The sequence below is a fragment of the Elgaria multicarinata genome, chromosome 3 (genome assembly GCF_023053635.1).
Source record: "Elgaria multicarinata webbii isolate HBS135686 ecotype San Diego chromosome 3, rElgMul1.1.pri, whole genome shotgun sequence".
In the NCBI taxonomy this organism is placed as follows: domain Eukaryota; kingdom Metazoa; phylum Chordata; class Lepidosauria; order Squamata; family Anguidae; genus Elgaria; species Elgaria multicarinata.
Window position 1 is genome coordinate 120,179,671 of NC_086173.1, and position 72,089 is coordinate 120,251,759.

A 72,089-nucleotide genomic window follows, 5' to 3' on the forward strand; every position below is an offset into this window, starting at 1 on the left:
GCCAATGGAAAAGCAGCTTGGAGCAGAGCGTTCCGCAGCCTTCCTTGCGGGCACTTCAAAAGCTGCTGTCCATGTTGATGCTCCTTCATTGGCAGGTGTCTTTCAAACATCACAGCGATGCAGTGTTGAGATCAAAGGGGAGGGCTATCCAATCCATTCCAGGATTAAGGACCTGGATGTCCTCTGTTCAGTACCCTGTTGGACCGTGTCAAAAGCACCATCGTGAGAGTTTTGTTTTCTCAGAGCAGCAGGTAGGCCAGCACTGTAGCAGAAGCCTCCGTTAGTTTCCCAGTTTCAATTCCAACCCATTAAGCAGCCAAACCAAGTAGAAGCAAAGGGCCAGGAACCCAGTGCCCAGGAGGTCTCCCAGAGCAGTGAGGTAGGGGATGGAGTAATTGTCAGGATCCAGGCCCTTTCTCCACGTCAGCCGTACGACAAGGTCAGCTACGTAGAGCAGAATTCCCACCTGTGGGCGGAAAAAGACACGAGGTCACCAGCATGAAAAGCAGCCGTGGCGTGGGCACGCGGAGGGGGTTCGTTTTGACAATTCGGGGACGTGAGTGAAACAAGGCAAAAGGGAAGTAAAATTTCTACCTGCGATTATGAGGCTCCCCAGCATTTTGGCAGCTGGCAGCCACTGTAGCCCTTCCCCCGCCCATTCAGCAGGCCGACTGAGGACAAGGAAAAAGCCTCATTCGCTGTGGTTAAAGCCATGGTTTAAGGGTGTCTTCTGAACGGGCCCATTGTGGTTGCTAGTGGAGGCAGGAGGAGGGAAAACAGCTACCAACCGCCATGGCATTGAGAACCAGCACAGCCACCACTAGGACTGCAAAACAGTGAGCTGGAGGGAGATTCAGGACACATTTCACTCCCTGTCTTCCTCTCATTTCGAGCCAAATATTCTGTTAAAAACCCCATTTGCCTCAGCCCTAGAAATATCGTGGGCAAGGTAAGGTGATAGACTGTCTTCTTTAGGACATGGGAGAAAGGTCTGGCAGGTGGGTGTGGTCCAGATGGAAAAGTGGGGCTCTGAGGGAACGTTCTGCAGTGTTCTACGATGGCATCTCTAGATCCGTTTTCACTAGAAATATGTACAAAAGGCACTAGGCCTTCAAGTGAGTGCTCTCAGTTCAGAAATCTAAAAGGGACTGGCATCAGAATGGTGGCCCTATGTTTAATGAAATAAGGGTGTGACATTGGCACTCCACAGCTACAGTGGCTGATCTACTTTGGAATACAGAGCCTAGTCCGTTTCTGATTACCTGCAGGAGAGCAGCCATCAGGTAAAATGCCACAAACATGAAGGTGAGCGCCGTGTGGCCTGCCTGGAGGAGATGAATGCTGTAAAGGAACAATAGGTGCCCTGGGATCACTAGCAGCATCAGGACCCGAGCGGACTTTGAATTCACCCCTGCAGAGGATGAAAAACAAGTATTATAGCATAACTATGGTTTATACTGAGTGGACCGAGACTCAAGTTTTCTTGAAACAGCATGGCATCAACTGGTAGCGATTGTGTGTTGAGTGACTCAAGTGGCCCAGGTAGCTGGCCACTATCTTCTAAACCAGTGGTTCCCAAAGTGGGCGGTACTGCCCCCTTGGGGGCGGTGGGATTGCCTAGGGGGGCGTTAAGGAGCAAGGGGGCGTCAGGGGGGCGCTCAAGGTGGTGGCAGGGGGGGGCGCTCAAGGTGGTCTTTTCTGAGAAGCGCCTCTCCAGAAGGTCTTAAAACCCAGGGACATTTTTATGGGAGAAGGTAGTTTGGTCCCAAGCCATATAGGGGAAGAACCCACACATGTATTAAAACTGTTTAAGAAGAGTCCTTTTAACGGTGAATTGAAATGTTTCAAAAGCACCAAAACGCTAATGGAGAGACATACCCATGCTCCACCACGCCAGCTGCAAAACAGAGGCGTTCACTCTCTTTTCCCTCCCTTCCTTGGCAAGCCTGCAGCAGGTGCTTCCCGTTTAAAGGGGCCAACTGAGCTACAAAATGACATTGAGCTGAATGTCCAGGAGTTTTGGTTACAGAAGGAAATTTCTGATCACTATCCTGCACTATGGAGAGTCGTTCAGCAGCTCCTGGTTGCATTTCCAACATCATATTTGGTGGAATGTGGTTTTAGTGTGGTCTGCCTACTTCTCTCCAAGCAAAGAAATCTATTCCAGATTACTAAATGTGGTGATTTAAGACTCATGTAAAGTGACTTTAAACCAGACATTGGGAAACTGGTATCACTTCATCAAGCCCCATCCATCACATTAAGAATTTACAGAATAGTGAGGTACTCTACCCTAGTTACTAAATTTGATATCTAATATACTTACTATATGACTATCAGACTTTCAAAAGATGATATCACTGGAACAAGTTCATCAATTATGTTTAATTGAATAAACTAAAAAAAGTAATTAGATTTTGAATAAATATTAAATTAATTGTTACTGTTTTGAATTTTATTGTTATCTTCCTGAGTGGGTCGTTGAAAACCGCTATTCTGAATAATGATTTTTATAATGTAGGGTAGGGGGCACTTGGCATGAGTTTGTGGAACCAAGGGGGCGGTGACCTGAAAAAGTTTGGGAACCACTGTTCTAAACAGTTCTAAGGTTTCAAAAGGATCCATCGCTGCATAAAAAATGACCTCGATAAGAGGGCTGTGGTAACAGAAGAATGAGTGGAAAGGTGATTGACAGCAGGAATGTGGGATGGGATGGTGGGTGGGGTTAGACTGTGTGACAGGCAGGTCAGCGAGCAAAAAAAAGGAGATGGAGAGATACAGCTAGAGGAATGGGGAGAGTAAGGAGAGAGATGAGTTGGGAGAGTGAGAAAAGATGAGATAAAAGGCAGGACAACTGTTAAACTGGGGTGGTGGTGAATTGGGATATTAGAACAATTATTTGTTATTCTATATCAAATGACTATTTCTTCTGGTTGTCCATCAGTAACTATATTTAGGCATTTTAATTCCTGAATGTGTTCTGGTCTGGTGGATTCTAGGATAACTTATCTCACCTCACACGCTACCTTTGAAAGTTGGACTGCAACTCCCAACAGAGTTGAGAGTTTAGGCCCAACACCTTTGGAGGACACCAGGTTGGGGAAGTCTGATAAAGCGTCTTACTGCTCTCCATAACTCAGCAGATGTGGTGGGCGAAGTTTATTTTGGTTAACGTTAAGAGCCTGGAACATAAGAAGAGCCCTGCTGGATCAGACCAAGGGTCCATCTAGTCCAGCACTCTGTTCGCAGTGGCCAACCAGCTGTCGACCAGGGACCAACAAGGCAGGACATGGTGCAACAGCACCCTCCCACCCATGTTCCCCAGCAACTGGTGCATGTCATCTTGAGCCCTTGAGTAGGAACATGGGGGAAAGCTGTACATGTTGGACTAAGTGGGTCAGCCATGTGGCTGACACAGTGACCTCTAGGGCCCAGGGCCTTGTAGGGGACCCCCAGGAATGTCTTAGTCACTTGAAGTGATTTCCTATGATGGCTTTCTTCAAGTGGCGAGCCATCCTGTACAGGCGAGCACCACCTGGATTAGGAGATTTTCTCCATGCTGCATCAAAACGAGACTCAACATGGAGGCTGAAGGGATTGTTTCACTGGACATGAGAAAAATCAACATTGTGTCTAAATCAAGAGGCAACTGCAGTTCAGAAAATGTTATTTCTATCTCCTACACTTTTCCACATTCACAGACACATAATGTCCTTCTATTTACTGAGGACAAATGAAGCTTCATAACAAAATCCAGGCCAGAGTGATGGTTACCCATGCGAACCAATTATGGGTAAGCCTGGTAAGTCTATCAGAGTGATTGGATAACCAATCATGGTTATCAATGGAAAATATTTTATGTGTGAGAGACGCTTAACAACTGGTTCCTGCCTTGGTTCCAGCAGCATTTTTCAATAAAGCAGCCGTCCACGTGAGCTGGAACAGGCCTTGGTGGCTAGATTTTGGATTCATTTCTTTAATTTATCACAATGACTCCAAGGCATTGTGAGAAATTAAAATGGCGACTCCAACGTCAAGTAAGTCTGCCTGGGCACATCAAAGGATGAGGGGGCACCCCAGAAGGAACTTTACCAAGAACTCCCACAAATCCAGAGCCAGTCCTGAGCTGGGAGATTGTGGATTTTGATCATAGGAATGTTGAGATTGTGGAAGCTGCTGTGGCTAAGATCTGCGGGCTTTCAGCTCAGGCATTACATGCCTCATAAAAGGAAATAAAAGCAGCTGAAAGTAGCACATGAATCAGGGCATTCTGGAGTTCTCGGCCCAAGGAAAGCTGCATTTCCACCTTTTCTACGAAGCGCTGTCCATGGGCCTTGCTAGACCTACCGGGTGTTCCGTGGTTGAGGAGGGGTGAATCCGGATTTTCCTGTTTAGGTGTGACGCCTCATGGTCCACACCTTGTGTGGATTATCCCGGTGATGGAGGGGGGTGGTTGCGGAAGTTTGCTCCGGTTGTGGTGCTGTTGGGTCGAGCACGGGTTGCGCAGCCACACCGGCCTGATTTCCGGGGGTGGGTGGGTTCCGCCCACCGCACGATTTGCGCAAGTGCGAGAGAGCGCAATCCACATAGATGGGCGGCGGTGGCTGAAGTGGCGCTGCTGCTATTGTTCCATGCCGCCCCCTCCCTCAGGCTGGGCACAGGGGAGCCAGTTGGGATTGGGTGATGACCCACAGGGGGCGTGGCCAGCGGTGGCAGGAGAATGGGAACGAGTGGCATTGTTGAGCGGAAAACATTGACAAGGCAGGGATGCTGCCATTTCCTTTCGGGGGTGATGACAGGCGTACTGTGATCCGAGGACAGCTGTCTGCATGGGCTCTCTGCACCTACACATCCCATCACGCCTCTGAGTTTTGCCGGCGACGACCGGCCCTGTGCCCTTCCCCTGCCCATCCCAACGTCCTTCGCACCACATGTATTCAATAAAATACATTCAAACTGCACGACGTCTAGTCTTCCTGAGTCTACCGATTTGAGTCTACCTGAGTCAAAACTACGATTTGAGTCTTCCTGAGTCTACCGACTCTTCCTGAGTCTGCTCATTGGCATCGTTAGCAGAAAGAAGCGGGGGCTCGTCAGTTTCCGCACCAGCGGAGGTCCAAAACCGGCGTCAGCAGCCTGCCGCCGTCACTCCCCCCCCCAGCAAACGCAGTCGGACGGATAGGGGAGTGTATTGACACAGTGCAAAGGGGCCCCAGGGCACGTGCCCACCCCCTGGGCTGATGCTTCCCTGACCTACCGCCTGCTGCTGCGTGGCTGCTGGAAGATGGCCACCCACCCTCGCTTGTTGCCCCCTTACAGCCAGCTGCCGCGTACCCACACCAATAGGCACACAGCCCTGCGTGCCTCTACCGTGCCCATCATTCCCCGCTCGCCTTTACATCTTCTGCACAGCGTAAACCACTGGCATTAGGACGGTACCTGTGGCTGCCCACCAACTTCCCATTACAGTTGGATGCCCGCCTTCCCGAAAAGTGACCCACGCAGAGGTACCGAGCTGCACATAACCCACACATCCACAACACCCCCCCCCCCAACCACTCACCAGACACTTTTTCGGTCCTCCATTCGTGCACAAAGCGGACCTGTTTGGTGTTTTTTAAAAAAGCCGCCGTGCCGCTGCCACAGCTGCGCACGAGGCGCAAACAGCGGAGGAGGTTTGGCCGAAACCGCTGGCCACTCCCCTTAGCACGCCTTTTCCTGACCAGTGCTGACCTCGCCGGAAACTGCGCTGACCTCATCTCGTCCCACACCTCCGCCACCCGTATCCAAATTAGCGCGCGCCGACAGACAAAGCCGCGCTTAAAGCCGTTTCATAAAACACGGGAAAACAGAGGTTTCACCACAGGATGAACATGGATCCCGGTGAACGTCGTGTGGATCTGTAAAGACGACGACGGTACGTAACGCGTGCTACGGCCCCGTCTAGCAATGGCCCATGTTTCACCTCCATGCTCCTGCTCAGGGGCCCAGGACGACACCGTCGGGTTCTGAAGCCCTGATGTTTTCTTTGTTCTTGAAGGACCAAGAGCACTTGGAAGCATTCTCGCTTGCCAATGTCCCTTAAACTTCCGCTGCATAAATATTCCTCCAATGGCCCATCTCCACTAAAATTTGGAAAGGCTCTGAGAAGGAAGTGCTTGGAAAGGAGCACAAGTCTAGATGTGGTGCTATGAAGTTATACTTTGAGGGAGCTGCCCCTGTGCCCCAGCAGCAGGTAACGAAACAACACGTTGAAACCTGCTTTTATAGCTCATTCCTCATCATGTTCACTTGGAAGAAAGTTCTCCCAAAGGGACTCCTTAGGGGTGGGGGAATGGGCGCGACCAGTCCTCATTTGGCTTTGGGAGAGATTCCCTCCTCCTTTAGTCTTTTTTTTTCTTAAAGGGGGGGGGGGTTCCTCATCATTTTTTGTACTTCTAGAAATGTTGGGGTTCCCCAAGCCTACTGACTCTTCCCTCTTGTGTGTCATGGATGGGGCCATTTTGGCTACATCAGAACTGATACTGATGTAGTATATAGGGTTTTATTTTACAGATGTATCTCCCTACAACTACAAGGATTTCCCTGACAGTTAGCGGGGCAAAACCAAAAGGTTCCATACAGATTTTTCACTGTCACTTCTTGATTCATTTATTCATTTCATTTATTCTATTTCTACCCCATCCCATAGTCGGAAATTTCTAGGCAGTTCACAAAGATTAACAACATTAAAATACATTATACAAAGCGTAAAACCATTTACATAAAAACATATAAATCGACAACATTTTTTAAAAAATGTGCCTAAGGACCGTGGCCTACCTGAAGAGAAGAAGGTGGTGCATGGATTAGGCCAGTGCTGCCTCAGCTTGTGTGGCAGGACTCCAGGCATGCTCCAGAAGTGCAGAAATGTAGAGATGCGGCTGGCCTGGATGGCCACCAAATTGCCGCCGACACCTGTGAAGCCAAAGTGCAGAACATGCAGCTGTTAGCCTTTGGTGACAAGAATGCCTCAGTCCAGGGCTCCCTGGGAAGGAGGGGGCCAGTCAGTGTCCACTGAGATGATCCAGGAAAGGGGGCACATGAGCCCAACCCTCAGCAACAGTCACGATCTGGGCCGCAGCCTTCTGAGGGGTCTTCTAGGACAACATAGGCAGCTGCCTTATACTGAGTCAGACCATTGGTCCATCTAGCCCAGTACTGTCGACCTTGATTGGCAGTGGCTTTTCAGAGTTACAGGCAGGATTCTTTCCTTGCCCTACCTGGAGAAGCCGGGGATTGAACCGGGGACCTTCTGAATGCAAACCAGGTGCTCTCCCACTGAGGCTACAGCCCCTCTTCTCTTCAAAGAAGCGGTAGTTCTTAGGACCAGCCCCTTTTATGTAATCAGGGGAGAAGCCAGGGATTGAACCGGGGACCTTCTGCATGGAAAGCAATGCAGTGTGGAGCTCTACCACACTGAGCCACAACCTCTCCTGATCTCTACCACTGTTCTACCATTGAGTCAGGCAGCCACCCACAGCTCCCACCCTCCTGTGAAAACTAATCCTAAGGCCATATCCTGACTTATATCTGTGTGCTGAACACATATCAAAGATCTCTCCCTCCCACTTGTAGCAACATCAAGAATTCTTATTTAGCCTTGGGCCTGCCTCAATTTCCCTTCCCATAACTCTTGCAGCACACTGTACCATGGTCCTCAATTCTGAACATCCCTCAAGAGCATGGGAAAAGCATGGTGAAGGCTCCCAGTGAACGTCTCCCTTTTGATGTTTTTTTTTACAGCTGCATTACGTCTTCTTCTGCCTCTGACATGAAGGAGCTGCCATATGGTCTTTGGCAATAATGGACCACTTCCTCAGGAAGAATCTGGCTCAGGCCCTTTACTACAGAGCCAACAGCTGCTTTTAGTTCTGCTTCTCAGCAGTGGACAGAGCCACAACACTCTTTCATTATTACCAAATCTAAAAGATGGAAAGACCGACACAGATTCGGCACAGACTGAATCAGCTTTGTACACTTTGGAAAATTTATAAGACAGATGTATTCTTTCTAAAGCGATCTATTTTGGCCATGCAGGGAAACCACCTTTCTCATTCAGCAGGTTGATTAGTTCTATGGAAACCTCACATTATTGCTTTACATGTTTGTGGGATCTCTCCTTCCTTGCAGTGGCCTCTTCTGCTGATCATGTGCACACATGTGAACATGAATAGGGGAGGAGCTTCTATTAAGCATCTTAGTGGAATCCTCTTCACGTGGGAGCTGCCCCTGAGGTCACACTGGATACATTTTAAGCCTCTCATTTATTCTTTTATTTATTTATTTTAAAAAAAACATTTTATGCTGCCTTATAGCAAGAGAATTCAAGGTTTAAAGTTATGTTTGTGCCAAACCACTTTGATCTCCAAGTCTTGTGTTTCTGACCCGGTTCACACATGACGCTAACCCATGATTTAACCCATGGGTTGTTAAATTCTGGGTTGTGATGTCTGACCCCATCTGCGCTAACAAACAATGATTTGTTAACCATGAACAGCCCAGAAAAATAATCCATAGTTTGTTGTTTGGGCGTGAATTGTGGGTTGTTTAAACCATTAGTTGCCATTACGTGTGAAACAAAAACAGAGGGTTGTTCATGGGTTGTATTTCGACAGGCCAGAGGAAGCAGGCAAGAGTGGTAAAAAAATCCCAGTCCCTCTACATGCCAGTACTACAGTGCCACAAAGGCATTTGGGGTACAAGGAAGGAGCAGCAGGCGAAGGAGGAGGGAACAAACATCCAGTGATTCAGAAAACAACCCATGGCTTGTTTGATCATCTGCCAGACAAACTCTTTGTAGGGTAACAAATGATGGGCTAAATAAGCAATGAGTTAGTGTTATGTGCAAACCAGGCCACAGTGTGGCACAGCTTAAACACTACGAGTCCCATTCTGCAGTGACACCCTGAGTCATTTGTCCAAGATCCAGGGCCCACATACAAGTGTTATGTAATGTACACAGCTTTTGAACTGGTTAATCTTCCATTGTAAACCAATGTTTTAGGACATAGATAGCTGCCTTATACCAAGTCAGACCAATGGTCCATTTAGCTTAATATTGTCCTCACTGTCTGGCAGCAGCACTCCAGGATTTTAGCCCTTCCTAGAGATGCCGGGAAATGAGCCTGGGACCTTTTGCGTACAAAGCAGATGCTCCATCACTGAGTTACAGCCCCCTCCACTATGCAGATGAATAGAATTATCAATTTGGGGAAGATCCTCGTGATTAAATCCTTCCAATTTCCTGAGATGCCAAGCTGCTAAATTATGTGCTGCAGCTTTGTAAGAGAATCAAGGCTGATTTTACTTATGGATCTAAAAACTAGGAACCTCGAGAGAGAGAAAATAGATTTGCAACCTCCAAACCCCTCTATTAATATGGAAATCAAAAGAAAGTAATAATGTTCAGCCTACCATTGATCACAGGGGTGAAAACAGCCATGCCTTCAAAGTTTGGGTTTGTTATGGTCTTGTCCAAGATTAGTCCCCCAAGGCTGTTTAAAAAAAACAAAGCAAATATGCACAAATAGGTTAATCCCCCATCCATTAGTGCCCACTGCCCAGGGACTGTATAATTAATAACTATCAGCATCTTCCACTCATAAGACTATATGCAGCCACACGTGCTTCTCATTCTGACCTGTTCAGCAAAATTTTAAGCAGGCAATTTTGACGTCACTGATGTCTCTGAGGCAGGCAGTTTACCAAGACAGATCTCAACCCTCTTCCCAGAGAAGGAAGAGCTGAAGGGAAATGAAGAGTGAAACCCCACATTAGGAGAGATTTAATATTAAGAACGAAAGAAGAGAAGAGGAGCCCTGCTAGAGCAGCCCAAAGGCCTATCTAGTCCAGCATTCTGTTCCCATAATGGACAACAGATGCCCATAGGAAGCCCACAAGCAGGACCTGCTGATGTTCCCCATCAACTGGGGTACAGAGGCAGACCGCCTCTGATCTTGGAGGTAGCATAGAGCCATCAGGACTAGCAGTCATTGATAGCCTTCTCCTCCATGAAAGCGTCTAATCCCCTTTTAAAGCCACCCACCTCGGTGGCCATCACTACATCATGTAACAAAACAAGATGTGGCATATGTGGTAACGTGGGTAAAGCCTTGAGCACTGAAGCAACACTGGGAATATCTCACGTGGATTACAGACCGACAGACATATTTTTGTTTTACAAAGTCTCATTTTGCGGCATATCATCTTCAATCACGTGGCATGTACAAAGTCGTAAGTTACATTTATTCTAGAGGCCGTGATCATTCAGCGCTTCAGAATATTTTGGAGGGACTGTAGCCATGGCATACTTTCATAAAGAAAGTGCCTGGGTCCAGCTCCAGCTGAGAGCACCCCTCCCTCCTGCTGTCACCTGTAACTGCTGAACTTTCCAACTAAGATTGTAGTGCCTGAATTTGCTTTCCTTTTCCCCCTCCTCCTCCTCCCTCCCAATCCCCTTTCCTTTTGTGTCATGTCTTTTAGATTGTAAGCCTGTGGGCAGGGACTGTCAAGAAATACTTTTGTAAGCCGCCGTGAGAGCCTTTTTTGGCTGAATGGCGGCATAAAAATCCTTAAATAAATAAATAAATAAAGAAAGAAAGGTGATCTTTTAAAAATAAGAATGCAGTTTAAAAAGCTGATAGATCTTTAAAAACCTGAATATATTCAGTTGGATATATTTAGTTTCAACATAGTAAGAACTATAACCTTGTAAGGTGTTCTCCTTTATTTCTTTCAAAGAACAAGTAAAACCATCGCTATCAATATGCACATACACATTCTCAAGAGGGAATGGAATCATGTGCATGTGAGATATATTTCACAAACATTTTGTGCACACACATGGGGTTGGACCCAGATTTGTCGTTTCACCTCTGTCTTGTCTTCTCCCCCTTGCATCCATCCGAATCTCCTCCAGAGGGTTCCCCATTCCCTACCTAATGGTGATTACCTGCTAATGGACATGGCCACAATGACTGGCTGCCATCCAGACTTCAAGACTTCTGCAATGGGAGGACTCTGCCTGGCAATAGCTATCCACAGAGGAAGCATCACAACGAAGACAGCACAGATCAAGGGCGAAAGGTATCTAATCTCTGCCAAGAAAAAAGAGATCTCAGGTTAACAACAAAGGCCGTTTCTACACCTGCCTTTTTTCCAGGGATCGTCCCGGGATCATCCCTGTGCATGCAAATGACACACAGGGGATCCCGGGAGCAGGCAGGGACGATCCCTCTATTTTCCTGGGATAATCCCTAGGTGTAGAAAGGGCCAAAGAAATCATCAGCTCTGAGAAGACTACATAATTCTCATGTCATGAGCAAAGCCATTTTATCTTCTCAAGTGAACGAATTTATTTATTTATTACATTTTTATACCACCCAATAGCCAAAGTTCCCTTGCAGATACAAGCAAGATGCAAGCAAGTTTCCTTGACTAGCATTACTATCATCTATCATCAACCAGCAGACCTGGCTGAAATGGAAAACTTATTGGATACTAGAATTAGTATTGTGCTGAATCCAGACCCTATTTTGGGGAAACTTTTTCTCTCCCTGCAAAAGAGACACTATTTTTTCTGACTCTTTCTCTGGGAGGGGGAGAATTTTGGGGAATTTTCTTCTGTGGGGATGACGAAAGCATTTCCACATATCTCTTTAAAGTGTAGCCAATTGCTGAGGGGGGCCTTCTTTCTATTTTCTTTAAACACACCCCTGGCACTTGGAGGAACCTGGCAGTTCTTAGTGAGTGCTGATTGGAGACCATGTGACCTCACCCTCTCCAATAGGCATTCAGGAAGAAGTGCTGGGCCTGCAAGCATCGAGGGTTGTTGTTTTTTGGGGAGGGGGTGTTAAATACACCTCTCACTTTAAAAAAGTATATGGAAACTCTCTCCACAAGGAGAAAATTCTCCAAAATTCTCACCTCTTCCAGCCTCTTTTGCCAGCATTTTCATACCCCACCCTCACGAAATGCCGAAAATGGAACAACTAAATTTTTTGGCACAGCACTAACTAGAATGGAAAACATTAAACATCAATAATAAGATTTCCCATTTTGTATGAGCCAGGAGAGAAGTGCCTGAGGCAGGGCTGTCAAACCTCTTTCAGCTTGAAGCCTGAATTCAGTTTCAGGGGAGCTCACAGGGACCACATTCTGGCGCTGGACGAAGCAGGACCACAATATCAGCATATTTTAGCTTTAAGCTCTTAGTTCTGGTAATTAAGGCATGTCAAACTTTTTAAATGGGGGGAAATGGACAAAAGCTGAGAAACCACCAAACGATTGCGGGGTTTGGGAAAAGGGGGCACTGGCCGTCTGGCGGAACCCTAGAGGGCCAAATCCCAGGTGGGCCAGATTTAGCCCAGATGTTCAACACCCCTGGCCTAAAGAATGAATTAGTTAAAATATTTATATCCCTAGCAGCGACAAAGCCACAGAGCTGGAAAAGGACATAAAGGCCACAACTAGCAGTATCTGTTGTCCCAAATGCCTATAGGTTCGTCAGGGAAAAGGTGGTCCTTCCGGCCTAATGCTTTCAATGGTACTTAAGCACGACTAACTTCAGTTGGATTAGGGGTCAAGTATGTTTTCTTGTTCCCTTTTTATACAAACATCACCCCAGAGTATACTAATCGGATTTGCCGCTAATCTTTAAATAGGAGCCCTTCTATCGTGCTGGCAAGATAGAGCTGGCTAAAGTAGAATTACCTGGAGGTGGAAAATTAAGAAACCCTAACTGAAGGCACTATGTTCTCGCGGGATAATGGAACAAGCTCATTACTCCCATCTAAGCAGTCATTTTGTCACCGAAGGGCCCAGCATATGAAAGCAGCTTGTTAATTTGTAGACAGGAAACTTGATACATCCTAATGGAAGCCAAGGGGCTTGCGTAAGGGGGGGGGGGAGAAAACACGGCCGCCTGTTTTAAAAGCAGGGTGGCAGGAGAGCAGTGAACTACTAAAGCACCTGTGGCATCTGTGGTGCTGGAGAACAGTAAATAAGCTGGCCATAACTGAATTACAGCCCCTTTCACTAACGTGATTCTCACAAATAACTCCTGACTAAGCAGCATTGTTGGAAAGAAAGGAAGAAAGACCCTGGAGTTCATGTCTGAACACATTTAGAAAATCTTCAGAGTTCAGCCAAGGAAAGGATGGAAGCCTCCTGCCCCTCTGGCACAGCAATTACGCAGGGCAGAAGGCCAAGTCTCATGCACCTCCTATAAAATTAGGTTCAATCCAGGCAGAAGGCCCTGATAACCAAGCATTTCTGACACAACTAGGATGTTTCAACATGTACATTTTGTTACCAAACTCAGCCTGTGGTGAGAGGAACTGAAGAGTTTTGAGAAAAATAGGATGGTTGTTGTCAGGGCTTCTTGAGATTCCTCTCGGCAGGATTCTCAACTTGAGTGATAAGTCAAGCAGTGGAGACAGACTTCCACCCCCTTTTTAAAAGTACGGAATCTTCGCAACAGATTTTTATGTCTGCTCATAGTTCACATGTTATGTCTGGAATAGTTCATTTGTTGAAAGCCTTGAAGTCCCCAGCAGTGGGCATCCAGCACGAAACACCGGTAGGCGCTTCTTCAACCATTGTTTTGGCCAGGGACCAGCTTTGTCTGCCCCCGTGTCTTCCCCCATTGGGGATGATGTGGCACAGGCAAAGCCCTTAGCAGAGTAAGGGGGGGTCCCCTTGTTATCGCCAACCTGTGATTCCTCCCCAAGCCCCAGGTAGCCTCTGGGCCGAGGGCGGGGAGTGGGTGGGGCGCACAGTGGGGAACCTCCATGGGCCAGGTTATGCCCATGAGCTGAAGGTTCCCCACTGCTGGTCTAGACCGAGCCTGAAGAAATCTAGAACGTATATTGGCTGCAGAATAGATTCTGCAAGTGATCACGGTGTTATTGTTACCGTTCTTTGACAGTCATTCTCTTTCTGTATTTTGATTGTGGCACTGATAGTTAATCTCACTTTTTGCTTTGGGGAGGGGGCTTTTTAGTCCCAGGTAATGTGGATCCAGCCTTCATATATGAAGGATCCTGGACTGTAATTGAGGCTGTCAGACTGCCATGTGAAGAGGGGGGAAAAACGGGAGGAGGTAATGGAGTTAATCTTAGCTTACCCCTCTCCCCCAACCCCGGGCTGCAGGAACTTGGTTTATCAGCTCCCTTGAGTCTGAATCAACTCCTTCTGCCCTTTCCTTCCTTTCTGAAGAAGTATAACCTTGGAATGACCCTTAGAAGTACACAGAACTTTACCAAAGAGGAAGGGAGAATGCTGAGCTATGCAAAAACCAGCATGACTCAGAAGCAGAAGGCAGCAAGCTTAAGAAACACCTTCCAGCAGTGGGGCGTGTGCCAGGCCTTTTGATATGCTGAACGATCTTTCTTAAAGGGCTCTCCATCTGCTCTTTGTAACGGGTCCAAAGCTGGCCGGTCACAACACATTTTGCAGGTAATGTGGCAGATGAAGCATTCTTGAAATGTTCCATTTTGCTTTTGTTCCCCCCCCCATCACCCCCCGAGAAGACGCTGATGAAGCCTGAGGCTAGAAATACGAAGTTATCAAAGCCTTGGATCACAGAAGTTGCATTAATCATAGAGGTTGTCACCCAGAAAGAAGAGCCTCCTCTGGGGAAGGCAGGAGAGGATTCAAACAGCACGTAACAACACCACCACAGGTGATCCAGGGCAAAGAGCGTGCTGTGGGGTGCAGGGGCAGCAAAAGGAGGGGTGGAATGTCTCTTTGCTCTCTGCTTGGTTTAATGGCTGGAGGGAGGGAAAACATCAGCAGTTTCTCTGCTTTCAGACGGGCAGGACCATTTAGGATCAAAGGCCAGACACTTAACAGGGAAGGGGGTGGTCGCCTGGAATTTCACCAGACGCTGCTTTGTATGAGTAAGAGGAGTTACACCTGTTGAAATTCCATCTTCTACGTAATGATTAGAGACCCCTTAACTCTCTGTATCTGTTCACCCTCAAAACGTTTCGATATTACATTTTCACGTACTACATAAAATTGTATTGCACAAGGAGCTTGGGATGGTGTGCACGGTCCCCCTCCCTATTGTTTCGCTCACAACAGCCCTGTGAGGTAGGCAAGGTTGGAAAGAAGTGATTGGCCCAAGGTTGCCCAATCAGCTTCAAGGGCCCTATTCCAGCAGGCTGTCCACTACACCATACTGATTCTCTGATGTCAGAAAGAGGGAATGAACCAGGAAGGTAGAATTACGTCACTCTACTGGGATGTGACAACTTTACTGCCTTGTGATGTAAGCAACAGGATACAGAAAACCATTAAGTAGCCCACGCAATTGCAAACGAGAGCAGAAGCACATTTGTTCCCGAGAAACGCAAATTCATGAACGCAAATTCATGATTGTGCTTGAAAAATGTGTATTTTTTTGTGCATGTTGAAATGAGCACTTTTTAAAATGCACTGCCACCTTTCGCAATGAGGAAGAACGCTTTTGAAAAATACGTACAGCATCGTGAACATTTCCTGTTCGAATGAGCAAAAAACAGGCTGAAAATGAAAATGAGAGCAAGCCAAAACAAGCTTCAAAATGATTTTTGGAGAATTTAGGGAAGTTCGGAAGTGGCTTCCCTCCCTACAGCAATGCGTATCCCTACCAGCGTAGTTGGCTGCCCTGGGAAATACCCCCCTTTTTTAGGAAGCTTTACGTATCTCCCATCTGAGCTGCCAGCCTTCTCCCATCAACATACCCATGTATTTGAAGAGGGTGCTGCTGATACCAGCCAGCAGGGAAAGGGTTATCAGGTCTCCAAGGCTTGCAGCTATAGGGGTGGCAATGTTATCGGGGTTAATCCCCACCCTTCTTGCACCCAGGATGACGCCAATCATCACCAGACCTAGGAAAGACACAGAACAGAGGATCAGACAAAGCGGGTGTGGCAAAATCACAATGCTTGCCATGTTGAGTTTGCGGGAATGTGTATATGGGTTGACGAAGGCTTGTCAGTGGAGGGGCCCAGCAAGGGGCCTGGTTGACAGCGCAGTGTAGAAGTGTTAGAGGTTCTGACAATAAGATTGTTTTGTTTCCAACAGAATCTGACCAGAAAGTAAGATATGAAGGTAAGGGCCGTACTCTGCTGCTTGTCCCCAGCTCCTGGTATTCAGAGGCACACAACTCCTGAACATGGCGTTAAAACTTAGCTGTCGGAGCTGACAGATGTTTCTCCAAGAAGTGGGTCAATAATCTCTTTCCCTTTCACATCAACTCATGGAACTCCAGAGGGCTGGATTTGGGCCCCAGGCCTGAGTTTCTGCAACCATCAGCTAATGGACCAATGGTCTAACCCAGTATAAATCAGATTCAGTGCTTCTCTTTCTTTCTAATTGGGAGTGTTGAGGTGTGTATGTGTGTGTGTATGTTGCAGTGTCTTCTGGCTCCTATTATTATTATTATTATTATTATTATTATTATTATTATTTATATAGCACCTACAATGCACCAAAATTATTTATTTATTTAAACATTTCCATCCTGCCCTATATCGCTGGGATCTCAGGGCAGCATGCAGGTAAAATCAAACAGTATAAAACAATAAATAATGCACATACCTAAAACACATTAAACTATTAACCAGTTAAAACCAGTAAAGAATATAAAATTAATAAAAAAAATTAAAACTGTGCGCAGCTTTTAGACAAATTTAGCCCTCAAAGGCTTTTATAAAAAGCCACATTTTAACTTGGTGCTGAAACAAGGCCAACGTTGGCATCAGCCAGGCGTCCACAGCCGCAGTGCCACCACAGAGAAGCCCTCTCCCATGTCCCACCATAATGCATGTCTCACATTGTTAGGATGCAGAGGAGGGCTCCTTCAACACATCTCAAATCTCGGGCAGGCATATATAGGGACAGGCACTCCCTCAAGTATCGAGGTCGCCAAACCATTTAGGGCTTTAAATGTCATTGCCAACACATTGAATTCTGTCCAGAAACATATAGGGCAGCCAGCGCAATTCCTTTAAGACCACTGGTCTTTATGTGATGTTCCGGCCAGCAGTCTAGCTGCTGCATTTTGCACTAGCTGCAACCACTGAGTCTTCTTCAAGGGCAGCCCTACGTAGCGTGCATTGCAGTAGTCTAATCGGGAAGTTACCAGCGCATGTGCTACTGTGGCTAGGTTGGTGGTAGTTGGTGATGCAACCCAAGTCCCAGGATGTTTTGTACAGCGAGAGGGGGCAAAAAGAACTGTAGATGGATTCTGGCTTTAGCGACGGCATAACTGCTGGAGGGAAGGAGTGACGTGTTTGGGTAAAGGAACAGAAACACACTTTTGGAAACACTGACAATTTGAGCCCAAAAGGGTCCATGGAGTGTGGGGAGTTTAGAAAGACTCACCGAGCAACAGGGCAGCTATGAATGCTGTCGTCAAACTGCTGGCGCACAGCACGGCTGCTTCGTTCAGCTCTATGTGCCCCTTGGACAAAGCGCCTAGAAAGACTGCTGCGAGAGCTGCCAGCAGCCCCACCACCGTGGCCTGCACCTGTGGAACAAAAACAGTGGAGGAAGACCGAAAGCTGCAGGAAATCGTAGCCTGCAAGCATTCCTGGGCTAGGTAGGCAGTACAGAGATGAACAGCATGTTACATGCAGACATGTCAGGAAGCCCCCGTAGTTTTGAGGGTTTTTAGAATGAAAAAGTAGCTTCAACGGGGTGGAGACTTTTGAGCAGAGAAGCACCTGTGTGTGTGTGTGTGGCCATAGCTAGACCTAAGGTTTATCCCTGGATCGTCCAGGGGTCAAACCTGTTCATCTAGGTGACACACAGGGGATCCAGTGCTCAGGCAGGGGCGAACCCTGGATGATCCCAGGATAAACCTTAGGTCTAGCTGTGGCCTGTGTGTGCGCATATGTATGTGTGTGCGCGCGCTTAACCCAATCCTTGCCAACCAATTCAATTCAATTCAAATCTCTCTCTCTCTCTCACACACACACACACAAATGCACAGAGCTACTTTTCTCCTGGCAGGTTTTTAAAATGTTTGTGAGAGTAAATACATCTCTGAAACTGCCAAAATTACAAGCTTTTGGTATGCCGTTAAAATTCAGGTATCTTTAGGTTGTCTACAAAGGCATACTGCTGCCCTCTAGTGGATGAAAACAGACATTCTACATTATTATGCTAAATATACTGCACTAGGCAGCTTATCTAAACTACAAACATATCAATTTTATACCGCTTTAAGTGTTATCAACCCCACCCCAAAAGAATCTTGGGAATTGTAGTTGGGCTATGTGCTTTCTCTGTTAGAGATTCCTATCCCCCTTCACAGAACTACAATTCTTATGATTTCCTGAGAAGAGAAAATGATTGCTGAACCAACTTAAATTTGCAACTCAATTTATTAGGGCTATTAGCTGTTTAACGGGCTGTTGTTAAAGAAGCACCCAAGCTTGTGGGTTACATGGTTAGCATTCAATTCTGTCTAATGAACAGTTTTTTGTAACGTGTCCAATAAAATGCAATACATTATCCTGTATCTTTAATGGTATTTGAGAGAATTAACAGCCTTCTTTAAACTATCATTCAATTTACCGACTAAACAATAGCTCTGTTCACTTGATATTAAAAGGATTAAGTACAGATGACAGCTTCTCTTGAGGAAAAAACTCCATTGATTTGTCCTTTAAACAATCACCATAGTCACGTTTCTGAAGCAACAGAAATACCGGGGATTCAGTACTGAGCACGTTGTGTAGAAGTAAGTTTCCAGAATTCAACAGGACTTATTTTCATACAATATGTTCATAACTAGAAACGTAAAACTGTTTACAACCATGCATATGAAAATAGGCAGAGATAATGAATTAAGGACAATTAACAATGTAATCAATCAAATCGGGCAGTCACCAAACTAATCAATTAGACGGGCATTTGCTTTTGGAGAAGGGAAATCTAAGGTTCTGGCTCTATTTGCAGATACATGGTGATTGACCACAGCATACAGAATAGGAATGCCAATGGATTCCTACAGAATATCAAAGAGTACAGGATTCCATACCTATAAAGCCTGCGACCTTTCAAAAAATCCCAGACTATACACAAAACATCTAACAAATCTGAAAGTTCTAAACTATGCAAAAAAAATGTTTACATATGGGCTATTCAATGCATTAACTTTGGGGGTAAGACCCGTTAAATTTGGTGGGACTTACCTCTGAGTAAATGTATTTAGGATCATACTGTGAGTTGCATAAATGAAGTGAAGCCATAACACAAGCCTGGCTGTACAGACTTCAGTCTAAAGTTGTTGTATTTGTACAAAAATAATGGGGCTTCCACCAATGAATGTAAAGGAAAATTCTAAACTGACACAATTAGTAGGTACTCTTAGCCTTGAGTTTTAAACTGGCTGAACCACTTATGGGATTTAGCTTGTGGGGTATAGTTTCACTAACACTACCAAGATGCCTCAAGTAAAAGTTTAGACCTGCTCACCTGAATCAAGGCCAAATTACAGGTAACCATTTTCCACTGTTCCTGAGAATCATCCATCCGCCCAGTATTAGCCTGCAAGGCAGAAGAGGAAACATTTAAATCTTACACATCGACAGGTATGGTAGGAGAGAGCACCTGCCACAGCAAGGATACAGCTGCACTTTACCAGCAACGTGGCAGGTGCTGCCCACTGTTCCCAACCTTTCTCATTTTCAACCTCCTTGCATTAATGAGAGTTTCCCCTATCTATCCCTGCAGGACAGAGATCTTCTTTCCCTTCTGTCAGCGTCACGAACAGGGCATAAACAGACATGTGGAGCCAGCTTGGCAAGGGCTGCGGCCCAGACTGTGTGCATCCAGGTGTATTCCAAATTGCAGCTACAACTGCTGTGCAAATTCTACACTTGTGCCCCAGGCAGGTGCCCTCGAAACATTAATCTATTCACTGTCAGGACATCAGAGCTGCTCATGGAAGGAAACAATCTTTTTTTTTAAAAAAAAAAATCAACTAATCTGCTCTACCGAGAGATATAAACATCTGGGTGTTTTTGAATGTTTGAAAAAAGGTGTAAGAGCCAGGGGGGTGTAGTGGCTAGAGTGTCCAACTGAGAGTTGGAAGATCCGGGTTCTAGTCCCCACTCAGCCATGGAAACTCGCTGGGTGACTTTGGGCCAGTGGCAGACACTCAGTCCAGCCTATCTCACAGGGTTGTTGTTGTGAGGATAAAATGGAGAGGAGGAAGAGGATTATGTATGTTGCCTTGGGTTCCTTGGAGAAAAAAAGGCGGGATATAAATTAATATAATGATGATGATGATGATGATGATAATAATAATAATAGCATTTGAGTATTTCAGAAAGATGAGTGTAAGAGTACAGAAACGTAAGAGCAGCCCTGCTGGACTAGATGAAAGCCCTATCTAGTCCAATATCCTGTTTCCTAAACTGGCCAACCAGATGCCTATTGGAAGCCCACAAGAAGGGCACAATGTCAATGTTGAATATGGGCACATATGGATGTTGACATTTTCCCTGCACCTCAAAATACTGTTGGTTTGTAAAGGTTTGGGTTTTTTTCAAACAAACATATACAATAAGCAGCTGGCTAGAGTAACAGAGAGGTAAATCATAAGAGAAATACTGTTTATGCTCAGCAGAGTAGGGAAAAGGGGCTCATATATACCCTACATAAGCATGGTAATAACCACCAATTGCGTTATTACTAGAGCTGTGTGCAAGGTGCCTCTCAAAATTGTCCACCCTATTTGTGGGTAGATAAATTGAGGGGGGAGGGATGACACAATTTCACCAAATTTCTCCAGGGGGAGGAGAATTTCTCCAACCATTTCTCACTGGCAGGCATCGCCATTGGCACCGGTTGTAGGACAGCTTTTCTTTCTTTCTTTTTGGAATGCCACTGTAAGCAGCAATAGCAGCGACTGTGCTGGCAGCCTGGCCCCCATTTTGCATCCTCCACAATGCCCCATATACCTAGCATCACTCAGGGCACTGAGGGGAGGGAATGCAGCCACCACAAAAAATAATGGTGAAGAAAGTGTGGAGAAAATTTTGAAAAGTGTCCTTTTATTTCTAGGGGATAAGAAAAGAAAAATCTTAGGGATTCCTTGAAAGTTTTCTTTCCCTGTGAAAGGAGCTTCCATTTTACTTCCTCATTCTCAGGGCATTTTATATTTTATTTTGAATGTGTATTGGTGGTATTTTTTAGGGATGTGCTCCGCTTCTCTTCGGTTCAGAGAAGCAGGAGCGAGGCGGCCTAATTCGCCTCCGGAAAAGGCGGAGGCGAAGAGAGTCAGGGGGGCTGCGGATCGAGGCGAAGAGGATCGCCTCAATCCGGAGCTTCGCCTGCAGGTAAGTGGGGGGGAGGGGGACTAATCTGGCGTGCCAGCGCCGCCATCCATGCAGTGGCAGCAGCGCCAGGTAAGGGAGCAGGGAGGAGGGACACTTACCTTCCTCCGTCGCAGGCTTCAATTGAGGCCCCAGTTGAAGCCGGAAATGAAGGCCGAGGCCTCTTCCGGCTTCAACCGGGGCCTCAATTGAAGCCCGCGATGGAGGAAGGTAAGGGGGCGGGGTGGGTGAGTGGCTTATCTTGCGCCGCCGCTGTCCATATAGTGACGGCGGTGAAGCTGGATCTCGCTCTGCGGAGTGGGAGACGGGCGGAGCGGCACGAAGAGGATCGGGCCCAATCCGGATTTTCCGGATCGGGTCAAGAAGTGGATTGGGGGGTCCATACACACCCCTAGTATTTTTGACCTTAACTAATCACTGTGAAGTGACTGAGGGTGCTGCCTATATTTTTCTTTCTACTACACATCTCACCATTGCTCTACAGTCTCTCAGGCTGCCTGAACCTCCTGATCTGAAAAGGCCCTAGGGGAGGAATAAATTTATGATATCCTCCCATGGGCGGGAAGTGTGGGAAGCCAAGGAGGCTACAGGCTGTCAGAGAGATGACTGTACAATGAAAGACAGGGCACTCACACACATACTCCTCAGCTACCTCATAAGTAAGGTAAGCACAAGAACCCTGAACCCAGCCCATGAGAATTTCTTCGAAATTTCTTCTCTTTTGAATTTCTTTTTGAAAGCAATTTCTTTTTTATCTAATTGAATAAGAATGGTCGAAATTTTCATGGGAGAAATTTTCGGCACAGCACTAGTTATTACCTATTCCACAAGCTTGCTGCTTAACAACCAAGTGGAATCCATTTTCATGGATGGGCTATTGAGGAGACTCTTGATTAAACCCCAACATTTTCCTTGCCAAACAAAAGTCGTGAATACATCTCTACATATTAAAAATGCAACCTCAAGGATGACACTTACAGCAGTAGAAAGTCTAGAAGCCAAGGTCATTTCCAGGTTGCCCTTCAAGCCAACCAGGGCTGGAATCAAGATAAATAGTTCTGTGATTGTCTTAAACACTTTCCAGTGCTGAGAGAAAAAAGAGAAAGGAGAGAAGGTGAATCCATTGTCATACCAACCACAATGCAGTGTAGCATTTTGACGTATTTACAAGTTGATTAGTTATATACAGAATTCTTCATTGTGGAATGATGTTGTATTTGTGTCTTGGGAACCTATTGGATAGTGCTAATCACATAATTAACCCCACATTCTCATCTGTCCGCACCATTTTGTGATCATTTTGAAAAAAAATATCATCAGGAAGGACAGCAATTAACATACACTCCTTCACTGTACAGCTTAAAGGAACAAGCACAACCTCTATTTGACTAAAGAAAGTAAAAGAAAACAATTTTGTTCCTGGGATCCTTGCGCTCCTTTGCCAGTCAGATCAGAAAGTATTTATCTGAGGCCGTAGCTAGACCTAAGGTTTATCCCAGGATCATCCCAGGTTCATTCCTGCCTGAGCGCTGGATGCCCTGTGTGGCACTTAGATGAACAGGTTTGACCCCAGGACAATCCTGGGATAAACCTACGGCCTGATTCTCTGTAAGAGCGTACTTTAGGCAAGAACATATTCAGAAGATTTCTAGAATTAAAAGAGAAGGATAGTGTGGATCCTTGGTATTCAATTTGGAGAAAGCAGCAGGAGTGAGTTAAAGGTGTTTTAAATATAGATTCATTATAACTATTCTTTCTTTCTTTTTAATATAACCTTTACTTTGTGTGTTTCCAAGAAAGGCATTTTTTCCTATTCATATCCTCCCAGCCAACTTAAGAAACTGTTCTGCCAGAACATATTTCAGGTGAGAATGTGTACCAGAAGAGGCTCATATTTGTATTTAAAGCCAGCTGCTCAATCTAATGGAAGAGACAACTATAGGTTTAAAAAAGAAGCTCGAAATTATAATGGAGGCCATATGGGCTGTGGACTGTGCATTTTGGCACATAAATTGAATGACATAAAAACATTTGCACATTGCTAACAACAGCCAAATACTGGACTTACGCAACCAACAACCCTCCAGATATTTTGGATTTCCACTCCCATCACCCCAAGGAAGCATGGACAATGGTCCAGAATGCTGGGAGTTGTAATCCAAAACATCTGAAGGGAATCAAGTTGTAGAAGGCTGGTCTAGCCCAGTGTTAAATCCTCCAGATTATTTGGACAACTCCCATCAGCCCCAGGAGGGCCAACGACCATGGATTATGGGAGATGTAGTCCAAAATATCTGGTGGGCACTGGGTTACATTGGGTCTACACAATGGCCCTTAGAAAAACATGACCAAAAGAAATTAGATGAAAATATAAAATAGCAACAGAGAGTTAGAATTACAGGTTTACAAATGGGAGCCTGGAAGAAGTAGAGAGTGGTTGGAGGGAGAGCAACGGAACAAAAGTCATTTGCCTCTACTTCCCCAAAACACACAAATTCACACTGCTACTTTCTGCTCTAATGCACATTTCATCCTCTTGCACATTTCACTCACCTGCCTTTCCCTCTTACTTCATTGGCCTTCTTTTCCCTGCTAAGTCACCTACCTCCTCCCATCTGCCTACCTTCCGCCCTTCAATTTGCTCCTCTGCCCACCTTTCTCCTTCCTAAATCTCACCCCATCTATTTTTCTTCCTTCCTCTTCCCATCCCCTGCTCATCTATATTTCTTCACCTTCCTATTTCTCTTCTCTCCAATTCACCTGGCAGATATTCCACCCCACTCCCCCCCACACACACTTAGGGCTCATCTACACCAAGCAGGATATTGCACTATGAAAGCGGTATGAAAATGGTATATAAAAGGCAGGAGACACACTACTGCTTTATAGCGGTACTGAAGTGCACTGACAACTGTTGGAGCCCGTGACACATCTACACCGAGCAGGATATAACACTATGAAAGTGGTATGAAAGCAGAATATGGTGTGTGTCAGTGGGCTCCAACAGTTGTCAGTGCACATCAACTGCTATAAAGCAGTAGTGTGGCTCCTGCCTTTTATATAACATGTTCATACCACTTTCATAATGGAATATCCTGCTTGGTGTAGATGAGCCATTTCTCTCTTTATAGAACTGAGTGAAGGAGCGGCCTGGCTATTGAAGGACGCCAGCCAAGACGGCAGCTGAAGCCTCCTAGAGTCCTCCTGACCGGTGGCTCCTGGGAGCCAATTAGCAGAAAATCCATGATGTGGCAGGGCTAGTGCATATTCACAGTGCCCTGCTGCTGGAGATATTCCCCTGAGCTATGTGGGAAATGCTCATGGGCTACCCTGTTCTGCAGTGGTCTGAGGAGTCCAGAGAATGATACCCCGCCCCCATCCTTTCATGCCAAGACTGGGGATTTACCATCGGTTTCCTAAGCTGCAGTGCAGAACCAGGCCCAAGCCCAGTTTTGTGCCTTCGGTGTCTGCAAACACAGAAAGTTTTTTTTAGGGTGCAATGCTAAGCCTGTTTAGATAGAAAAATGTTCTGCAACTCCCAGCATTCCTTAGCCAGCATAGCCTTTTTTCTGGCTGGGGAATGCTGGGAGTTGTAGGACTTCCCCCCACCCCCCGTCTAAACAAGCATAAGGTTATGCCCTAAAGAAATGAAGATTTCTTTAGGGCTGATACTGCATGGCAGAAAACAAGGTATGTTTTAGTACATCCTGAAAAGACTGGCCATAAGGAATGAGAAAGCAGTCCGGTAAAAATAAATAAATAAAAATACCAGTACTTTCACAAAACTCAGAAAGAAGCCCATTTCTGCAGCAAAAGAAAGAAAAGGTTTGTGGCAACCTGGGGAAAGGTGAAGGATCTCCAACCTGATTCAACCATAGAGTTTTTGCGCAGTGCCCACATGACTAACACCGCCCAAAGGTTGCCAAGCATCATGAGACATATTGGCCGTAGCTAGACTTAAGGTTTATCCCAAGATTGTCCTGGGGTCAAACCTGTTCATCTAAGTGCCACACAGGGCATCCAGTGCTCAGGCAGGGACGAACTCGGGATGATCCTGGGATAAACCTTAGGTTTAGCCACAGCCATTGACTACTATTGGTTCTGACTACTAAGCTACGTATAATCCCGAAGGGCATGAGAGAGAGAGAGAGATGCTGAAAGAAATGGAACTGGAAGAACCGAAGGATGAAGTATTAGTACAAAGCCCTGGGAGGTGAAAGGAAGAGGCATGGATACTCTTCCTTTAAACGGATACTCTTGTTTTTATACTGTTGTTTTTATGTTTCTGATGGTTTTTAAATTTTCTATACTTTTTAATGTCTACTGTTTTAACTTTTGTGAACCGCCCAGAGAGCTTCGGCTGTTGGGCGGTATATAAATGTAATAAATAAATACATAAATAATAGGAAGGACCAACACATTTTAATGGGGAAGGGATAGTTGCACTGGTAGTGCAAGCTAAGCTCTAGCTTTCAGGATCATGGTGTAATGGAGGGGTGGGCAACACACAGCCTGTGGAGCACATCCAGCTCTAGCGTGCCCCCTGCCACACCTACTGCCCTCTGTCATGAGGGTTTTTTTAAAAAAGAAAACTTTTTAGGTAATAAAATGGTACTTTTGTAAACCTCCCTGAGAGCTCCGGCTATGGGGCAACATATAAATGTAATAAATAAATATATATATAAATAAAAATAGTTTATAGCAGCCATAGTACACTAAAAGGGTCATATTTATCTTGCAAACAAACAACATTTAACCCTTTTAGGGCCACAAATGTTGGTGGCAAACTGGCAATTTTAATTTGATTTAATTTGTTTTCTTCCCGGGTGTGGCCCACAAGAGGGTGGTGGAGAAAATGGCCCTCAGAGCTCTTGCTGTTGTATATTCCTAACAGCTCGATATCATGGGCACGATGACCTATAACTAACTGAAACTGAGAAAAATAGCTTTGGAAATCAGCTTGCTGATCTTCTAAACTAGATTAGAAAGGGGTGTGGGGGCAACAGCAGGCACTTTGTTTATAACAAAAGGGGCCTAAACATGGGTGGAACCTTAAGCATCCTCTGTACATGTTAAAAACACTTCTGGTTCATTTACAGGCAGCAATGGAAAAATCAAACAACCCCAAACTGTTAATTCTGAAAGGGCAAATTCCTTCCTCTTCTCCATTCTTTCCGCATACAGTTGTTTCCCCCCCACCCCACCCCACTGGATTGTCTTATATAACTCACAGCCTTTGACAGCATTTTTTTATTGCATCAACATCAGCTGTAAAGTCAATAGCACAAATTAAAAACTGAATTCTAAATTTACAATAGCACTAGCTTCTGCACGGGCCGGCTCAGCAACCTCTGCATTCATTTCAAACCGGAGCCAAGAGTGACTCATTCGTCTGCACCACTTAATTTCACCTTCCTCATGACACCGTTTATTTCATAAAATGTGGTGACATGCACAGGCGGCCTTTTTGTAGATTGGACACGGTACACACAAGGAGTAGTGTCAGACCTTGCTTACACTGCTTTCTGCTCAGTTATGACAAGAGTTAGGATTTGTCCATGCAGGACATCGTTATTCAAGATTAATTAATATGGAATACTGGTGTGTGATGCTGCCTTTGTGGCACAAAACTTTAAATGACTGAGGGTGAAGAAGGAAGATGTGGCAGAAAAAGCAGAGAGGCCACAGCTGGTGGAGATTAATAGGGCATTCATGGTATCCATTCACAGAATCATAGAATAGCAGAGTTGGAAGGGGCCAATCAGGCCATCGAGTCCAACCCCCTGCTCATTGCAGGAATCCACCCTAAAGCATACCTGACAGATGGTTGTCCAGCTGCCTCTTGAATGCCTCTAGTGTGGGAGAGCCCACAACCTTCCTAGGCAATTGGTTCCAGTGCTGTACAGCTGTAAGAGTCAGGAAGTTTTTCCTGATGTCCAGTCGGAATCTGGCTTCCTTTAACTTGAGCCCATTATTCCGTGTGCTGCACTCTGGGAGGATCGAGAAGAGATCCTGGCCCTCCTCTGTGTGACAACCTTTCAAGTATTTAAAGAGTGCTATCATGTCTCCCCTCAATCTTCTCTTCTCCAGACTAAACAGCCTTTGACAGCTGTTTTTGTAAACCGCCCAGAGAGCTTCGGCTATGGAGCGGTATATAAATGCAATAAATAAATAAATAAGCCCAGTTCTTTCCATCTCTCCTCTTAGGGCTTTGTTTCCAGACCCCTGATCATTCTCGTTGCCCTCCTCTGAACATGTTCCAGCTTGTCTGCATCCTTCTTGAAGTGTGGTGCCCAGAACTGGACGCAATGCTCAAGATGAGGCCTAACCAGTGCTGAATAGAGGGGGAATGTATGAACGGACTACTTCGTTTTCCTATTTTGTTGCTGTGCATCAGTTGATGCTCAGGGGAAGGCAGTGTGAGCATTCTTAGTTGACTTGAGATATTCCATAGAATTCGCACTAGAATTATTATTCCAAAAGTAGTATTAGCATTATTCCAAAAACAAAAATACCACTTTGTGCCATTCTTGTCAGGATCAGAAAATGATGAAGGGGCAGGGGGGGAGTGCATCCCAAATGAATACATACATATAAGACATATAAGAGGGCTTGAAAATGCTGGAACCGGTCCTACTTTCTAGCCTTTATTGATGCTTATCATTAAGCATGGAAAACAGTGTTTTTGAAGATTAACAGCACAATCCTATGAAGAAAATCCCCATGAGATCAATGGGGCTTAATCCCAAGAACTTGTGCAAGGGGCTGTGCTGTAAGGGAGTGATCTCTCCTGGTGTGAGCACAGCTATGTCTATCAGGAGGTTTGCCGTGGGGCTCAATAGAGCAGCAGACAGACAAGGTAAAAGTTTCTGCCTATTTAGGGGACTCCTCGGACAGACATGGGGAAAATATTAATTTATACATTGCATATTTCTTTTTCTTTCTTCTTTTAAAGGAACACACACACTCATCTTCAAAATGCCTCTACAAGGACTGGTTAGCTCATTGCTCTGTAGGAATTATGGAATGTTTGAGGTCAGTTAAATGTCAATTGAAAATTTAAAACAAGAAACAAAAAAGGGGATTGGCCTGCTTGAGCCTCTAACAGCTGATAGTACCTTGGACAGAGGGATGGAATTAGGGTCAGTGTTGCATGCCCCCTCCCCTACCACCTCTCCCAAACACAGTGAAGGGAAGAGGTAAAAATAACCCCCTCCCCTGTGGTGTACCACTCAGGTTCAGGGCCAAGTGAGCAGCTTCCTAGCAATGATCCCCAGAAGTCAGTAGTCTTGTGCTATTGTAAGTGGGATTTCCCAATAATTTATATCCTCTCACATTATTCCCTGTGGGGGACCAGCCTGTTACTATTCTACACATGATGAGGATGCTCTCCTGTTAGTTGAATCCTAGTGTCAGGAGATACAACAACGTGCCTTGAAAATGAACGAGAGCTCTTTCCTCTGATATAGAGTGTCCTGTAGACCATCTGTATGTTTCCGACATACTTACGGAAGACACTTTCCCCACAGGCAGGCAACACATTGTTCCTAGCTATCAGATAGCCATATTAAAAATGGATGTTCAAGGTCACCCAGGCAGACCAACCATCCACCCCGCTTGTTACCAAGGTACTTGAAAGAACATACGTACTTGAACAATATCCATCAACACACCAGCAGTTACCAGGCCTAAACCTGCCAGCACGTACGGCCCAAGGACTTGTGATGCAATGGTGAAGGATGTTTCTGGAAGGAATCCGCTGGCTGATCTGACGAACTTACAGGTGAAACCTCTGAGTTTCTTCCCCTGGAAGCACAGCTTCAGTTTCAACTGGGTGACCACCATGATTGAATGCCATTAACCCATACTCAAAAAGCCAGAGGGCAAGAGGAAATCCAAGAATTAAGGTGTCTCTCACCACTTTTAGTTGTCCATTCCAGAGTTTAGGTTGCTTTTAAGTTACAGTTGCGTCACCACGTTTGATGTCTTTCTCTTCTACCGCAAAAGAGCAGCAAGGTTAATTTCCAAAATGCATCCGGCTTAGCTGAGCTCAACTTTCAGTAAGCGTCAAGGCAGCTCCTTCTTCACATTATTCTCCAGAACGGAAATAGAATCCAGAGGAAGGGATCTGATGGCTAAGATGTTTGTGAATAAATACATACAGAACCACTTCTTCAGCTATTACCACCTGGCTGGAAACCAGAAAGATCTGCCTGAGCTATGGCATTGAGGCGTATCAGCAGGAAGAGTGACAGGCTGTGCAGGAATCCCTCTGAACACTTCAGCCACAGATGTCCTTTCTCCTCAAGTTACAAATACGATGGTTTAAAATATGAGACTGCACCGCTGAATCAGCCACAACTGCTTCAAGCTCGCCATGCGTGACGCTGAACTACTCTGGCCGTCCCAAGACAAGGCGGGCAGAGGGCAGGTTAACCCTTCAGTTTTCTTTTGTTTTGCCTCTTGTTTCCTCAAGATGAAGAAAGGTCGCCAGGAACATGAGCCCAATCTACCGAAGCCACGGATATGATAGAAGAGTTTAACAGGAAAAGCCAGGAAGATATATTGGCTGGAAGGGCATTTTTAGCTTCTCATTCTTTTTCTTCTCTCTGTTTCTCCAGCCCTGTTGAGGGTGTATAAGTTCAGGAAATATGTGGTCTCTCTGTCTCTGAATGACTGACTTTCAGAAGAAGAAAAAAAAATCCAGTCAAAGCCAATGAGCTTCAAAGGCTAACCCCTTATCTGCTGTCATCACTTTCAACTACTATGCAGAGTCTTGTGATAAGAGTCTCTCCACAAGTTTTATTTAAGGTAGTTCTATAGTCAGCAGAAAAGTTTCCAGTGGCTTCTCTGTGCCTTTTTACTTTCAGTCCCAAAGGTCTGCATAGCATTAAAAAAAAGAAGAAAAGGGCAACACTGATGGTAGCTGAACAATCCGCGGAGGGAGGGCATTTGGCATGCACAGCCACTAAAATGGCCAGCGGAACTCTGATCAGCCTGAGTCCTCGATAGAATCCAAAGAAAACATTCTGGCCCAGATGGTTCAAACTTAACTCAGCTGTGTGGGAGTTTAAATGTGGGATTTTTCTGCCTGATACATTTTCTTATCACTCTGATCAAATATTTAAGAGCAAAATTTCTCTGCATATTCTTTATGATGGGTGTGGATGCTGGTGAAATAAAAAGGGGCTGTCATTAAGCTGGATGGCAAATCTTTTGTGGTGTAGTTTGCCCTTTCAAGGCCAGGAAGCCGCCTCGAGAGCCTATATTTGGATTAAAAGGATATCAAGATGACTAACAACATCTAAATGTTTAAATAATAAAAATAAATCAATAGGGCCCCAAATTGAAGATGGCGGCCGCCAACTTTCCCTTTTTTTCATTGACACAGATTTACACATAGAATGTACTAGCATTTGGATGACTGGAAGTTTCTGGTAAATTAACTCTTTATCTGTCTGGGTTTTGTTTGTTTGTTTTGTTATCTGCCCTCCTTTCAAAGAGTTTAGAGCGGAATACACCAGGCTTCCCAAACCAGGTGCACCTCAGATGTTTTAGACTATTATTTATTAGAGAAAAGGAAGTACTTCTTCACACAGCACATTGTTAAACTATGGAATTCAGTAGCACAAGATGTGGTGATGGCCACCAATTTGGATGGCTTTAAAAGGGGGCTGGATAAATTCCTGTAGGAGAAGGCTATCAATGGCCACTAGTCCTGATGGCTAAGTGCAACCTCCAGTATCAGAGGGAATAAGCCTGTATACACTAGTTGCTGGGAGGGTGCTGTTGCACCTGTGTCCTGCTTGTGGGTCCCTGGTTCATAGCTGGTGGGCCACTGTGTGAACAGAGTGCTGGACTAGATGGACCCTTGGTCTGATCCAGCATGGCTCTTATGTTCTTACCATATCATTTATTACATTAAATTTCTATATTGCCCCATAGACTATAACTCCCATGATCCCTGACCATTGACCATACTGCCAGGGCTGTTGGGAGTTGTAGTTCAAAATATCTAGAGGGCATCAGGTTTGGGGAAGGTCCTATCCCACCCATACATGATCCCATCCTTTTATTCTCTCAACTTTGTGAGTAGGTTAGTCAGAGAGACTGTGATTAGCCCAGGCCACCCAGAGCGCTTCAAAACTGAGAAGTGATTTGAACCCACTCTAAGTACAATACTCTAAACATTACACCACGTTAATCCCCATTGCACCAATCCACATGGTTGATGGTAATCTGGTTACTAAAAATGGACCATAAAGACTGATTAATATGGTCTTTCTAATGCAGGCTGTGTGTTCAAATGGCAACTTTCTGTGACCCTGTTCAGAAGACATGCTAAGCCACCGTAGTTAAGCATTTTAAGCTAAACTAAACATTATGGCTTAGCGTGTTGTGTGAACCATGACAGCATGTCATGTGAACCATTTCTAACCATGGTTCAAAAACGCTCACTAACCATTTTCTGTAGAAGGGTTAGAGGCCTAACCATGGCTTAGCAGGTTATATGAACAAGCCCTGTGATAGCATCTGATTTGAAATTAATAACAACGTATTCTTTTTTAGCTCGTTTCTTCCCCACAGTGAAGAGTCTTAGAAAAGTTGTAAGAGTGCTGGGCTTAAATTTATAACACCTGCATCAGCTGAGAGAGAAACTCAGTGGGCAGGCTTCAGATTACCTTGCTGCACAGGAACAGGAAGTACAACCTCTCCAGACTTCCTGTTTCTATGAACAATATCACATTAAAAGGAACAAACCAACCATGCTCATCTCTCTCATTTCCTTCCACACCTGATGGAATGGAGGGGTATGGGAGGTCCCCCTTCACATACTTAAAACCCAAACACATACACAACCCAGCACCCCTTAATCCTCTGGCGGATGGATAGGGCCACAGCGCGCTTCCCTTCAAATCTACAGTCTGAGGGCAGCTGGCAGTTGGAGCTGAGTGTTCTTTCTGGCAGGGAGGGAGGAAACAAGAGCTCTGGAGCTGCTCCTTCTCTGGACCATGGATGGGGCCATGCGTGTCGTCCCCTTGCTATGATGTTCTTCCTGGGAAGCAGTGGGTGCAACTTGCCAATTGCTCATAGTTCTCTGGCCAGTGGATGGGGCCAAAGTGTGCTTTCCTTCAGATGTTTAATTTCTGTGAACTGCCCAGAGAGCTTCAGCTGTTGGGCGGTATAAAAATGTAATAAATAAATAAATAAATCTATATTAAGGGGAGACGTGTGACCGAAACATCTCCAAAACGGCAGGGTTATGACTCCAGATCTCAAACCTACCTGTCACTCATTAACCCAGACCCTCATTCTGAATCTGGTCTCCCTGCCAGTTGACAGAACAGTGCCTCCTTGAGTGCTTGATCAATTCTTAGGAAGAGGAGACCAGGCTCTGAGATGGCCTTCAGTTTGATCTCTGCTATTTCCCTCTCTCAAGAGATTCCATGGCACAGGCGGCTGTTAAAACTAGTTGCCATGAAGGAATGTAGAAGCAAGTATGGCCTTTCTTCAGGTTCAACAGCCTGGGGTGACTGAGTTTATCGCTCTCTGCCTCTCTCCGTAATTAAGTCAACACAATAAAATGTGTGCTGCCGATTAATCAACATCCAGAAAGTGGCAGTTAACTCAGGAGCCCTAAGTCATTTTTAAAAATTATTATTATTAACCAGTTAAGGTGTCACCAGTAAATAGGCAGACATCTGCCAATATGGACATAAAAAACATATTTATCTGTAAATATTCCAGAGCAGGAAGTTTCTTTTCATTATGGCATCCACATAGAAAGCCACAGCATTACGTACAACAGAAGAGGTACACAGGATAAATAAATACTGCTATCAAAAACAAAATAAAAACCCAAATCAACCATAATCATGAAATTAGTGCTTCCACATCAGCAAATTACATATATTTTCAGTCTCTATATAACAACCTATACCAATACAAAATCTAAATTGTACTCTCCAAAGAAATTATGGAACTTCATTCATAGGAATTATTGCCGCTTGTCATTTCTGTCATAAATTTTAGTGCTCCAAAACACTTTATAGCAATCGTCCCCCTCTGCAGTGGGCAATTAATAATCCATTTTACAAATCGAGAACCACCAGAGAGAGAAAGAGAGAGCGAGAGCATAAATTGTCTGGACTCTTCCCCCCCCCCCCGCCACAGGGCAAACTGCCATCTTGGCCCTGTGGGGAAGAAGAAGGACTGAGGGGACAGGAGCAGGCAGAAGTAACATCAGGGCCTGCTCCTGCTGGACTCTTCCCCCCCCCAACACGGCAAACTGCCATCTTGGCCCTGTGGGGAAGAAGAAGGACCGAGGGGACAGGAGCAGGCAGAAGTAACATCAGGGCCTGATCCTGCTGGACTCTTCCCCCCCCCCCACAGGGCAAACTGCCATCTTGGCCCTGTGAGGAAGAAGAAGGACCGAGGGGACAGGAGCAGGCAGAAGTAACATCGGCGCCTGCTCCTGCTGGACTCTTCCCCCCCCCACCACAGGGCAAACTGCCATCTTGGCCCTGTGGGGAAGAAGAAGGACTGAGGGGACAGGAGCAGGCAGAAGTAACATCAGGGCCTGATCCTGCTGGACTCTTCCCCCCCCCCACAGGGCAAACTGCCATCTTGGCCCTGTGGGGAAGAAGAAGGACCGAGGGGACAGGAGCAGGCAGAAGTAACATCAGGGCCTGATCCTGCTGGACTCTTCCCCCCCCCCCCCCCACAGGGCAAACTGCCATCTTGGCCCTGTGAGGAAGAAGAAGGACCGAGGGGACAGGAGCAGGCAGAAGTAACATCGGCGCCTGCTCCTGCTGGACTCTTCCCCCCCCCCCCACAGGGCAAACTGCCATCTTGGCCCTGTGGGGAAGAAGAAGGACCGAGGGGACAGGAGCAGGCAGAAGTAACATCGGGGCCTGCTCCTGCTGGACTCTTCCCCCCCCCCCCACAGGGCAAACTGCCATCTTGGCCCTGTGAGGAAGAAGAAGGACCGAGGGGACAGGAGCAGGCAGAAGTAACATCGGCGCCTGCTCCTGCTGGACTCTTCCCCCCCCCCCCCCGCCACAGGGCAAACTGCCATCTTGGCCCTGTGGGGAAGAAGAAGGACTGAGGGGACAGGAGCAGGCAGAAGTAACATCAGGGCCTGATCCTGCTGGACTCTTCCCCCCCCCCCACAGGGCAAACTGCCATCTTGGCCCTGTGGGGAAGAAGAAGGACCGAGGGGACAGGAGCAGGCAGAAGTAACATCAGGGCCTGATCCTGCTGGACTCTTCCCCCCCCCCCCACAGGGCAAACTGCCATCTTGGCCCTGTGGGGAAGAAGAAGGACCGAGGGGACAGGAGCAGGCAGAAGTAACATCGGCGCCTGCTCCTGCTGGACTCTTCCCCCCCCCCACCACAGGGCAAACTGCCATCTTGGCCCTGTGGGGAAGAAGAAGGACCGAGGGGACAGGAGCAGGCAGAAGTAACATCGGGGCCTGCTCCTGCTGGACTCTTCCCCCCCCCCCCCACAGGGCAAACTGCCATCTTGGCCCTGTGGGGAAGAAGAAGGACCGAGGGGACAGGAGCAGGCAGAAGTAACATCGGGGCTTGCTCCTGCTGGACTCTTCCCCCCCCCCCCACAGGGCAAACTGCCATCTTGGCCCTGTGGGGAAGAAGAAGGACCGAGGGACAGGAGCAGGCAGAAGTAACATCGGGGCCTGCTCCTGCTGGACTCTTCCCCCCCCCCCCCCACAGGGCAAACTGCCATCTTGGCCCTGCGGGGAAGAAGAAGGACCGAGGGGACAGGAGCAGGCAGAAGTAACATCGGGGCCTGCTCCTGCTGGACTCTTCCCCCCCCCCCCCACAGGGCAAACTGCCATCTTGGCCCTGTGGGGAAGAAGAAGGACCGAGGGGACAGAAGCAGGCAGAAGTAACATCGGGGCCTGCTCCTGCTGGACTCTCTCTCTCTTTCTCTCTCCTCCCTCCCTCCCTGACTCCTTTTCCTTGTGTGTCATGTCTTTATTAGATTGTAAGCCTGAGGGCAGGGACTGTCTTTTTTGCTAAGTGTAAGCCGCTCCGAGAGCCTTTTTTGGCTGAGGAGCGGGGTATAAGTATGATAAATAAATAAATAAATAAATAAATAAATACACCAAGACAGTCAGGCTGGCCATTAATGGCTCTAGAGCCGTGTGTCAGACTTAGGACTAATACAGAATTTCTATTAGCCAAAGAAGGGGGTTTAAAGCACACGGGTTGGGATGGAAGTATTGAATCCATTCCCAATCTGTGCTTCTGCCTAGCCAGGGGTCTAAAATTTTGGGTTAATCTTGCTGGCCAAGCCAAAAATGGGGATTCCTCCAGGACCGGTCCTACCATTAGGTAGAGTGAATCCATCCCCTCAGGCAGCAGATGCTGGGGGGCAGTGGGGACACCCTCCCAGCTGTTCCCCTCCATTGGAGGACAGAGCTGGAGGACGCAACTTGACCTGGGCCCTCTCAGCTAGCCTGCTACCCCTACTGTGTTGGAGGACACTATCCCATTGGCAGTGTTGAAGTAAGATTCAACTTACCAGTGTGGTGTAGTGGTTAGAGCATTGGATGGGGACTCAGGAAACCCAGGTTCTAGTCCCTCCTCAGGGATGAAGCTCACTGGGTGACTTTGGGCTAGTCACTCGCTAACTCTCAGCCTAATCTACCTCACAGGGTTTTATGCCTTGGAAGAAAGGCAGGATATACATGTAACAAATAAGTAAGTAACTGCCATAAATAAATAAATAAGTGACTTATGTATATGGAATGGGGATGGGGTGCCATCTTGTCCTTCATGCCAGGCAGCAAAATGGCTTGGGCCGGCCCTGGATTCCTCCCCCTCCAAGGAACCCCCTTGCAGGAAAGGCAGTTGATAAGCATGTTAGCTTGAGGTACCTGATCACCTCCACCCAACAGCAGCCAAGCCAACTCCCAACCCCCCACATACACACACACACCCCGTCCTCTTTTGCCTGGGAAAGTCAGCTTGGTTGCTGCTGGGTCACCACCAGCCAGCAGCAGCCAAAGAACCCCCAACATGCCCCTAAACAAGCTTCTCATGTGGGAAAAGGCCAGCTGCAAGCACACTGAGTTAGGCACTCGGAGGTAGTGAATGGTGAGCTCCCTGGGAGCTTGTCTCATGCGCTCACTAAGCACTTTCCGGCTGAGCCAGCCCAGGGAGCACTCGATATTGCGCGCATTTGACACCTCCGGAAAACGCACAATTCACATGACATGGCATTAGCGTGTTGGGGGAATTGCGCACTTTCCGAAGGCCTCAGATGCACGCTTTCCCCCCTTGCTTCCCCCCCCCCGCCTGAAAGGGCCCCTAAACACTTGCATTAAGTGACCCTTTTGGCCCCAATGGGCAAGGGAATGGGGAGAGGTGGGGGAAAGTGCACAGATTCCCCCGGGCTCTGTAATGGTGTGGCTGGTGGGATCTGTGCACTTTCCGGAGGCCCAGAAACTATGCTTTCCCGCCCCCCGCCCCCACATCCATTGGGGCCTGAAAGGGCCTCTTCACAAAGGAATAATGGGACAAAAATCTGCTGGGTGTATTCACCGGGGCCTGAGAAGGTCAAGCGTGGAGCGTCCAGCGAGCTCGCAGGCCCTGGTGAATTTTCAACCCACCCCTACTTGGTGACAAGGTGTGCCAGGCAACTCACTTCTGAGCAGCCAAGGATGTCCACATCCCACCCACATCCTTCCTCCCTGAACAGCTGGTGGCAGTATCTCTCACCTAGGAGACGTAACGATAAGCATTAACTCGGCAGGGTGTGTGTATGTGTTGTGAGGGAATGGGTTGGTAGCCATGAACTCTCACGTGAAGGGACGCCTTCTGTTGGTGAACGCCTCCAGACACTTCGTGCCACAAATGGGTATTGCCTTTTACTTGCAGGATCACAGCCACTGCCCACAGCTGCTTCCTCAAGGAAGGGCATTTCCTCAGTGTCTACACTCTTTCCATCCACACAGGAAGGAGGCTGAGGTAAAGGTATTGGGAGTGTCCCTAGGTGTTGTAGGGATTTCCCCCCCGCTGACTTTCAGCTCCCCCACCCCACCCATGCTTGTAGCTTTCCTCCATTGGTCTCCATTGTTAGCTGTCAGATAGTCATATGGGTTATACAACAGTGACAGGAATCAGTAAAAATACACAAATTTTAAGGCAGAGCAAAGAGTGGGATCAGTAAACAGATGCAAACTTCATGGCAGGGCATTAAAACGGAAGGGAAATTTGTGCAAATTTCATAGCTGCAGACTTTCAAATGTGCATACTGGTGCAAGACTGAAATAAATAAATAAATAGATTGCGAACATGGTCAGGACATCTTTCAATGTCCTTTCTTCACTATTATTAGGACTATGGGGCAGAGGGCACTGACAAAGGAGGAGGGGGATGGTGATGGCACTAGCGAGACTGAGAGGAACAGCAGGGATTTTCACCATTCTTGCTGGGCGTCTCTGTTTCCAATGACCCATGATGAAGTCATTGTGCTAGATTTGGACGTCATGACAAGCCACCCTGAAAACGAGCCACCCTGAACAGCTCAACATAAAGCTATGGCGTCTCAGGGGGCTTGTTTGTCAAAAATAATCTATGATGAAGAAAAATCTCTGCGTTTGGACATCACAACAAACGACACTGAAACAACCCACGATGACAACCCAGCTTGGCTTATTGTGTTGTGCGAGCCGGGTCAGTGCTTTTGTGCTGCATGGCGTGGAGGGGAACCCCCTTCCCACTGCTCAGCTCAGAAGTCAACTGATCTGGTCCATTGAGAAAAAGAGAAGCCAAACTTTTGGGGCATGTGTGTGTGTGAGAGAGAGAGACGGGGTGGGGGGGAATGCAGGGTGTATGAGAGAGACAATGTGGTGACTGAGACAGAGGGGCTGTTCAGACAACACGCTAACCTGCACTCAGTGATTGAGTGTGGGTTGTTTGTTGAACCGTGGTTTAGGCCACAGCTAGACCTAAGGTTTATCCTGGGATCATCCAGGGTTCGCCCCTGCCTGAGCACTGGATCCCCTGTGTGTCACCTAGATGAACAGGTTTGACCCCTGGATGATCCAGGGATAAACCCTAGGTCTAGCTGTGGCCTTAGTGCGTTGTCTGAAGAGCCCCCCTGTCTCAGTCACCACATTTTCTCTCCCACACTTGGAGTTTTTTTTTAATAATTCTGCAGCATAACAGATTATATTTAGTCCCTTTTCCATCATCTGAGGAAAGGCTTTGACAAATACTGCTGCATATAAAATCCTGCCATATATTATAAAAGTCATATTTTGCCTTTGCCTAGTTTCATTTGGTATGTCAATTGTGCCATGGCTATTTGCCACAGTTCCATATACCAAAATTTCACTGTTAGAAGTTCTGCAGTTTTCCAACTTTTAGATACGATTCTTCGGGCTGCTATCAGGATGAACTCAATTAAGTCCTTAGATGTCACTTTTGCATTTTGTTCTTCTCACATGTTAATAAGACCAAAGCTGATTAACATGTATGGTTGATGTGTGATATTTGCCATTTCTGAGAATATAATGTCCCCAAACTGTGACACAACAGGACATGTCCACCACATATGGATATATAAACCTTGTTGATTACAGTTTCTCCAACATTTTATATTGTTTAGGTTGGGTATACTTGGCGTGATATACCATTGGTGCAATAATTTCAGTGCATTCTCCTTGAGTCTTGTTAATAAAATCCTTCTTTTATTGTATATCCTCATGCGGGCATGTCCTTCATTATCTAGTATAATAAAGTGAGTTATAGAACACAGTGTCAATCTGAAATAGGTGGGACCTCTAATCTTATGGAACCTAATTGGTTTTCTTAATGCTGAAGAGCCACCCAAGGTCAATGCAAGGGAGAAATATTAACTCCAGCTCCGCGAAAGCTGTCAGGACAGGCAACAGGGCTTTTAGTGTCATCCTATCATACAGTTAAGGGGCAGCCTGACCTGTTACCTTACTAGTTAAATAAATCCAGCGGTGAGGGTGGGGGAGGGAGAATTGCAGGGCAGAAAAAGTAATGGTTTAGAAAGTTCGATTCTTGTTTAAGTTAGGCAGACAGCTTAAATCTGTAAATAAAATTCTAGAATAAAGATCCTCTAAACATTTTGTTCATTCAACACTTTTGACTCTGCATCTCTTAAACCTTGTTTCAATCTGTAATCCTACTTGTGCACATCTTTTTGGAGGAGGAGGAGGAGGAGGAGGAGGACAAGCTTCTGAGTAAACCTGTTTAGGAGTGTGTTTCATGTATTTATTTCATATATTTCAATCCCACCTTCTGCAGCTAGTGCATTCAAGGCAGCTCACAAAATAAGACTGAACCAATAAATATAAAACCAGAGACTAGCAGAGAAAAGCATGGATTAGAACAGAATCACCCACTTGAAAACATCAGTAAACAGCCCTAGCCTAGGAAGGGGCAAGAAGATCAGACTGGATCGCAGGTAGTTAAACAGGGTTCTAACAAGAGCATTCTAATCCCATCTCACCCACGATGCTTGGGAAAATGTTTGCACAGCCCAAGCCTATGCATATTTACTAAGTGTAATGAGATGTACGCTCAAGCAAGTGTGTGTAGGATTGCAGCCTTACAGCTTGACCCTAGGCATCTCTACTCAGCAGTAAATCTCACTAAACCCTGTAGGGCTAATCCTAAATACGTATGCACGGAAATTGCAGCCTCAGTCTCTGAGGAAATATAGATAAAGGCAATTTACGCTACAGACATCACTGAGCTACAGCCAATGAGATTGTAGAGCGGGGGGAGGGAGGGCTAATTAAGCACCCAAAACAAGAAGAGTTCTTGTTGTTTACCTCCCCGGGCAGTGGATACCTAAAAGCGAAGCATGACAGTAACTCCACACACCGAAACAAATGCACAGAACTTCCTGTTCTTCCTACCTGAACGTAATCCAGGACCATTCCCGCAAGGACCATTCCGATGCCTGCGAGCATGTATGGCAGGAGCACCTGTAGGCCGATGGTGAAGGCAGATTCCTCCTGAAGCTTTGCCATCGCCACTTTTGCTTCGGCAGGCTGCTTTGGAGGCAGGAGCAAAGGGCCATCCTCTGTCCCCTGGCTGCCAAGCCTGCCCTCTTTATGTTTACTCCTGCTCTTTGCTTTGTGCCTCGATCGCTCTCCATTTCTGGCTCTGCCTTCCTTCCGTCGCTGCCGGGTTTCTTCACCTTTCATGATGATTCTCCCAGACCTTTCGAGGCAGGGGCGAGATAGGGACCAGACCAGGAGAGAGAGAGAGAGGTGATAAGAGAGAGCCTTCTATGGTATCTTTGGGAAGCAAAGCATCCTGACATTCTTTTCCTTTTCCTGGGCATCCAAACCAATGCTTAGTTCACCATGCTGGTCCCTGCAGTGATTCCCCTGGGCATTCATTTCACCAGAGACAGCCATTCATACAACTTTGCTCACAGGTGATCCTCAGTGCTACAGTCTCAAGGAACATGATGCTGTCACACTGTTCAACTGAAGCAGATCCCAGCCTGCCCAGCACCTGGAGAGGAGAACCTGCCTGAATAAGAGCCCTATGTAAGTTGCTGTGAGCTTCCTGAAGGAAAAGTAGTATTTCAGGATACTAATAAAACTAAGTGTATTCATTAAATAAAATCTGGAGCCCACAACTATCCAGGAATGCAAGTTTGTATGCTCCTTAATTGTATGGCTAACTGAATTCAGTGAAATGTGTGTGTCTGTGGGAATCAAGGGGACAGCAATCCTATGGCCCCCAGACAGCAATCCCCCCAGACAGTGGAGGGATAGGATACTTCGGATTCCTGGATCCAAAAGCTGAAATAGCACTCTGACTCAGGAGTCTGAGCTCCCTTCCTCCTTGCAGCTGGTGTGGAAAGAACCACACTGGCTGCCTCTCTGAGCTCGCAAGGAGATAGTTCTGTGGGCAGGGAGGGAAGGAGACCAGGGCAGCCAGCTTATGAAGAATCCTCTGGCCATCCAGGCCTCCTTCCCTCCCACTCTGCAGAACCTCAGCCTATCTATCAAAAATGCAGGACAAGAAGAGCGCAGAGGTGATGATTGCCTTCACGCTCCTCCGGCCCTGCATAGTATGCCCATCAGCCTCCAAGCCCCTGAGGTGCAATCCTATGCATGTGTAGACAACTCCCAACATTTTCCAACCTGAAGATGTAGGACATTTCCCCCCCTGTCTAAACATGCATAGGATTTATCGCACCCTGATTCATCAAAGGTCACATTTCCTAACCATGCATTCAGCTTTGAAAATATTTCCCCTAATTGTTGGCCACCTACCCTCTGGTCCATTCACATGGCCTGCTGCTACTTCTCTTCCAGATAACCTTATCCCCACTTTCTCCTACCCACAGCACTGGGGGAGGGTAAAACAGATTTCAGGCAGCTGCTGGTTCCCACAAGCTCTCTCTCTCTTGTATTTCTGACATTAATGTCAAAAGCAAGAAATGAAAGAAGGGACAGCACAGGTGGGATGACAGGTGCAGCCCTTACCTGGTGACAAGTCTCACTTACTGGAGGTGGCCACCCCATCAAAAGTCTGCCTATATTCTCTTCTTAGCCTGTGTTAAAACCCTCTTCTTAGCCTGGGTTTTCATAACAATTACTAAGGCCTTAGCTAGACGTAAGGTTTATCCCGGGATCATCCTGGGGTCATCCCTGTTCATGTAAATGACACACAGGATATCTCGGGAGCAGGCAGGGACGACCCCGGGACAAACCTTAGGTCTAGCTAAGGCCTTAGACTTCACTCTCGCACAATCTGCACATCCACCTGCAAGTGTGATGTGCCACCTCCTCCTGACCCTACCTGTCTTGGGCCTAATCTGCACCAAGCAGGATATTACATTATGAAAGTGGCATATAAAAGGCAGGAGCCACACAAAGCGGGATATAGCACTATGAAAACGGTATATGGTATGTGTCAATGGGCCCCAGCAGTTGCCAGTGCACTTCAATACAGCTATAAAGCAGTAGTGTGGCTCCTGCCTTTTAGATACTGCTTTCATAGTGCAATATCCTGCTTGGTGTAGAGTAGGCCCTAGATTACCCATCTGCGACCTTTGGGAATGTTAGTAGTAACTTTTCAAACTACTGCCGGAATTATTTTGTTTGTCTGTTGGTGTTTTAAAGCCATAGCAATAAAATTCACTCTCAACAACACTACTGCAATTTTATGTCCGTAAACGTACCAATAAATGATAAATATAGTAAAAGGATGCCTTCCCAGAAAAAGTGCCCTTTTTGTTTCTACTGTGGTGGCACCCAGGTTCTTTGATATAGAAGTATCGATAGGATGCAAGATAGAAAAGGTTGGGAACTACTGGAGTAATGGGCCACATGGGAAGGAGGGAGGGATGATATGGTCACTTCCCATCTTTTAAGTTTAGCCTTCTCCAAGTTGTTGCCTTTCCAGATGTTTGGGCTACAACTCCAAACATCCCTCATGGCCGGTTGGAGAGGACCAGGTGAGGGAAGGCTGCTCACTACCTCTGAGCCTCAGTTCCCCAAAGATAAAAAGCTTTCAGCACTGAAAAAGTGGTCTACAAATAGGAAATTAAAAAAGACAACAGTTGCAATCCTAATTTCCCTGCAATTTCTCAAAAACCCAGATCACAAAATAAGTAAATAAATCCACCCGTTGAGGTGTGGAAAACGGAGAAAGAGGCCATCATACGCTTGTTCCGAAACAATAGATGCTCAAGCACGGCTTTTAGGGGGCTCCTCCGTCTCTCACCCACAACTGCCAGCATCACGGGCGGCGAGAGACCCACACACCCGCTCTCCCTCGCCAGCCTCTGCCACTTACCCGGCGCCGCCCGCGTCCTTCCTTGCCAGGGTTTATCGCCCCCGGGGACCCAACGAGGGCACCGCGCGCATCTGGGGCGCATGCAAATGAGGGCGAGCTACATGCAAATGACGGGGGCGCGGCCTCGTCCACATCTGGCTCGGGCGCGGGACGGAGCTCGTTTGGTCCCGCCGCCGCCGCCGCCTCTGGAGGGCGGTGGCTTCTCTCAAACAGAAAAGGAGGCGCCTCCCAGCGAAGAAAAAGCCGGCGCGGGATGGACGCGCGGCTACTGGCGGAGGACGCCACCGCCTCTCGGAACGCGTGGAGGGCCCACCTCGGCTGCGCGTCGCAAAGAGCGCCGCCGCCGCCACCGGATGCTCACGCGGCGCTCTTTGCTGGGCGCGGTTTTCAAGTCCCAATCGAAGGTATAGACATGATTTATGGCAGCAGCCTTCCTCACGCAGGCGGCCTCCAGATGTGGTGGACTCCACCTCCCATAATCCCCAGCCAGCATGGCCAATGGTACCAGGTTTGAGAGGGCTTCCCTATAATGTTCCAGCTCACATGGCCCGGGGCCATGTTGGCTAGGAATTATGGGAGTTGTAGTCCCGACACATCTAGAAAGCGCCAGGTTTTTAATTTTTTAAAATCTTTTTATTTGCAAAACGACATGGACAGCATCGACAAAAGCAAGAAGAAGAGGGGGTTCATATAAAACCATATCAATACTCAGTAAACCTTAACATCTCCCTGGGAAAAGGATTTAGCACATCCATTTCAAAATTATACGTTAATATAAACAGGTTGAAATTTAAATGTAGGCACTGGATGGGGAAGACTAGTCTATGGTTACTCCAAAGGGTGGGACTCTTCCCTTGTGTAGAGGCAAGTAATACCTCACATATTCTAGGGCTCAGCCTGTTGAAAATGAGCCTTTGCTCAGGTTTAGCTTTGTACGTACGTATGTTATTGTAGAGCTGGAAAAAGTGCAACTAAAATGACCAAGGGGCTGGAGCATCTCCCCTATGAGGGAAAGTTACAACAGCCAGGATTGTTTAGCTTGGAAAAAAGGAGGCTAAGGGGAGACATGATAGAGGTGTACACAATTATGCACGGTGTGGAGAATGTGGGTAGGGAGACATTTTTCTCCCTCTCAAAATACTGGAACCCTTGGTCATCCCATGAAGCTGGTTGGTGGGAGATTCAGGACAAATAAAAGGAAATGCTTCTTCACACAGAGCACAATTAAATTATGAAATTTGCTACCACATGATGTAGCGCTGACCACCAATTTGGATGGCTTTAAAAGTGGGTTGGACAAATTCCTGGAGGAGAAGGCTATCAACGGCTACTAGTCCTGATGGCTGTGTGCTACCTCTAGTATCAAAGGCAATAAGCCTGTGTGCACCAGTTGCAGTGTAACATGGACAGGAGGGTGCTGTTGCATTCATCTCTTGCTTAGGGGTCCCTGGCCGACAGCTGGTTGGCCACAGTGTGAACAGAGTGCTGGACTAGATGGACCCTTGGTTTGATCCAGCAGGGCTCTTCTTATGTTCTATTTTGCTTTTTAATCTGTTGTTAGATGCTCAGAGAGTGGTGGGTTAGGCCACATAATGCAGACTCTGGCCATAAGACCTGCAGGAATTTTGAGGTGATCGACCTTTCTCACTGGATCCTGTTTGGGCATGCCTAAAGGATGGGAAAAAAATTCTTGGGTAGACATTCCTGGGCATAAGTTTGGTATGACACCATATTGTTTTGGGCATGTGCGGATAGTACCTCGTTTTTCTCATAGGTTTTATCATTTGAAACTACCTCCCCCTAAGCAACGTGATTGGAGGGAGACAGGGAGGAGACTGTGGCTCTTGGTTAGCCACAGATGGCAATCTCAAAACTTCTCTCCCCCCGTCACCCCTCAGCGTCTTCCTAATATGGGAGTGTTCAGTTAGCCATTCATCAACATGAAATGAGCCCTCACATCTCCTAAGAAACCTTCAACTATGGAGCTCTGAACAATCTTCTACTCACACCGTGGGGTTTCCATCAATTTTTGAACCGCCCCTAACTGCACCACGAGTTTGGAGGTCCGTTGGAGGTCCATCGAACAACTGCCTGATTTTCGGTGCAGAGTGCATACCCCTAAGAGGTATTATTAAATAGGAGCCAGTGCCAGTTGCACAAACGTTTCTCACAGCACTATCAATCACAGCTAATATGTGGGTGGAATAGAATCAGACTTCCAGTGGCATCATGTTGCAATTTTCTTGCTCGCACACAACAATACCTGTGACCTTGCAACAGGAATGTTACTTTGACCAGGGTGGATCCCCCACAAATGTGACACTATGGCAAGTAGATTGGGTGGAAATGCCCAAAATGACTTGCCTAAAGCAACCCATGGGTCTGGGCCATATTGTTTCTGTCCACTGAACAACCCAAGTTCTCACGCTCTTATCAAGATATAGCAGCCTTCTCCACCCTGGTGCCCTCCAGATAATTTAGACTTCAACTCCCATCAGCCCCAGCCAGCATAGCCAATAGTGAGGAATTCTGGGAGTTGTCGAAAATATCCGGAGGGGACCAGGTATTTTCGAAGGCTGAGATAATAGTATTTTACTATTGAAATACAAACACATTGTATTTCTATGTTTCCACTAAACTGAACAGCACACCGTTGGGAACTATATTTATATCACAATACGATCTTGAAATATTGGGTGGCAGCCAGTTCTGAATAACCTGCCAAATGCAGACTTTATTGTTCTGCAAAAAAATTTCAAAAAATCTTGACTGTAGCATTGGTTTGTGGTCTGTCCTTGTCGAAAGCATCTGCAGATTTTGAAATAAGAACCTTTTGGTTTTTAATTTTATTTTGCATATTTATTTCCTGATGCTTTTGGCTTAAGTTTGGGCAGAAGTGGAATTTCCAAATAAATCCTGCATTGTGAACTGTATGGGATTAATAAACACAAGAGTAATAGATTTAAAAGTCTGAAACATAATCTCTTCTGAATCGTTACCATTATGTTCCATATGTGCCAGCCCAGAATTTAGAGGCTTAAATTTTTTAAAAAATTACTGCGAAGGAAGTCAGAAAGGATGTGCGTATTTTTGTAAAAAAGCGTATTTGACTGCACACTTAACTCCCACTTCATTAATAATGTCTGTTCTCCAGCTCAGACTTAACAAACCATTATAAATATTGGGTACGCGTGATAGCCCATTTCTTTTCTGTGTTCGACTGTCTGTTGCTTTCTCTGTGGTTCTTAATTGACTGTACATCTTGCCTTCAAGGCAAGGGATCAGTATTAATTCACTGCTTAGCACGTCCTTTTGCACAAATGATGTATATGTTAAGCCAGTAACATTTAAACACCAACATCACCAACACCTACCCATTAAAGACGGCATACCAAAGCAGCTGCTTAAGCAGGGCTGGCTCCTGGTTAGAGGTGGAATTGGGCAAACTACCCTGCTTGAGCCCCCTTCTGCAATGGAGGCAGCACAGCCTGGTGGCAGTGGTGGACAGCGACAAACTACCACTTTAAATTTCCCACAGTGCCCTAGAGCTCATTTTAGAAAATGTCAGTGGCAGCTCATCTTGGCCCAAAGGGTCCAGGATAGGCATCAGCATCACTGGACCTTCCTAGCATGCTGGGACCATGCGCTCCAACAGGCGTAGCAGGTGCACATGCATTGCTATGTGCACATGCATTGCTCCAGCAAGCGCAGCATGTGTCGCAGTGTTTATTCACATTGGCAATGAGCAGGCAGTGTGGTGAGAAAGTGATGGTGAGGTATTAGAGGACAGAGTTGTGTTGTGCCATGTGGCCTGTCCTGTACCTCCTGAGATCGTCTGCTACTGGTGTTGAAGCAAGATTCAATTGCAAGATTTAAATGCCAATCTCGTGGGCTTCAGTACGTAGGATGGGAGTAAGTGGGGCTGTGATGTTTGTGGCAGATCTATTCCTTGATCCAAGCCAGGATTTCAGAATGCCCTGGGTTAATCACAGACTAGTTCACCTGAGGACTTCTGCTAGATTTGGCAGGGTCAGGAGGACAAATAGAAGCCTGCTTGTGGCTGTATGCAAGAAAGGAACAATAATACAAAGCTCTACATCTCTTAAGCTTAGCCTGAATCCAGATTCTTATTTCTAAGTGTCCTGAACCCTGAAATAAAACCAGAGAGACATTCTGTCCTTCATTTAGGCAGCAAAATGTCTTTGGCTGGCCCTGAACAGATGCTATCAGGTGTGTAGTGTTGTATACATGTAGCCAGATATGTGATGGCTTATAAGAAGCCAGATCACTCTCCATCCTGGCAAGTTCTGTGTAAAAAAATAACTGTGTGTGATGCCGATGCAATGCCATTAGAAATGAGGAATGCTGCCAGCAGAGCAGCACACAGCTCAGTGAGAACATAAGAACATAAGAAGTGCCCTGCTGGATCAGACCAGGGGTCCATCTAGTCCAGCACTCTGTTCACACAGTGGCCAACCAGCCATCTGCCAGGGATGAACAAGCAGGACATGGTGCCACAGCACCCTCCCGCCCATGTTCCCCAGCAACTGGTGCACACAGGGTTATTGCCTCGAATACTGGAGATAGCACACAACCATCAGGGCTAGTAGCCATTGATAGCCTTCGCCTTCAGGAATTTATCCAACCCCCTTTTAAAGCCATCCAGATTGGTGGCCATCACTACATCTTGTGGTAGTGAGTTCAAGTGCTGCTAGGATGTGCAACTCTGAAAGGAAAGCAAGGAGAAAACCAAAACTCAAAGGTACCCAAGCTAAAACAGATCAAAGGGAAATTTTACCCACCCACTCACACAGTTTGTAATGAATCTGTATTGCTCGAAGATGTTGAGGTGGAGAAAAAAATACATTCACAGTTGTACAAAGATGGGGAAATGGAGGCTTTTGCCCTGATCCAGCACATTCAACATAATGGTTTTATGAGTATGTAGGACTGGTTCATAAGCTTTCCAATCCTGTACATTGAATGGCTTTGTGGCTGCAACCGCCTTGACATGGCACACCCTTCTTGATAGATGGTGCTTTCCCTTATGGGGCCTCTCCATGTGGGCAATTCAAGTGTCTAAATTGGCCCATAAAGCCCATTTCAATCTGTGCATCGCCTCCCTCTGTTGAAGTGCTGATACAAGTGGGGGAGCTCCATACCTGAATCAGGATCAATGTCTCTGCAAAAATAAATTTATTTAGTGGAAGGAGCATCTATGACCTGCAAGGACACTTGCCCCTTCTTCATACCCATGTCACAACTTCCTATTTCTTGCCTATACTCTCAGTTCTCCCTTATTCAAGGTTTCCTCATGGTACTACCATACTCTGGATAAGTACTCAAATTACAGGGCGACTAGAAGGGGATAACTCCCTTGCCTTTTGTGAGTTACTGTTTTCAGAACAGTGTGGAGAAATCATTTAGTTAAAATTGGGTTCAGAGTAAATGGTCATGCAATCATTTGTATCTGGTCACTAGCTATACTAGTGGCCAGATACAAAAGAGGGCAGGGCTCCAGCAGCTTTAACTGTTGTGATGAAGAGGGAATTTCACCAGGTGCTGCATGCATTCAAATGACATCTGCTGAAATTCCCTTTTGTATACAACTGATACAAGAGCCCTGTCCTCCTTTCCATATGGTCACCCTAGGATGGCAGTCCAAGAAATAACAGTGGAAACAATGTCCCCCCCCCCCATTCCTCTACTAAAAACAACTGGTAGGTCTTTTTGTGTTCTTCCCATGAAGACAGTGATGGAGGAATGATGGTAGGAACATCTTGTTAGGTCCACCTGGGTCATGCACAGGTTGGCAACAAACATAAACTTTGGTTCCATTTGAACCTTTCTAAGGCCAAAGCTAGACCTAAGGTTTATCCCTGGATCATCCAGGGGTCAAACCTGTTCATCTAGGTGACACACAGGGGATCCAGTGCTCAGGCAAGGGCATGATCCCAGGATAAACCTTAAGTCTAGCTGTGGCCTAAATAAGTTAAGATAGAAGTGGCGACCTAGGCCGTAGCTAGACTTAAGGTTTATCCCAGGATCATCCTGGGTTCGTCCCTGCCTGAGTGCTGGATGCCCTATGTGGCACTTAGATGAACAGGTTTGACCCCAGGACAATCCTGGGATAAACCTTACTGGGATAAACCTATGGCCTTACTTGGCTGAAGGATTAATTGATTTGGAAACAATAAGGTGGCCAACTCACCTATCATCTTTTAAAAATCTGGGGCTATTGTGGAAGAATTTTACCTAAGTACAGAAGTACAACATAGGGTCCTACGTTGATCTTTACCATTTGTGCAAGTTGCAAAGTTGAATAAGGAGCTATGTAGAGTTGGTTCTTAAGCACTGTAAGTTCTGTGTGCAAAATAGTATTGGCACCATCATGTATAAACATAGGCTGAAGGTTCCTATCCTTAATTACGCTATACTATGGCTTTGGCTTGCATCAAATGTAAGTTCTACTTAGAGTAGAACCAATGAAATAAATAGGGCTTTAGACTAACATTGGATACAACGCAATGTGTTTACTGGCAGTGGTGGTGCTTCATAAATGTAAAGTTTTTCTCGCCAGTGCCCTTGATTGGCCAATTCAGAATCAACCCTGGGTACCGTGGCTAGAGTCATGACTTCGCAAAACAAGAGCCATTTGTAGTATACAGACTTCCTATACCTTTTGTATCAGTGCGGATTGCTCCTGGTGATGTAATTGGGTTAGCAAGTATAAATGAGAGCTTTCTTATCCTGTTTGATCCTAAGCCCTTGCTTCATTGGCTTTTCAGGGGGGAAATGGGGATGTTTACACAACATGCTAACCCATAGTCAGTGGTTGAATGTGGGTTATTGTTGAACCGTGGGTTGTTTCTTGAACTGCAGGTTAGCATGTTGTCTGAACCCAGGATATATTTTGCAGGGTGGCTTGTTAACCATACAGTGTAGCTTGTTAACCAACCTGAACAACCCAACAACAAACCATGGATTCTCAAGGTGGCTTGTTTGAGAAAAACAAGCCACACTGAATAGTTAACAAGTCACCCCATTGAAAATGTCCTGGGTTCAGACAACGTGCTGACCCATGCTTCAACCAACAACCCATGGTGTTTTATAGATCACACAGTAGGATAGTAATCTGGAATATATATCAGGAAAAAAATCCTGCTAGTGAGAGCACGATGTTTAATAGCTGTGATGGTTGCAGTTCTTATTGTAACCCTGTTCGGCATACGGTGTGTTCAAGGGTTAAGAGGATATTTCATAAACAGGACTTGCATAATAGATATTGCAAACACACAGTTCTAGAATCTGCTACATTTTGTATGCAAGGAAAACTTTTAGCAGTAGTCTAAGTGAGTGGGTGATTATATTTAGAACCAGGGAAAACCTGCATCTTTTCCACAACAAGATTAGATCCTTGATAAATTTGATACTCCTCTCTCTCTCTCTCTCTCTCACACACACACACACACACACACACTAATCACAACATTTAAGCATAAAAAACATTCTGTCAGCCACGCTCATGCAGAACGAATTGGAATCATGCTGTATATTTTCTTTAAATATTTCAGAACCATTACCTCTAGACTGCAGCCAGAAAAATGGTGTGTCCTAAAAGAAGCCCAGTTCAGAAAGCGAAGTTGTCAGGCAAAACGTTTCTTAAACGGTGCTTCACACAGTCCTATAAGAGATGAAGGCTCGAACTGCGCAGCCCTAAAACGGTTGCAAGATCTTGCAAGTGACGGTAACTAAACCCTGCAGCTGCTGTGCTGGAGCTGTGCATTATTTCAGGGCATCATTTTTAAGCTGGCTGGGCTTAAATTTCAGCTCACTTGGCAGAATTGCATATCTTTGCATCTTGGCAAGTGATGCTTCCCATTCTGTGGTCTGTGGCAAAAGAAGCTCTTCTCCCCCTACCTACCAGAGGACTTATTAAGACCCCAACAGTTGTACGGAGCGAACTCCACCTTACTTATATGAGTTGTTATGAAAACTGGCCTAGGTGGGGTGGAACTACAGGAGAAGGTGGTTAAAAATAATGACCTCACCAAGACGGTTTTAGATTTGTTATGCCTGATGCTATCAATTTTCAACTGAGCTTCAAGAAACCAAAGGGAAGTACCTTGAGAAATACAGGAGAGCAATCGAGCATGCATGCATGCACAATTTCCAATCCATAGCTAGCAATGTATGATTAGCATAGGATGACCATATGGAAAGGAGGACTGGGCTCCAGTATCTTTAACATTCGTAAAGAAAAGGGAATTTCAGCATATATAATTTGTATGTATGCGGCACCTGGTGAAATTCCCTCTTCATTGCAACAGTTAAAGCTTCAGGAGCCCTGCCCTCTTTTGTAGAGTGACTAGGTTTAACTGTTGTGATAAAGAAAGAATTTTACCAGGTGTTGCATGCAGACAAATGACACCTGCTGAAAGATATGCTGGATGTTCTTCTGTTTCTGTTTTCTGCTACAAATAGTGCTTTTCTATTGTAAGAATATTCACCTCCTTTTGAGTCTAAATACTACCATTAGACTCCTTTTGAGTCTAAATACTACCATTGTTCCTCCTGTCTTCTGCATATTTTTTCCTTAGTATTCCTGTTTTCTCCTCCACCTTACTGGATTATTCACAATGATGACATAGTAAACAGGATGGCATCATGATACTACATTTCCAATCAGATTTGGCTATGCAATGACTTCAGATAGGTCAAGCAGAGTGAATGAAGAGTAAAGACAGTACTTCTTGATTAGTGACAGGGATGATCCCAGCTGATCAGTGATCATGTAGTGAACAAGATAACATTCCATTACTACATAGGCAATCAGATTTAGGTAGGTGATGGCATAATTTAAGACAAAGTAAGAAAGAACAGTCAGGGAGAGAACAGATGAAATTTAGGGAGAGGTATTGAAAAGAGAGGATGCTTTTCAATGCTGTCAAAAATGTTAAAGCAACAACAACTTCAACAGCAATAATGAGCACCCATCCTGGTCAAATAGGTGTGTGTGTGTGTGTGGTGTAGATGAATTAGGATGTCTTCTTTTTTGTCTGTTCTTTGTTCCTTGTGTATCTCAACTATCAAGAATCTGCCTCCCAAGAGTGAGCACAGCTGCTTGTGTGTGGGGTGTCATTGTATGCAGTGTGAACACCGTAGATTTGTTCCACTAGTGTACGGAGATCCACAGTCGTTCAAGCTGGCCAGCCACAAGACCAGAGATAGGCTGTTGGGGGGTGGGGGAAGCCAATTTTGTTTAGAGCTAGAACAGAGCAGATTTCCATTACTCAGAGCTGTTTGTTACTAGGGGGGTGCGCTCCGCACCAAAAATCCAAGGGTCTGGTGCGCCGATCAATCTCTGAACTTTTGGTGTGGTGCAGAGTGGAGCTCCATTCTGTTTTCGGATAACTGCTTCATTGTAGTCTATGGCAATTAACAAAAATGCTTACATCTGCATCATTTTTAAAGCTAAAGGGATGAAACTTGGCACTATGATAGCTCTTAAGGATATAGATGTGCCAAGTTTGAATCAGATCCTTTCATCCCTTGATTTTTAAAGGATTTTTTAAAAAGGTTTGACAGTCAGCTGTTCCATTATCTATGCTTACATTTCTGTCATTTTTAAAGCTAATGAGATGAAACTTAGCATGATGATAGCTCTTAAGTAGTACTTTAGACATGCCAAGTTTGAAACAGATTCCTTCATCCCTTGAGTTTAAAGATTTTTTTTTAAAAAAATCCCCTCAAACCATGCCCCCCCACCACAACTGATTCTGTATTAATTCACCACTGTACATGTATGGTGGGAGCTTTTACCCTTTACTTTGTGGATTCCAGTTGTGCATCTCCAATTCATAAAACTAGAGATCTGCTGCGTTCCCTGACCTTTTGCTCTAATGAGGTGAAATGGTGTGTGTGTGTGTGTGTGTGTGTGTGTGTGTATAAAAACTCCATCCATAAATGTGCAGGGATGAATTAATGCAGAATCAGGTATGTGTGGAGGGGAGGGAATGGTTTGAGGGTGTTTTTTTAAAAAAATAATCCTAAAAATCAATCGATGAAGGCATTTACTTCAAACTTGGCATGTCTAAAGCGCTACTTAAAAGCTATCATTGTGCCAAGTTTCATCTCATTATCTTTAAAAATGATGGAAATGTAAGGATAGACTATAATGGAACAGCTGGCTGTCAAACTTTTGACTGCTGAGTTGTCAAACTTTTAAAAAATGCCTTTAAAAAAATCAAGGAATGAAGGGATCTGCTTCAAATTTGCCATGTCTATATTCCTCCTTAAGAGCTATTATCGTGCCAAGTTTAATCTCTTTAACTTTAAAACTGACAGCGATGCCATAGACTACAATGATGCGGTTATTTTCTGCTCTTAAAAAACAAAAGGAAACAAAAACTATTTGCAAGTGTCATGTGATAATAAATCATTCTATAACTGAGCTCTTTCTTAAGAGGCTGTTACATGCATCTTGGCTCCTTTTGCTCAGCATTACCAAAGAACAGCATTTTCTGTGCTGATCAAAAGCAAACTCGGCCCAAAGGCCTCACTTTATCATCTCTCTCTCTCTCTCTCTCTCCATATAATAAGATGTGTAAGGGATCTCCCTTCAGGAGCTGGAAAGACTCCAAAGGATGAACAGCAGATTCCAGTTTGTACTGACAGGGTTTGGTATGGAATCAGGTATCTTACGCTGGAAAACATATCTATTTCAGAGGCATTTTCCCATCAGCTTTTCTGAGGCCAGGGACAAGCCATCTTGCCCTGATCAAGATCATGATAATAATTAAACTTTGTCTTCTTACATGAGTGCTATGCAGCTCCAGGGGCCACCATATAAAATGAATAAATAGTTGCAGTGAAGCTATGAGGATCATCAGATGAGAATTTTATAGCATGCTGGTTACTGGGCACTCCTGGTTTGTCGTGGGTCCTTTTCACAACCCTGTCTGCCTTCCACACACTTCCTGCACCTTCTGATCGTTCTCCTGTGTGTGTGTTTTAAAAAAGACCCCAGAAAATAAGATTTTCCCTCCTGCAGCGAAATGTGTGCCATTTCCTGCTGTGTGCAGGGAGAGCAGCACAATAAAAACGCCCACTTCAATGGGCCACGTGGTCTTTGTTTACTTCCTCTTTCTTCAGTGTGTGAAGAAAGCGTGCACGTCCCTATTGTGGGACAGAAGCACGAGGCAAAGCGACAGGAGGGAAATGCAATTCCCCCCCCTGCCCCGTCTGAAGAAGCTCCATCAAAAAGCGGTTCTGAAATGGACGAGGCTCACCTTGCTCTTGTTTTAAATCCAGACTTTAGTGCAGCACTGCAGAGGAGAAAAGTTCCACTTCGGTTTCGTTCTGTTGATATATATATATATATATATATATATATATATATATATTAGGTTTTTAATATTATGTTTGATTATGTCTTTGTATGTTATGGTTTTAAATTTTGTTTTGTGAACCATCCAGAGAGCTTTGGCTATTAAGCAGTATAGAAATTTAATGATAAACAGGACAATCTGGCAGTGCTCACCTTTGCCTTCAGCTTACGAATAAGAGTATCTAAAGTGCAGGTGATGGGGAAGGACCTCAGAAAGGTTTGGAAGGACATTTGCTGGCATTCTTGTCTCCTGGTTCAGTAAGGATACACACAGTGGTGCCATTAGGGTAAGACTTCAGGGCAAAAGTCTAGGCCCCACCCAGCAAAATGAGCAGGAGGGCCCCATTCTGAAATAAGTGAGTAATATATTATCTTCTAAACAGGGAGAGCCTGTAGCAGTGGAGGAAGGTGGCTCTGATGTCCGTGGGGCTGTAAATCCCCTCTCGGTTTCAGTCAGGACCAGTCAGAACTCTAAAGGAGTTTATTTTTCACTTTGTTTCTTTTAAAATGTACTTTTAATGTGTTTTTATTCTATTTTTATTCAATTTTATTTTGTCCACCGCTCCAAAATTCTGAATGGGGTGCCGTATATAAATATTGTAAATAAATAAATATAAATAAAATAAATAAAGGAGCTATTCAAGTTGCTGAATCCAATCCCCAAAATGGGTTCTGTACCTTGGATAGCTCCTTTAGAATTCTGGCTGGTTCTGACTGAAACCCAAAGCAGATTTATAGCCCCACTGACATCAGAGCCATCAGCCTCCCATTGGCCTACAGGAACATTAAGTCCAGAGTCTAAAATTACCTACCTGCACCACTGGATAGAAAGTGGTGGCGACTAGGAGAAGTTTGTGACTCATAGAGCGTCTTTTGACAAGAGTTTTATCACACGCTCATGACTGGCCACTTACGGATCTTCACGGGTCGTTTTGACAATGCAGCTACAAAATACACCCCTGAAAATCTGCTTCTTCTTGGCTCTGACAGTAATCGGCAGCATTTCCTTCTGTGTGCAGGAGAAGCTGTGCTACAAAATGCCCACTGAATGGGCCACGTGGTCGCTACATGCTTCCTCTTACCTGTGTGAAGAAAGAGGAAGCTGCTCATCTCTATTGTGGGACAGAAGCAGGAGGCAAAGTGACGGTAGGAGAACGCGATCCCCCCATCTGAAAACGCTCATAGGTAGGTCCACCTCACACCCATTGATTTAGACCTTTCTCCAGAAAGTCTTTTTAAACCCCTCAGAGAACAACATCCAATGTTTTGAGAAACATACTCTTATAAACAACATTTTTAATGAATAGCATAAATAGCATCCAGTGTCACATGCATGCCAAACCTATGCTCAAAGCACCAGATTTTCTCCCTGGTTGCTTAGAAATGCCGTTCTTTTCTTCACTGATGTTCAGCCAGCATTAACTTTTCACAAAATGCCAGGACCCCCAGCCTGACTGTAGGTGGCAGCAGAAGAACATGAAATCTAGTCCTAACCAACATGAAAGGAAATGTAAGAAATGGTCTGAAAAGTCTGTCTAGGCTTAAGCAGTTCCATAGGCGTGTGCAAGGGGTGTGCCCAGGTACACCCTAATGTCTCAAGCAATAAGTGCCAAATTGAGGGGGCCATTGAGTAGGGATCCAGAGGGGGATCCAGACGTGGCAGGAATGGGCCTCCAGCTCCCCTTCAACTGCTCCATTGCTGCCATCCCCAACAGTGCACCATTGCTCCGGAAGCAGGAGCAAAAACAAATGACACTGCTGGGAGCCTCTCTGCCAGGAGCCATGCTTCAAAGAGGCCATGAGGAGCCCCACGAAGGCTAATATCGCCCCATAAGCCCCTCCTCTGGGCAGTGTCACCACAAAGGCCCCACCAATGCTGGGGCTTGAGAAACATCTCCTCATTCCCCACCCCTCACCTGCAAGCCGAACGCAGAGTAGGGCATCAGTGTCAACAGTGTATAATCAATAAATGAATGAATAAAAATAATGTCTTTATGATTCAATAAATGTTCACCTTTTTAAAAAAGAAAAACAAACAAACCTGGGAGCACACCCTAATGAAATGTGCTGTGCACGCCTCTGAGCAGTTCCAAGCCGTTACCTTGTACACAAGAAGTTACAAATCCAGTGGAAAGTTTTCTTGCCCAATTCCATTGATTTCAGGCAGACTAATCCTTTGACATTTATGACAGCCATGCTTTTAGGATGTTTTTAACAGTGTATGCTATGTTTTTAATCAGTATTTTATGTATTTTATGATTGCTGTTGTTCACCGCCTCAATCTAATCGGAGAAGCGGGTAAGAAATAAATTATTATTATTGTTGTTGTTATTATTATTATTATTATTATTATTATTATTATTGATTTGGTGTGTATTATCCCAATTCCTTCCTATATCTGAGTCCAATACTTTCATACAGTGACTACACCCTTGCTGGCTTGGAATGACCAGAGTGGCAGCTGATGTGGCTGCAGCATAAGTTTACAGAGGGACAGTGTATGCAGTGGAGGCTGGTGGCTCTGATTCCGGTGGGGCATTGAATCTGATCTGGGGGTTTCAGTCAGAACCAGTCAGAACTCAAAAAGACATACCCAAAATGCTGAACCCTACCCCCAAAATGGCATTAGGCATTACCCTACCTTACTCTGTATGTGTGTCATCCAGGTGTTTTGGACTACAATGCCCACTAGCCCCAGGCGGCATGGCCAATGGTCAGCGGTGATGGCAGTTGTAGTCCAAAACTCCTGGAAGGCACCAGGTTGGGGAAGGCTTCTCTAGGCATTGACAAGAACAACCGAATTAAGCATCTATATCCTTCAGCTGTTGCTTGAAGGGGTTCCGCTCAGTCTGGTAGGGAAAGTGCAGGTGATCCCCACTGCTTGTCTTGCAACAGTGTCACAGACTCCCAGAGCCCCACTACACATGTTCCCACCCCTTTGCGGGGTGCCGCTGGGTCAAACTGCACATTATATTAATTGTGTTATGTGTTGCTGAAGCAGTAGAGGCTGGTGGCTCCGATTTTGGTGGGGCTGTGGATCCACTCTAGCTTTCAGTCAGAACCAACCAGAAATATAAAGGAGCTATCCAAAGTACTGAACTTATTTGGGGGGTTGGGTGCAGCACCTTGGGTAGCTCCTTTGGAGTTCTGGGGTGTATGGACTGAAATCCAGAAGAGATTCACAGCCCCACCAAATTTGGGGCCATCAGCCTCCACTGAACTGAGGGCAATCTTTTACTTTATTCTAGAATAAGGGCAAGCGGCCCTGATTAATATCAAGGCCACCGTACACCAGGAGCAGTGGATTAAGCCTCCCACACAATTTTCTCCTGAAATTCCCCATCCCACCTGGTACATGGGTTTAAAAATACTTTAGAACGTCTCCCCAAGCTTCAGCTGTTCCATTATCTATGCTTACATTTCTGTCATTTTTAAAGCTAATGAGATGAAACATAGTAAGGTGATAGTGCTTAAGGAGGGCTTTAGCCATGCCAAGTTTGAATCCATTCATGCCTTGATTTTTTAGGATTTTTTTTTTTAAAAATCCCCACTCCAACCTTCTCCAACCTAGTGCCCTCCAGATCTATTGGACAGAGCCCCCCCCACCCCAGCCACTGAAATAAAGGGCCTGCCTGTGCCTCACTCAGGTGTAGAAGCTCTTTCACTCACCATGCCAGCCCGCCAGCCCAGCAGTACTTTCATACTGTGGAAATGTGGATGATTGACTTCTATGAGTCTGAGCAGAAATGCACTACCTCCCCATCCCCCAGCCAGAATCAGCAGCCAGTTAGTGTTTCCCACTCCCCTGAGCACTGTGATTGGAGGGGAACGCGGTCACGGACAGCGCTGTGGCTATTCCTAATTGGAATTATCAGTTATCAAAGCTACCCCTCACGCCACTCAGTGTCTTCCAAATATGGAGATATTCAATTTACACCCTCACCCACCCACCCCACCCACCAGAATAATTCCAGAGACTTTAGAAGCTCTGATTGGGCATGTCTCCACCCTGAAGTTAATTGATGAGAGATCGAATGCTCCACGGATGTCCGCAGTTACTAGATAATTCCGGGGCAGAGTGCACACCCCTACTAGTTTGAGCCTCTCTATCATATGCAGGGCACTCATTGTCTGAAAAAACAACAACACTTAATCTACCTGATTATTACAAGGCCTAGGTCCTAATTCCTGAGGTACTTTGGCTCATAGACTTTTAAGGAAGGAAAAACAGGAACATCCCCAAATGATCTGATCTCATGGCTAGTCATGCAAATGGATGATGTTGTGCAAAAACAAGAAAATAAAGTGAAAATTGCTTTGGGATTGTGTGGTATGTTTTGCTCTGTGTGTGTTTTTTAAAAAACATTTCTGAGAAAAATTAATACCAAAAACTAGCTCTTGCAAATGAGGTGCTTTACATTCCCAATTTATCCTAACTACGAAGAACATATGAAACGCAGATCGGCTGCTGAACACCTAAGGCTGCCTGCCAATAATAATATCAGTGATTAAAAAAATAAGCAGGACAGGCCCAGAGACGAATCTATGAGATAAGCAATGTGCCCAGAAAGCATATGACTCTGGTACAGTTCAAGATTGTGTTTGTCACACAGCCTCCCTCTGTTAAAGAAGTGAAAAGCATGCAGCTCAACGAGCTACGCAAATCCCTCCGGGCACTTGGGCAGCCCTCCAGACCGCTGGTTTGCCTTGCTGCTAATGAATCAGCCTCTTTTGCAAAGTTACCTCCCCAGCTTGTTTACTTGGAAACCAAGTGCTTAAGGAACAGGGTGCTCTCCGTGCATAACAATGATCCCTGTTTCAGATGGTCTCCCTTTGCTCTCACTCATATTTACCAAAGGAGGCACATTATGCGCGCAAGGGTGCTTGTATCTGCAAGGAACTTCCAGGAAACTGTCCCAAAGAACATGAGAACATTTTCATTTCGAGAGCTGACATTTTAAAGTGCCAGCACTTTAACTAACACACACACACACACACACACGCCTGTATCAGCCAGGTTTTTTTTTTAAGAATACAAAAACATCAGGAGAGCTTTGCTTGATGAGAACATAGGTCCAGCTAGTTCAGCACTCTCAGTAGTGCACTTTGATCATTTTAAAGTCTGGAGTTAATAGTCTTACTGCAGTGGGTGGGATGAATCTCCGAAAGAGAGGAAGTACATCATGAAAAAAGAGAACAAAAGGGGGTGCTGATTTGCATAAGTGTAGTTAATAGACCATAGACTTTGAAAAAAAAAATCTTGTTGGTTGAGTAGGAGCACTTAGAGCACAAATGGTCACTTTTCCCACCAGGGGATGGGTGAATTTAGCTGTTAGGCATCAGAATTCTTTCACAAAGTTGTGAATCCAGTGTTGCAAATTTGGATGAAATCAAGGATTTGAAACATCTCCAGATTTTTGCACAAGTAAAAAATTGCATCTCGGGATCAAAGTGCATCTCGGAAACATGCATCACTTGTATATTTTAACAATAGATGCTAACAGCTGATAGGGTACCAACAGTGGCAAAGCTGCAGTCAAAACTGCCTGTTGCTGTTTGCAGTCTTATCTGCCTATCTACCCATAAACTGAGTACATGTCCTGTTCTCATAAAGCTGCTGCTGATTTGCAACAACAGGAGAACTAATGAACGCTCAGCTATAAAGGCTCTGGCGGAACTTGAAGTGATTTTGATGTGGTTTCTCGCCTCCTTGCGAAAGCCCTCGGCAGCAACCCACTTGGAATACTGTCCGTCTCTCTTGATTGACAAGGTCAACATATTCTCCATAGTTGGCTATGGAGCATATTCTGCTGTGCTTAAGAATTCCTTAACTACTGTTTGTATGTGTGCACAATCAGGAATTACTTGTACTAATATAGAACTACATATAGAGTTTTATCAGATGGGGGGAAATCACAGTTCCCTACCATTGCTTCTCTGCCCCCGCTTCTATCACACAATACTTCCTCTTTCTCAACTGAGAGGAAAGTGGAAGTAAGCAACGACCACGTGGCCTATTTAGTGGGCGTTTTTATCGCGCCACTTCTCCTGCACACAGCAGGAGATCGCAGCAAGTTCTGTTTTTAAAAATAAATCAGACTTACCGGGGTCTTTTTTCTTTTCTTTTTTCTTTTTGGTCATGGGAAGAAGGCCAGAAAGAGCAGGAGACACATGGAAGGCAGACAGTGTTGTGATTAGGACATGTGAAAATCTGTGAGTGCCCAGGAACGAGTGGGCTATAAAACGCTCATGTGATGATGCCCATAGTTGCTTCCTGACTGTGGGGATAATTGCATATGATCTAACTGCACAATGTACAATATACCAGTAGGCATTCCTTGACATAAAAATGACAAGAATATCTGAGCATTTTCAATACAATGTAATCCAGGGTTTCAGTTATGGAAAAATGTGACGCAAAATATATTTAAAAACTTGCAAGCGAAAGATACTAACATTATTATTTTTCACCCTACTCAGACTAATTGTATCTGATTTCATGCCTGCAGCATCCTCCACAGTGGCCACTTTGTTTCTGTTTTGTTTGGGCATTCCTTCTAAATTAATGACTTCCCCTTTCCAAAGTTTTCTTTTCTACAATTCAGGCGGGCCCTATGTCTTCTGCAATGAGTAAACATGCAGGGTAGGATGCAACATTCCCTTTAAGCAATTATTTTTGACTGGGAGGGCAGAAGTAACTATTATAATAAGCAGAGTCCTGGAAGTCTCCACACTGTTCAGTCAATATGGGTTTTCCTAGGTTGCTCTGAATAAAGGTAGACGGATGTCAGTTTTACTTTCTCCCACATTTAGATTTTGAAAATCTCAAGTTCTTTCCATCCTGATTACAAAGGGATTTGCACATTTAGGTATGATATTACCAAACATGAACTGGGGAAAAATCCTCACCCATCAGCACCAATCAAATTCAATAGGTACAGCCATTCTCAGCATGGAGAGGGCCGTGTTATACTTGCTTGCCAGGTAGATCCTAAAGATGACAAGCTTATCTGAAAAAACACACACAAAAAGAGGTGGCAACCTCAAGTCAGCGCCATAAGCAGGACTGAATACCCAAGGATTCCAAGACAGACCTTTAAGAGCTAACCACTCAAAGCCGTCTGCCCTGGACTATAGGTGTGCGCATATGGTGTGCCGGGTGTGCCCAGGCACACCCTAATGTCTCAAGCAGTAAGCGCCAAATTGAGGGGGGCATTGAGTAGGGATCCAGACACAGCAGGAATGATTCTCCAGCTGCCCTCCAGCTGCTTTGCTGCTACTCCCCGCCAACAGCATGCCATTGTTCCTGGCAGCAGGAGTGAAAAGGAAGGCTAATATTGCCTCATAAGCCCCCCCTCCAGCCAGTGTCACACAAACCCCCACCAATGCTTGGGCTTGAGGAGCATCTCCTCAATCCCCCTCTTCCCCTGCAATGGCCCTCCCACAGTCAGACAAGCTGAGCGTGTAGTAGGGCTGCAGTGTCTACAGTGTTTAATAAATAAATGAATAAAAATAATGTCCTTTGTGACTGAGTATTCAATAAATGTTCGCCTTTAATTTTTTTTAAAAAAAAAATTACTTGGGTGCACGCCCTAATGAAATGTGCTGCATACGCCTATGCCTTGGACACTTGGATCAGCAGTTCTTTTAAAATAAATAAATCTCAAACTCTTTCCTTCCAGTTTAAAAAGCTGCTTGCCCATTTTGGAAAGTTCTTATCAAAAGAACAAACCACACAGCATTCTCCTCCATCTCCAGTTCTGAACCACGGCTGGCTCTACCAGTCATGACTTGGTGACATTTGCATTCAAAGCTACCATGGAAGAAGTGTAAATTCTCAAGTATCAGGGGAAACTTCTGGTGGTAAAAGCTAGGCTGCAGATGCACCTGACCTGGCTTATTAGTACTGTGCAGAATTTCCTCCTGGTCTTTCACAATCTCTTCGATTCCCTGAAAAAGAGGCTGTTGTTTTTCTGCTTCCTTTGCAAATACAGTGAACATTTCGGAGACATTTCTTAACTTGCAGGGCTTCAGGGCTTACCTAACTGTAGCAAGGTGGCCAAGGTGTGTGCACATGGCCCCTCCTTTTCAACTTAAGCCAGTGGAGGCTGGTGGCTCTGATTTTGATGAGGCTGTGAATCTATTCTGAAATTCTGAGTCAGAATCAGACAGAACTACAAAGGAGCTGTCCAAGGTGCTGAACCTAAAATTTGGGGGGGGGGGTAGGGTTCAGCACTGTGGATAGCTCCTACAGCGTTCTAGCTGGTTCTGACTAAAATCCAGAATGCATTGATTCACACCTCACTGAAATTGGAGTCAGCAGCCTCCACAGACTTAAGCCCCGTTCTCTTGTGCTTTGCTGTCTCCCCGGGTGCTTGTGCTTTCTGAAAAGCCCCTGAGGACATAAGCAGAACTTCCTCCCTCGGCGTTTTCCTGTGCTGCTGCTTACTGAGGGCCTGAAAGCCAAGTGAGGTAGCGGCAGTTGTGTCCTTTGAACAACGAAAACAAAACCAACCAACCAACCAACCTGCTTTGCATTTGGAGACTCCCGGCATGTTTTTGAACCCTGTGTAATCGGGCACCTCCATCTTTAGAGCAGGTTCCCACTTCAAAAGTTCCCCCTCCATGACAGAGAGCTGGGGCTATGAAAGCAGCACCACTCCTTCCTTCCCGAGGGAGAACACCTGCACAGGCCTACAGGTAGGGATATCAGAGAAATGGCGACAGATTCAAAGGTGATTGGGTTTCTCTGAATCCAGATTCTGCAGATTCGGCAGTGGACTGGCTTTTTCCAAGTTGCACAGATTCTGCAGACCATTTTTCACTTTTGGGAGGGATTTGTACAAGTGCCCATTAGCACAAGTGAGCATTTACAAATGAACAGAATTCTCTGGCCAAAAAATTTGATACCACCACTGAGCAGATGATGGAATGGAAGATGCCTTATAATCCATGAAAACCAGAAGGGACAGATTTCACAAATCCATACATCTTTACCTACAGGTGACGTGTCAACAGCCTCATCAAGATTTGTTCTTACTGTTACTGAAAAGTAGCCTCCGTGGTTGTGATCAGGAGCAGAAAGTGATGGCGAGGGATTGTTTAAGCCTTTTGCTTCCTGCCTTTGTATGCTTAAAGTTAAGAATATAAGAACATTAGAAGAGCCATGCTGGATCAGACAAAAGGGTCCATCTAGTCCAGCACTCTGTTCACACAGGCAGGATCTACACTACTGCTTTAAAATGGTTTATAACTGTTGGGGTCCAGGACACACTCCATATACAGTTTTCAAACCGTTTTCAAAGTGTTATATCCTGCTTGGTGTAGATCCAGCCACAGTGGCCAACCAGCTGTTGATTGGGAACCCACAAGCAGGACACAGTGCAATAGCACTCTCCCACCCATGTTCCCCAGCAACTCGTGTATACTGGAGGTAATAGTTAGCCATCAGGACTAGTAACCGTGGATGGCCTTCTCCTCCAGGAATTTATCCAACCCCTTTTTAAAGCCATCCAAATTGGTGGCCATCACTACATCCTGTAGTAGTGAATCTCAAGGTTTATCTATCCGCTGTATGAAGAAGTACTTCCTTCTATCTGTCCTGAATCTCCCACCAACCAGCTTCATGGAATGACTCCAGGTTCTAATATTACTGGAGAGGTAGAAAAAGGTTTTTGGGTGGGATGGTGGCCTCCCCAAACAAGAGAAATAAAGCTGTTACCCAACATTAAACAACTCTGACTTAAAAGCAGTCTAATCTAGACGGTTTATTCCCTCAAGCACAATAGCATTAAAATGTTTTCATTAATGACTCATGAAGTGAGAATTCCAAAAGAACCCCTTTCCCCCATGGGCATGTTATTCTCTTGGCTGATTTATAGTGAATTCATTGGCAGCTGTTTGTTTACTGGTCCATGACCCATTCAGGTACACGCTTGTTCCTTGCCCACTCCCTGCAAAAAGGTGCTTTATAAAAAATGTGGGCATTTTATTTCTCAGGCTTCAGGTTGTCAGTGACCAAGGGTTTTTTGAAACAGACCGGCTTGTAAAGAGCCTAGTAAACAAAACAGAATCTCAGAAATAAATAATACCTTCCATCTATTCTGACGGCTTCATGGATGTTTCAAAAGCCTCTTGAAAATCCAGGCTTTTCCCGACTTATAATTAAATTAAAAACACTGTTCCATCTTACTGCTCCTTATATGACTCTTATTGTAACTGGAATTGTTTTTAATATTGTATTTTAAATGTGATTTTAATATTTATATGTAAACCACTTAGGGAGTTTATTATATTTAGTGGTATATAAATACAACAAACAAAATAATAAATAAATAAAAATAAATCATGTTTGTGTGTAATATGTGCGTTTTTAAAGTGAAATTCTTTGGCTAGAAGGCCAACATTTTGAAATTCGAGGTTGGTTTTCTTACCTGCTCTTGAGGGCTAGAAACTTGAAGTATTTATTTATTTATTTATTTATTTATTTTCTAAAGCGGAGTGAATCTGTGAATGAATACTATGCTGTGAACTATTACAGCGGTGCAAATTATTACATTCCCTTTCTTTGGGGCAGAAACAGCCTGGAATATTTTAGGTTGGCCATGTGTTCTTCTTTACAGAGGACAGTCCTTATTTGAAGCTGTCCACTATCTGAAAAGCACTTTGGACATAAAGGAGGGTAACAAAGGGGAGGAGGGATCTTGAAGTTGTCCATGTGCTAACTTGGTGGGCAGCAGGCCGTGCAGGCACACAGCTCACAGGGTCACAGCCTTCCCCAACTATTTATGTCAGGAGTGCACAATCCACAGGCAAGGTATCCCGCCCCCACCCCAATCCTCCAACAAGGCCTGTTGTTTAGCTCCCATACACCTCCTTCATTGCTCTTTCCTTCTTGGATGTGCTCTGGAGCATGAAAAAGTTTCCCTTGTGGATTTGTGCCAGAGGGCTGTGGAAAGGGGATTAACTTTCCATCCTGGTGGACCCCATCTTTATGATGGAATATCGATAAAATAGGCTAACCATATGGAAAGGAGGACAGGGCTCCTGTACCTTTAACAGTTGTACAGAAAAGGGAATTTCAGCAGGAGTCGTTTGTATGCATGCAGCACCTGGTGAAATTCCCTCTTCATCACAACAGTTAAAGCTGCTGGAGCTATACTAGAGTGACCAGATACAAAAGAGGGCAGGGCTCCTGCAACTGTAACTGTTGTGATGAAGAGGGAATTTCACCAGGGGCTGCATGCATACAAATGACACCTGCTGAAATTCCCTTTTCTATACAACAGTTAAAGATACAGGAGTCCTGCCCTCCTTTCCATATGGCCACTACAGAATTTGAGGTCCTTTCCTGGGCATTCCAGTAAGATTGCTGGCTATGAGTTTGCCTGTGTCACTCAAGGAAAGAGCCCCTTCCCTTCATGTTTGAAAGATGCTCAGGCTATCTCATAGCCAGGAAACATATCGGAATGCCCAGGAAAGGACCTCAAGTCCTATATGGATACTCCAGGAAGTGCAGCAACATGAAATACTTCATTCTAAACTCCACCCCCACCCCCACACAGAATGCTGACAAAATTATTGGTAAACGCAATATTGTCATTTCACCCTCCCCCCACTACTAAACTGATTAGAAAGTCACTTATTCTGTAACTCGAATTTATGTGCCTATTTTTCTGGTGGGAAAATAATAATCTGAATCTTTGGGTTTGCAAATGGCCAACTGGAAAACTGAACCCAATGTGGACCTCATGCAGACTGTCGCAGCTTCCATTTTCTGCCCTCAGTTTCCCCATCTCTAAAAAGGGAATAAACCACAAACCACGTAGTTTTCCCAAAGTAGGTTTTATTGGCTACAAAGCATCTTGAATACCTGACATGGAATGCATCCTAGGGATGTGATGTATTAGTGCATATTAATGTGTGTTTCTCTCTCTCTCTCTCTCTCTCTCTCTCTCTCTCTCTCTCTCTCTCTCTCTCTCTGTGTATGCATGCATGTGCATACGCATGCATGTGTGTATGTGCGCATGTGTTGCATGTGTGTTTTTCTTCACTAGGCCAGATCTGCACTACTGCTTTAAAGTGCTTGAAAGTGCTTTATAACAGTTTTGACAACTGTATATGTAGTGTGTCCTGGGCCCCAACAGTTGTCAAAACTGTTATAAACCGCTTTAAATCAGTAGTGTAGATCCGGCTCAATACTTGCTTTCAGCTGCAAAAAGGAGGAATCAAAGATAGGTTCTGATATATCTAAGAACACATTCCTGTGCTAAGCCATGAGTCTTCAAAATGAAAGCAAAGTCCTGCTTCCACATTTGGACATTGGTGGATGTGAGACACATTAGCCAAAGTAGGGGAAATAATGCAATGCTCAAAGGGAAAGGCTACGCATTTAGCATGAGTGAATGAAATTCCTGTGAATGGAAGCTACTTCTCTGATGGAAATGCTGGCAGCCAGCGTTTGGGAGCAACAGAAACCATAATAGGTATGCAGCTCTTCTGCTTTCCATATTTGTGGCATTTTGCTCGCTGTGGCTGTTTGGAGCCTCTGGCATCTGGATTAGCAGCAGCATGTTACATCTTGTGATCGGCTTGCTAATAATACGCCTGCAATGATAGTGGAATTAAAAACATCCCAAATAATTTCCTGGAGGCTGCACTGTAGAAAGAGAGGTGGACCTCATGCGGACTGGATTAAATGCAATCCTAACATCCCTAGTAACAATATTCTAAGAGACAAGCTCTGGGTGTGAGTTTCCACGAATGGATTTTCTGGCCCATCGGTTACTTCTGAGACTTCTCTCTCCACTTCATCAATGTGAGTTCTTTTTATGGGCAGCATGCAGCTCATGGGCTGAATGCGGCCTACCATCCTACAATGCACTCATAAAGCTGAAATTTGTGGTGGTGAAAGAAATTGGCTTTTTGCCACCAAATTTGGGTAGCAAACTGATATGGAGGTCTGCCCTTCTCCCCCCCACCACCATCTGAGGATGGTCATGCTACCCTGAGACAAACCCTTTCCCCTGGGAAACCCCTCCGTAGCCCTGCCTTAAGCTCTTGTGTAAACATGCAGGCCTCATCCCTCTATGCTGGAATCAGAGCAGAGGATACAGTTGGGGTGAGGAATGTGCGGCCCTCCAAATAGTGTTGGGCTGCAGCTCCCAAAATCCCTCACTATTGGCTATGCCATCTAGGGCTGAGGGGAGCAGCAGTCCAACAACATTTGGAGGGCCACAAGTAGCATGCTCGTGGCATACTGGAACATAGGAAGCTGGCCTATACCAAGCCAGACTCTTTGTCCACGTAGTCCTGGATAGTCTACTCCCGATTTCCCCAACTCCCCTTAGCCCCATCCAGCACAGCCAGTGGTCAGGAATGCTGGGAGCTGTAGTCCAAAACACCTGGAGGGCATGAGGCTAGGAAAGGCTCTGACTGGCAGCATCTCTCAGACCTTCCATACCACCGGTTTCTTTCAGCTGAAACAGCTGGGCATGTTAAGCGTGGAGAAGAGAAGATTGGGGGGGAGACATGATAGCACTCTTCAAATACTTAAAAGGTTGTCACACAGAGGAGGGCCAGGATCTCTTCTCGATCATCCCAGAGTGCAGGACACGGAATAACGGGCTGACATTACAGGAAGCCAGATTCCGGCTGGACATCAGGGAAAACTTCCTGACTGTTAGAGCAGTATGACAGTGGAACAAGTTACCTAGGGAGGTTGTGGGCTCTCCCACACTAGAGGCCTTCAAGAGGCAGCTGGACAAGCATCTGTCAGGGATGCTTGGATTCCTGCATTGAGCAGGGGGTTGGACTCGATGGCCTTGTAGGCCCCTTCCAACTCTACTATTCTATTATTCTATGATTCTACTGGGAGATACTGGGAGCTTTGGCACACCAAGTGTGGAATAAAAAACAGGAAATGACACTATGAAAGCAGTATGTGTAATGTGTAATGTGCCCCAACAGTTATCAGTGTGCTTCAGTACTACTATAAAGCAGTAGGGTAGAGCTGGCCCATGTAGACGCTGACAAGAGAAGGAACGGTGATGGGGAAGAAGCTGGGACAAAGGCTGCTGTCTTGCGCCACTGTAGGTGGTGCGTTCAGCAACCCCCTGACGCCTTGGGGGTAGCACTGGAATCCAGAACCCATCTTGGCGGTTGCCACGAACGTCACTGCACCGCAATGGGATATACGACTCTGCTGCTGGAGCGTGAAACGGCTTCTCGGAGGCCGCCGCCACTGCAGCTGCTTTTCAGCTGGTTCACAAGCTCTCAGATCATGACGCTTGATAGCCGAACAGTTAACAGAGCTACTGTTTGGGTTGCACTGCGATACTCAAGGAACACGCTGTGCTTGGCAACGGCAGAGGGAATAGGAATGCACATGTGGTTTATGAATTCAGCATGGCATGGATAGTATGTCAGTTATGCCTGAGATCATAAGCAAGGCCCCAGGATGGTGATGGTGTGTGTGTGTGTGTGTGTGTGTGTGTGTGTGTGTGTGTGTCGGGGAAGGATGGATGATGAATCATTGTTACTAGGATAATTTCAGGCTCTTTTCAGGGGAAATGGGTGTGCCAGGAGAGAACAGCCGCAACACAAGGCGATCTTTCTAGGAGGGAAGAGTGGCAGAACCCAACGTTTGGCATTGCCTGAAGTAAGCACTCGGAGGCCAATCTGCAGCTTTCTAATTTTTAAGAACATAAGAAGATCTACGCCGGCAGGGGTGGCTGTGTGTGTGTGGGGAAGCACCTCCCCAAAGAAGGAGCTTGCCACCCCTCTCGCCCCCTCCCCATTGCTGGGCTCCTGTCACTACTTGCAGGAAAGACACTTCTTACATATACAAGGGCATTCATATATTATCATCTCTGTAGCTCTTGAGTTACGTCTCTGTTCAGATGCAGCTCTTGAACCAACTTAATTACTCTTCAGGATGCCAACAGGCTAGTGGCAATCCACTCAGTGGAAAATGGAAATATCTGACATGCAGGAGAATTACTTTAATTTATTATTTGTATGTGAGGGGCCTAATAGTAAAAAAAAGAAAAGAAAAAAGGAGGGAGGGATTCTAACCACAAATTAATACTTTTCAAAATTAAAATTAATTTCCCATTCTGTGGTGTAGGACTAAAGTAACTTTAGAGAGCCAGTGTGGTGTAGTGGCTAAAGTGTTGGACTGGGAGTCGGGAGATCTGGGTTCTAGTCCCCACTCGGCCATGGAAACCCACTTGGTGACTTTGGGTCAGTCACAGACTCTCAGCCCAACCCACCTCACAGGGTTGTTGTCGGGAGGATAAATTGGAGAGGAGGATATTATGTATGCCACCTTGGGTTCCTTAGAGGAAAAAAGGTGGGATATAAATGTAATCCTCCTCCTCCTCCTCCTCCTCCTCCTCCATTTATTTCAGAAATATGTTTAGGATGGATGTTTTAATGTGAAATATACCATTATTTCTCTTTCAGAGATCTTAATATATGGAAGACAGCTATGTTGCTGCTCACCTGGTGAGTTTAATCCTTTAAATAATGTCTGAACAGGATTCAAATTATGGCCATTTCACCCTTCAATGGTCAGTTCCTACTGCTAATGATCACTTGGACTTCACAGAGTTATATATTAGGGGTGTGCACTCCGCCCCAGAATGATCTGGTAACTGCGAACATCCATGGAGCATTCAATCTTCCAGAGTGGAGATTGGACACTTCCAAACCCATCAATTAATATCAGAGCAGAGACGTGCCCAATTAGTGCTTTTAAAGTCTCCGTAATTCTTTGGCTCTGTGTGTGTGTGAATTGAATATCTCCATATTTGGAAGACGATGAGTGAGGTGAGGGGTAGCTTTGATATTGACATCTGTGGCTAACCAATTAGGAATTGCCACAGCACTGTCCATTCTGCTCTCCTCCAATTGCAGTGTTCAGGGGAGGGAATTTCCTCACAGTCCTTGATTCCATGCGCTCATTGCTGTTCTTAGTCTTGCAGCGTTCATTAGAGTCAGAGAGAGAGAAAAGAGAAGAGATCCTTTTATCTTTGCACTGTGAGATGGGGAATGTTTGTCTGCAAACTGAGATTTAGAGGAGGAGAGAGAGAGGGAGATCGACAAGCTCTCCAGACAATTCCCTGTGCCTGTTTGGTGCATTCTCTTCCCCTCCTTATTGTTTTATTATGATTTTATTAGAATGGAAGCCTATGCAGCAGGGTCTTGCTATTTACTGTTTTACTCTGTACAGCACCATGTACATTGATGGTGCTATATAAATAAATAATAATAATAAATAATAATAAATAATAATAATAATAATAATAATAATTCTGTTTCTTTGCAGAGAAAGGAGAGAGAGAGGGAACTGTTTCACCTGTTCCACCCCCAGCATGTGCCTGCTTGTTCTGTTAAAGCTTTTTCCTTCAATGTTCCTGCCCATCCCACCTTGCAGGACTAGGCTGTATGATGATGATGATGATGATGATGTTGATGATGATGTTGATGTTGATGATGATTTCCCCTTAATGGTTTGATGTGCTGTAGCGCTCCTTCCTCAAAGTTGAGCCTTCCCAACAGCACTTGGCTTCAAAGTTACAAGTGTCTCCTTATTGTACTTGTATGTTTACAAGTTTAAGGGTTGCGCAGTGCACACAAGCAGTACACAATTAATAAAGCACACTTTGATAACATTCCATCATGAGGCGTGGGGAACACTGACTGCTGCTGCTGTGCTGGTTCTGGATGTGCGGCGAGAGGAAGTCTAGGGCTAGTTGATTGGTTGCACCTTTGTGCTTGGACACATAGAAGTCAGCCACACTGTGAAAGTGCTGCTGGGCTGGCATCGTCAGTGAGTAAACTTCTACACCTGAGTCAGGCAGGCTGTTTATTTCTCAGTTAAACTATTACTCCTTTTGGCTGGCTGGGCTTCCAGTGCAGGTTGGGGGGTCATCGTCATTATCAACCTCTTCCTCCTCCCATGTAGGGAAGCTGTTGTTGCCTTGACCTTCTCCAATGTGCCTGACTGGCAGTGGGGGAGGAGTGCCTCCTTCTCATCCTGCAAGCCTCCTGTCCTCTCTGAGATTGGGCAAGCTGTGTGCTGCTGTTGTGGCATTTATTAATATATTTACATATTTATTATTGTACTAAGCGCTTTCCCACTTCATTTCCCTCTCCCCGGTGAGGGGTGCCGGAGAGAGGACATTTGAGTTCAGACTATGCAGGGTTCTGCGCTAAAATTGGCATGCCTAAAGCACTCTTTAAAAGCTGTCACAGTGCCAATTTTCATGTGTTTATCTTTAAAACTGAGGGAGCTGTAAGCATTTGTTAATACCAGTTACCCGAATACTGAATGGTTCTTCTACGGGTAATTCGAGGAGTCAGAGAGAGGGACCTGCCCCAGAAATTGAGGCATAGAAACACCTCTACGGAACTCTGGATTGAATTTTGAGGCAAAGAAGACCCACTTTGCACACCCCTATTATATATTGTAGCTAAGGATATGCA

At 45.5% G+C, this 72,089-nt stretch overlaps 1 protein-coding gene across 3 annotated transcripts; it reads right to left on the reverse strand.

Moving 5' to 3' along the window:
• Positions 1–228: 228 nt before the first annotated feature.
• SLC41A3 (solute carrier family 41 member 3) lies at positions 229–51,193 on the reverse strand. Of its 3 annotated transcripts, none has more exons than XM_063121381.1 (11): positions 50,794–51,193; positions 40,306–40,612; positions 22,359–22,466; positions 19,516–19,587; positions 17,416–17,560; positions 15,771–15,917; positions 10,994–11,138; positions 9,457–9,536; positions 6,823–6,957; positions 1,263–1,411; positions 229–466 (listed from the first exon to the last, which is right to left on the reverse strand). In XM_063121381.1, the coding sequence occupies exons 2-11, from the start codon at positions 40,594–40,596 to the stop codon at positions 281–283; spliced, it is 1,458 nt and encodes a 485-aa protein (XP_062977451.1). In that variant the 5' UTR covers positions 40,597–40,612; positions 50,794–51,193; the 3' UTR covers positions 229–280. The 3 variants fall into 3 exon arrangements, with proteins under 3 accessions (XP_062977451.1, XP_062977452.1, XP_062977453.1); XM_063121382.1 differs by lacking the exon at positions 50,794–51,193 and adding an exon at positions 43,211–43,266; XM_063121383.1 differs by lacking the exons at positions 40,306–40,612; positions 50,794–51,193 and adding an exon at positions 29,031–29,236.
• Positions 51,194–72,089: the final 20,896 nt, after the last annotated feature.

Bases quoted from the DNA above. Each gene is read 5' to 3' on its own strand.
- SLC41A3 (XM_063121381.1), bottom strand. From the start codon at position 40,596: ATGAAAGGTGAAGAAACCCGGCAGCGACGGAAGGAAGGCAGAGCCAGA. The intron at 15,918-17,415 runs GTGAGTCTTTCT...TGTCTTTCCTAG, and splicing joins CATAGCTGCCCTGTTGCTCG to GTCTGGTGATGATTGGCGTC. The intron at 11,139-15,770 runs GTATGTTGATGG...TTTTCTTGGCAG, and splicing joins CACCCTCTTCAAATACATGG to AGATTAGATACCTTTCGCCC.